Below are 53,773 nucleotides of genomic sequence, written 5' to 3'. Positions count from 1 at the left end.
ATTTATAGACGTCTCTCTCCCAATGTAAGTCTATGGGACGCCTAATGACGCTACAGGACAGACCCGGAATATGTAATTCCACCGTTTGTCCACTGTACCAAATTGGCACTCTAAGAGCCTTGTTGTCTGAATAATTATTTGTTCTGAGCAGTTGCGCCGGAAAAGACTTAAAATGGTATGGTTTTTGAAAGAAATGACAAATGACATGTTGATTAGTAACATTAGGCGGTGTTTGTTACTCTTGAACAGGGGCAAGCAAGCTATTTCCCACCATTTCCAGTCTTTTGGCTAAGCTCATCAGAGCTATATCAGAGTGGTGTCAATCTTCTCATCAAACTCTCCACCAGAAAGCATTTAAAACGTGTTTTCTGTCCTGACTGTGGTGAGTCTTATGAAGGCAAAGAAGAGCAAACTGTTTGCCTTTTGCATGTTTACATGAATCTCATGTAAGTCACTGCTAGGTATAAAAGCTAAATGTTCTTATCCAAAAGGTATACAACTAGCATTATGTCTCACAACATTATATGTGAGAGGCATCTTTATGAATCTATACTCAATACCACATAATGAAAACACTATCAAGCATGAATTTTGCTCCCCATTGTGTAAGGCAGGCTCACACCTGCCTTATATAGACAGGTGTGAGCCTTTCCAAATCACGTCCAATCAATTTAATTTACCACAGGTGCCCTCCAATCACTCCTATCATGACCTCTTTTCGTCATATTTTTATCAGCACTCTGTGACGTGAAGCTAGCAGTCCTCGTGCAAACTTCAACTCCCCTCTAATCAACTCCCCCTGACTGCTGCTGCTGACCTGGAAGAGCTGCCATGGATCATTTTAAGGATCTTGCAACAGAGCTACACATCATTTTTGGCAGACAATCCCATGTTAGTTTTTTTCATAGGAGGAAAATATGTTATGTTAAACCACAGGAAAATATCGCACATGATATTCACACTGTGGAATTACTGGTAAATAGAGCATTGCGTAAGTAATATGTTATTATTCAATTCGGCCTGTTGTTGTGTTCAATGTTTATGAACATATTCTCACCATGCAGTTACCTTTTGTTCAAGAGATGAAAAAGACAAATCTGTATGAAATAACTTTTCAAAAATGCTTTCAACATTTCTTTTGTCCATAAGATGTATGTGGTAGATGAAAAGTATTTTTTTGGTTCATTTTGGTTCATTTTCATTTTGGTTCATTTTCTGATGCAACTACTTGGTTAGGTAAAGACATAAAGGCTGTGGTTTGGGTAAAATAACTGCAGAAGTAGAGTTACTTAAGTAGAAAGATTATGTTAACGACGGCTTCCCTGGTGAGAGATAAAAGGTGTTTTTAGACCCTCACATCCACCTCGACCTCCTCCCTTGTTGCTCCTTGTCGTACAAAAAAATCTATTATGTGGGCTATGAAACAATTGTAGGGCATTACTTTTTGTAGGTATAGCTACGAACAGTGTATGAGAACAGCCTGAGTCTGGTTGTACAGGGACACACTGAGGTCAGGCTCACATTCAACAGCATGAAACATATTGATTTTGTGGAGTAAAAACAGTCATGGAAGCTTGAAAGAATGACTGAAAACTGTATAAAATGGTATTGTATTTTTCTAATCACCATGTGATAATTTACAGAGGTTCAGAACAGCATCTACTAGCACTGTTACATTTGTCACATTCATTAAAATGCATTCATTGTACAGAATGCAAACACCATAAAAAAGCGTACAAAAATCTTCCCAAGCAATCCGTATACAAAGTGAAATGATACAAATATATTTTTTTTTAAACACAATCTCTCAGTGATAGGAAATATCTCACCTTACACACCATCTACCCCACAGCAATAGTCCATATTTCCCTTGCACACTTACATGACTGACAAGGTATTCTAATTGCGTTGCATTGCTATTACACATCATGCCTATCACACACAGTATGGTCCAGACGGAATAGTAAACAATCATTCTCACTGGTGGTTTGGACAAAGAAATAGCTAGATTGATTCGATCTCTCCCTATTGGTCCACAGCTTTTCACACACTAAACCAGGAGCACTGGAGATGTATTCAGTCTCTGTGGTGAGCCCGAAGGTGTTTTCTCTCTGTTGGGTTCACTCCCTTGGCTTGTGGTGACGCTTGACCAGCTTTGTTCTCCTCCTTCTCATTCCAGCTGTAAAAGAGGAGTTAAGAGTTAATGGAGGTCATTAGAGGTGCGAATGAATGACAAAATAAACATGTCACGGTGGAAAGATATCAGACATGTGCTGAATAGGTGGACGGACTCAAAGGCAGATAATGGAAAGTAAAAAAGTGACAAGAGGCAAAGTCAAATCCAACAATGACAATTCGTGGTTAAAAATAGTTGACTTGGGCTCTGCATATTTTCCCGCATTGATCATGTGTTTTTTTTAGTCCAATCCAACATTGGTGATGATGAATGTGTCATCCACTAGCTATGCCCTCACCTGGAGCTTTCCTGGCAGCAGCGAATCCAGCTCCCCCTGTGACACAAAGAAACAATACGTCATTCATTGCTTTTAGACAAACACCGACACGCAAGTGCTATTCAAAATCTGAGCAGATCCGATACAGTTTTGATTATTCACCTTGAATGAGCTTGGTAATTCTCGCCGATTCCTCATTGATCAGATTTGGGTTGCCGTGGATGGTGGTGATCTTAGAGAAGTCCGGGCCTGACGTTCATAACAAAACCATTAGATCACAAATACTGAACAATTTAACATATACAATCAAGAATGGAGTTACATCAATTACATTTTTTGTTTGATCTCATTCTGTTTTCCACCTTGAAGCAACCACTGAATGCAGATTTATAATATGATTATTTCAAGGAGGAAAGGACAAATGTTTGAAAGAAACCTGTTTGGTATGAAGAGTTTGTGTCAGGAGATCCTACCCTCAATGATAAGAGGCTCATTCGCCGTGGGGTATCTGGCTCCACCTTCGGACCGGCAGCGGAGAAGGGTGTTGAAAGTCATCAAACGACTTAGCAACGAGAGACTGACAGGTACATACACCCCGCCAAACACCTCCTCCGCCACCGCCAACACAGTCAAGCATATTTGTGCAGTATTTATGAACACATACACACATTCTTAGCCAACAAACTAAGCTGCAAGACACTTCTGAAGCAGTTTTAGCTTAAAGCTCACCTGCACCCACACCTGCTATGGCCCAAAAGGTCTGAGTTGGGTACCATAAAAGCCATTTCATACCAAGCATGGATTTTCATCGGAAAAATGTGCACAGAAATGAATATAATAGATTTTAACACTTGCACACCCCTGCGGAATATTTCTCCGTGGCAGAAAGATATTCAGACGGACCTCAATTTCCACGTGTAAATATATGTTTGACCAGTGAAATTCTTTGTTCAAACTGATGTCATGAAAAATATCACCGCCATTCTGCATAATAATTAACCATTCACTGCTGTTTATTGCAAGGAGAGTGTGTATTTTCGTCGCAATGGATTTTCGGTACGATGGGAGTTTCGGGGTAACGAACTGTCGGACAAATGAGCTCTCAGTCTGATGGGACAGTTTTCAGACTATTGGTGTTTTGGAATAATGTGCCTTCGGAACAAGCACCGCAAAAACTACCTCAACAAACAAATTGAGGACCATTTATGGCTTGAGATTGCAGAGGAGCTGGGATACGATTAATTTGGTAATGTAGCTTATATGCACATGCTAACGTTATATGTTAGTCACGGAACGGGGATAGCAACAACAGTTAATTAAGTGAAGCATAACATTTGGGGTCTGAATAGTTTTTGCATTATGTAGTTTGACACTTAGACATTCTCTGACTGGATAGGTTTTTGTTGTGTGAAGTGGACATGGGCAATATTTAGGAAAAACTCATTGGGACTCATTGACGAAAAGGGTATACAGCCATGTAGATAATTTTCAACGGAACCGACATTTTCCATATTCCTGCAGCACATTTTCTCATCGCATTGGTGAGAAACAGTTTTAACACGGCACATTTAATTTGCACACTGCTGCTCACACAAGCACATCACATCTGTACTAAACAGAGAATGGGGGATGGGATGGGGGATGATGGGACTTTTTTTCCCCTGAGAAACAAGAACAATGGCGGAGAGATGAAATCAGATGGATAAGTGGTGAGATGGATAGAGACCCAAATTATGGTGCACCACGGGCAGTGGAAGAACTTGGCTTCATCTATATGTTGTGATGTGAGCATAACCAGAAAATGGACAGTCAAATCAACGTCCTTCCTCTGAAGCATCAATACTGAGCCGACAAACATGAACCAGAATTAACTTGTGATGTTTAAATCGTAGCTGGGCAAAGCTAGTCGTAAGGAACAAAGTGTTCTCTGTTTAAAATATGTCTTGCTTTCCATTATTGAAAAATATTATTACAGATAATTTGTGTTTCTCCCGACATTACAGCAGCAAGAAAAAAACATAACTGCTCCAGCCAGACCAACTTAATGTCTGACTGTGATGCGGTAACAAGGCATGTCTAGAATAATAATATGGAGCAGTGAATGTAATCATAGTGAACTGTTTTTAGATGATTTAAAATGTCGGGCTTTACGTTCTTGTTTGCTTCATCGTGGTACACCTAAACTTTGAGCCTTTAGATTCAGCTAGACACATGTATAGATAATTCCAGTCATCATGTACAAGCTTTGATGAGTTAACGTGTTGTTTTCTGTGTGTACAGCAGATGCTTATGAACCAATACTGAATACAAGAAGTTGAGCACATGAAAAGACAGCATCTGGCAGCAACAGACAAGTTGGCTCTTAGCAGTAGCCAGCTAAAGCAGAGCAAGATGTAAACTACAGAGGTGTTTGGTTCTTCTTTTAACCACTAATGCTAAGCCAGACCGCTAGCCTGAGACATGAAGAAATAGCTGGAAACCAACATTTGTAAGCAAAAAAGCTATGCTTGTGAATTTAAAATGAATAATTGGTAGCGTAGATTTTACAACTTTAACAATTCTGAAACTTAATAAATTTAACAATCTACAAATTGTTCTATGGCAGATTACGTAGGATTTGTCAGTTGTTGTTTGTAAACACATGATAAGTTAGCCTCTCCTACTTGGCCCAACCACACCAGAAGTGCTGTTTTAGCTCTTCAAAAGAAGTAAACATGTTCAGAGAAACTGACCTGTAATTCCTTTTCCATCAAGATCTCCACCTGTGTCAAATAAATCATTTTGTGTCATCACATCTATGTCAAAACCTTTGTGAAGTCAAAATGTGATCACATAACCTATTATTTGCACTCACAATATAAATGATTTAAACATTCAGAAACTTACCCTCAATAACTCTTGTAACCTTTGTAATGTTTGGGTCTCCCTCAATGACTCTGGTTACATGTGTGAAGGACGGGTCTCCCTGAATGACCCTGGTTAAATGTGTGAAGGACGGGTCTCCCTCCATGACTCTGGTTACATGCGTCAGGTTTCCCTCAATGACCCTTGTCACTTTGGTGATTACTGGCTTCCCCTTGATGACCACCTCAGTGATTACTGGTTCTGTCTCGATGACTCTTGTAACCTTGGTAAAGGTAGGCTCTCCATCAATGACCCTGGTGTACTTGGTGACAGATGGTTCTCCTTCAATGACCCTGGTGAGCTTGGTGACAGATGGCTCTCCTTCAATGACCCTGGTGAGCTTGGTGACAGATGGCTCTCCTTCAATGACCCTGGTGAGCTTGGTGACAGATGGCTCTCCTTCAATGACCCTGGTGAGCTTGGTGACAGATGGCTCTCCTTCAATGACCCTGGTGTACTTGGTGACAGATGGCTCTCCCTGAATGACTCTGGTCACCTTTGTTACATCAGGTACTGTAGAGAGGGAGTGGTAACGTGAGTATACTTTACTTTTTTAAACATACTTTTTGCTACACTCCATGGTCCAGTGAGCTAATACCGATGGATAGATTTAATTTTCTCGTCTGTTTGTTGCATTACATTACATTTCATTTAGCTGACGCTTTTATCCAAAGCGGCTTACAATAAGTGCATGGTTTATTTTGTTTGAAGAAGCACATTACAGACATGTTTATATTTCATACAATATTTACAAGTTTGGGTATTTAAAGAATCAGTATACTGATAAAAATAATGCAAAAGGAAAAAAAAAGATTCTGAGCGATGATCTTTTAATGTGACAGTATATCTATGAGTTATATAAGAGATGGAAGCTTGCATATTTGTGTTTGTATCCGAGGCAGATTCATGTCTGTCTTTCAAACAAAGTGTGTGTTTGTGTATGTAGGTGTGTGCATGTCCGTGTATAACAAGTGTGAGTGAGGATTCTGCATGGTTTTACTTGTAGACCAAAACTGTGTCATTTTAATTAAAATCTCTTAATATATAGTGTAATAATATGAGGAATAGTTTGTTTGCTTTACAAAGATGAATCACTTAAAGGTTTAGCATGAAATGCCCTTGAGGACCAGAACTTCAGCTCCATGTCATGTGCCTAAATACCGCTGCAAAATTGGACTTCATCTCTCCTATGTTACCCAATATAGGAAGTCTCCCATCTGTGTGAAAGTGCACTGGACTATGTCCAACTTAAAGAGAATCATCCAAGAGTCCTCTATGGTCTCTGACTCTGTTGTGCTTTGACAGCCTAATTACCTCATCCCTAAAGGAGCTGATTAAATATGCCAAGAGGTCCAGGAGGATTTGTGCAATAGCAAGAGTGGATAATCAGTGGAACAACTATGAAAGAGGCCTGAAGGGACTGATGACATGCAGGTAATATGCTTCAGATTAGATTTCAACTCAAGAACAGATACACATTTTTGAACAAAGGACATGAATTGGTTCCAAAGGCAATCATGTCTTTTATAATCACCACTAATGTAAAATATAGGCTTTTGGATGATCATGACAGATTCAAAACTTGTCTTTAATCATGTAGTTGATAATAGGGGTCTTACCTGTTTCAACACGTGTAGTTGTGATGATCTTTCCTGTGAAGTAACACAAGTAGTTTTAAGTTGTTGCAAATGCAATTATATTCAAGCGTCATGAGTGCTAAAGAGACTTACTGATGAACGTGAGTGGGATCTCATGATAAGAAAATCCAGAAATATACTGAAGAACAAAAAGCATAGAATGAAATGAAGAAACAAAATAATAACAATTCACATTGATCAATGAATGAATGAATTAATGAATGAATATGTACTTTATTAATCCCCAATGGGAAATTTTGTGTCAATGCATATCAAGACTGTGTATTCTATCTACCTTTATCGTGATGTACTTAATCATCTTCCTCAGGAGGATGAGGAAGTCCTGGCGGCCCACAGGAAGATCTGTAAGTAATATACATTATCAAAATAGCATACCATAATCCATCCCAGCACAGTGTGCACATTGCATGATTGCATACTAATGTCTGGTGTTCTCACCCGCAGGATAGAGAACGTTCTTCACCACATGGATCACACCATTTGTTGCCATCAGGTCACTGTCTGGCACATCCACAGAATTGACAAGAATAGAGTTGTTTACCTATCAAAAACACAAAAAAACACTATATTCACATCTATTTTCAAGGGTATTTTTTCGTGAGCTACGTCAGCTACTACCTTAAAAGAATTACCGGATTTAAAGACGTACACTTTTATGAAATGGTTTAACATGAGAGGTTTTGACATCAGGTCAACGGAAGTGAGCTACCTAATTTTCTGAAATTTAGGGTGTAGGTGACTGAAGGTGGACGTACTGAGTCAGAAAGGTATGCTTTCTTATGGCTCTCTCTCAGCCACCAACTTGAGCCAGATCAGGTTTTAAAAGCCTAACCACATGTTTAAATTAATTCCTGTCCCCATGGAGAATTATCTCAAATAAGCTTTCCTGTGTGTCCATTAAAAAAGTCCTTGGCTGATTACCTGATCAGTGCGATAGGAGAAAGAGGGAAAGCAAAATGGTAATTGATGAAATTCTAATAAAATTGAGGTGAAGACTGAAGAGCAAGAGCAAGGCAGACAGAGAAAAATGGCAGGTGGAGGACATCAAAGTGGGAGGTGGAGAGTGGTGGATGAATACTGAGAGTGGCCGTTGATAGAACCGACAGAAAGCCAGGATTTATTACTTCTGGCCTTTCTCCAGAGATATCCAGCTTTGAAGTAATAGATTAGCGGTTCTTTGATGCTATATTGCTTAAATGATAATGTGGGGAAAGATTAGGTTTGAGTTTTACAATGGAGTCTTTGAGAAAATGAAAAATGTGTGGTAATTTAAAACTTAACTACATAATGCAAAATATGCTCTTAAAGGAAAATCTGCTTCTTCTTCTTCATTTGACAATTTCCTACATTTCCCAGAGTTCCTTTTTTTAATCAAACGTGTGCAGGATTTAAAAGCTAGCTATAGTTTATGGGTTATAATCATGGCTACAAATCTTACTCAAAACACAACACTCCTAATCTGCTGAGTTTCTTGTGCTGATGTAACCTACAAATGATTTATCCCTGTATGATTGTTGAATGACAGATTCAGGAAACTGTCTCTTGTCTCTTTGATTCTGAGGACTCAAATACACACTCAAGTGATGGATTGTACATACAGACATAACTTGCAGGTTATTGCCCTGGAGGGTTTTGAGCAGATTGGTAACTCCTCCCTCTAATCCTCCATTGATGAAGATGCCATTACTGAAGTGGTACAGCAGAATGATCCTCAGAGCATTCAGATCACCTGGCAATGACAGCAAAAGGCAAACATGATTTACATATTGAGAGTGAGCATTCCTCATGTTTGTTTACTCTCATCCCGGCAATATACAACTTTAAATCAGTACAAACTTGACAGCAATCCCCAATCGTACAAAGGGAGATACATGAAAGGGTGTGTTCATTTCAGTAGAGTACTCACTTTTGAGCAGAGCAAAGTCCTCTCTACTGAGATCAGCAAAGGCATCGTCAGTTGGTGCAAAGATGGTGTAGGAGCCTTCCTGCTTCAGCAGATCAGTCAGACCTGCTGTCTCCATCAGCGACAGAAAAATCCTTCATTTGTTAAAAGAATTTAAAAATAGAAAGAAGAAAGTTAATTAACAAAATCGCTATACAGTACAGTACCGTAGGAATGAAATTAAGCCTACATGTGCAGAATGCATTTTTACTCTTTTGGGTTCATGGAAATGATAATGAGTGACATTAATGTTTTACAAGCCACAAAGGCAGCAACAAAAAAATAAAAGTAGACATTTTGTGCCAGTTCTGTTGTCAATTTCAGTTTTACATCACGGTGAACTACCGTGTTTCAGACTGAACAAACTCAAGCCCATCAGGACATCAAGGAAAAGAACAGCTCTGGCTATAATGAGTCCTGAGCACGGTAGAGACCATATTTTATGTTGCGTTTTAGCCAAAAAATGGTAGGGTGTTCCTCATTTTAGACAGGAGGATTATGTTTATGGGAATGTGATTGAGTTCAGTTTTGAATTGACTTGTGTGGTCCCATTCAAACATCTGCTTCTACATCTGATTCACCATCAGCCTCTACTGGGGCCAATATCTGTCAAAGTCAGAACATGTGAAATGTGGATGATGAGGCATTGCAACTCACAAATGCAAATTGTATTGTCAGAAATGAGTTCCTATTTATAAACAACAACAAATAAACAATGATTACATCCAAAACAAATACAGCAAAAATAAGGTGTAGTTCTTACTTAAATCGTCTGTCAGCGATCAGGAGCTCATAGGTTGTTTTCTCGGCCGGTTTGATGATAGTCCTCATAACATGGAGGGCACTTTTGCTCCCCTCTTTACTGCCATGCACCATGCATGCATTTTCTATGCACACAGCCTAACAAAAAAGAAGAACATTCAGAGAGACAGGTAACAGGCCTAAAAGTCACTGTACAAAAGGGGTTAACTATTTAGCTTCGGGGAGGGAGTTTGTCATGCTGTCCGGTTTAATTGCAATCAGTTAAAAATACCAAAGTGTCTGTGAGGAAATTAAACCCAGCTGTTCCTAATATCTGAAACACCAGAGCAGAAACTCACTTTATCTACCAAGAAGAGCTGGCCTAATTAACTGTTTTATTGCATTTGCTTTCAATTAAAAGATTACCAAATCATGTTAACACTTAGTAAGGGGCCCAGTATTGACTTTCAGATTTACAATATGGAAGCCGACCCTCTCCATTGTCTTTCCATTACTTCATATTTATCGTATTTTCCTGTTCCTTTCCGACTCTGTCTGACTTTCTAAACAACAATACACACACACACACACACACACACACACACACACACACACACACACACACACACACACACACACACACACACACACACACAGGTAGTGCTCACAGTGCGGTAAATGAAGACTCTGAGCAGTTTTCCAGCCAGTGTTTCCAGCAGCTGTCCATTGTAGAGCTCACTCAGTGTAATCTTCAGCTTCAAGATGTGGTTTTCCAAAATGAATTTCAGCAGGCTCTGCTCTGTTGACATCACCTCAGCTGACAAACAGAGAAGAGTTACAGATTTAAAATGACCCGGGTAATGTTACATATCACTCCTTATAAAACATGTCTTCCTCAGGATGCCTTAAAAGATTTAAGTGACAAGCATAAAAGAAAGTATAGGTCAATCCTCTGAATCACTGTGCCACCCACAATAACCTGTTTGGAGATCAACTCACTTGTGAAGGCAGCGTTGACCGGAGCAAGGAGTGTATACTCTGTCTTCGGACCAATGGCAGACGCTAAACCCAGTTCAGACACCATGTCGTTAAAAGTGCTCTGGGAGTCTCCCATCAGCTCCAACCCTTCCTTGGCTGATATGAATCACATAAACATAACATATTTGTGACCACAGAGAAACAATTTATCCAAATGTTTTGAACATTTGTTAATATTTGCTGAGGGAGATTATTCAAGATGAAGGAGATTATTCAAGATGTGTTTTACCTGAGTCAGGGATGAGCACCTGGTCGATGTAGTGGATGACGCCATTAGTGGTGACGATGTCCTTCTTCAGCACCATCTTGATTCCATTGACTGTCAAACTGTCGCCATCACAGGCGATCTGTATGGTGCTGCCCTCTGCGGTCTCATACACTGACCCTGCCATGATTGCTTCTGAACACTGGACACTGTTCAACAGGTGGTAGTTCACCAGGGCTGGTGGGTCGAAGTGTGAGAGAGAAAGACCGTGTTAAACAGAAAAACAAATGCTGATATTTTAACACTTTCTAGGTTGCCTTGTGGGTTATTTTTGTAATCTGGTTGTGCAATGCGAGGTGTACAGTTGTGATTCTTACATGTATACGGACAGACACATTCTTTCAGCTCTTTTAGAAATATTTAGACTCTTTTGTTAACATTTACATATTGGATTACACCTCCGACTGAGTCCAACTGTTAAAATCAGCAATGCCTGGCCTGTGAAAGCAAAGTATTTCCAACATGAAAAACCATTCCAAATCCACGAAAAATTATCTCTTTTCACTTCCCTTTTAGACCAACACACAAGGCTCCAAATCATCTTTATTTTGAAGGCTGGTCTTCCATGGTTGGTCAGTAAAGCCTGTTTGCCAAGTGTCTGTGAATTTATCTGAGGTTATATTGTGTCCCCCGAGGGAGCCACTCACTGAGGACACCGCAAACTGGCTTCGTGCTAATAGAGGTTCCTGGCAAGCCAGCGACTCAGCAAATAAGCAGATAAGCTGCAACTGTGGAGACGTGAATTTCCTGCTTTCATTGTGTGGTTTGCTTTTTTTGTGAGTGTGTGTCTACTCTATACTCCTGAGAACTACGTTTGCTTTTGGGAGGAATGTGCAGAAATTGTATGGAGGATATTTTCAGTAGTTTAGACATTAACCTGTCAGCATGCATTAAGCATTAACAATTCATCAAAATCAACCAGAGCATTGTATGTTAGCAGTTTATGTTATCATTAGTGTGTCCCATGTGCAATATACCTGCAATTACATCCTTGTCTCCCATGATACGCTCCAGGTAGCCTGGACTCAATTTGTCAAAGGCTTCGTTAGTGGGAGCAAACAGGGTATAGTGGCCAGCCTGGTCCAACTTGTCCATCATATCAGAACCCAATACTGCATCCTGGGTAACAAGAAGACAGTGTGTCTCACATTTTGTCATTCGAGATATACAAAATATTGTACACACATTCCACTTCCTGCACATTTACATGTAGCATTGGTGTTGTTGCCCATTTTCAGCTGAGAGTGCTTTTTATATTACATACTCTGAAGGTGCTGAGCTCATCATTGACATCCAGGACTTCCTTGATGTTGTTGCCAACACTGCTGATGACCCGATCAATGACATGCACCACACCATTTGTGGACACCTGATTACCATGGATGATCCTGGCACAGTTCACTGTCACAATCTTCACAGAGGGGAAATGTTTTATTAAGGCAAGAGCATCATCAGGGTCAGAAGTCCTTTATTGACATAATTCCATCATATGTTCTTGCAATCTTGTACATTTCAACAAACTGACCCCATTTGAGTAGTGATTGATGTAGAGCCCCAGGTCGTTGTACATGGAAGTGAAAGTCATGTCGTTCTTCATGTCTTTTGTCAAAATCCGGCGGTTCACCATGTGGAAGTGAAGAGCGTTGTACAGCTCGATGTTCACGTTGCTCACCAATGCAGACTGTACAGTCTAGGGAAATCACAACAGCAGCAAGTGTGAGTATTTACTGCATTTATTTGTATTCTCTAGAAAAGTTTGAAACCTCTAGTCCACTTACAGAGTCTACCAGATCCCAGGCCTCATTGCTAGGAGCAAACATGGTAAAGGAGCCTTTCCCTTCAATTTCCTCTCTCAGCTTGGAGATGTCAGAGTAATGCTGTGTTGTCGTAGCCTTTACCAGCCCCAGCGTACCATAGACATGGTCAATGGGAGCCACTGAGGGGAAGCAAAGACATTGTTCCTACATAGAAACTAGTCTATAGTACGAGTTAATACAAATTTTGAATTTATCAGAAAAGAAGACCAAAAAGAATCAGTAGTGAGAGCCACTTACCTGCAGGGCATCCTCTCATACCCTCTAGCTTGATGTACCCAGGACAGCATTCATATAGGACCAGGCTTCCGAGATAAAAGAAAAAAGAAATGTGTGTTAGATACAATAGATTAACTGATCTTGATAAACATAAATGAATGATATTCATGCACAAACTGTGAACAAAGCACATTTAAAAGTCAAAGCAGAAAAAATTGACGGCATAAGAAAACATCCAAAAAAAGCAAGCAAGTCAAGGAGAATAAAAAAGACAAGAAAAACCCCAATAACATCAAAGTGGTCCATTAAACACACAGAGTGTGGACAACTCCCAGCAGGCCAATCACAGAGAAAAACTGGAATGGACTCAATAGTCCCAGCAAATGAAAAACAAAACATCCCCAAATGGAGATGTGAATGTCAACATGAACACCAGACAGGGGTGTCTGGTGCCCCCCATCTGCACTTTCTTTTGGCCATCAATCTAATTCCCAAGAAAAACTGAATCTTGATATACAGTCGAATTCTTGTGAGCATGCGATAAATTGAGGCTTTAGGGCGGAAGGAGCAGCTTCTGAACTTTGTGAAAACAGATCTCAGAAAACAGAGTAGAAAATTGCTGGCAGGAAGCCGAGTGGACCTCCTAACACTAAAAGGAGCTGTGTGGCAGACCCAAGCTCTTCAAGCAGTCGTATTGGTACATTATTACAGGAAATCAAGCTGCATTTTATTGAAATGTACGACATAATGAGGTGTGAGACACACAGTGTGAGCCACAAGTGAGTATTCTGTAAAAGTCATGTTTAATGGAGGAATACATTATGTCTTTCAAGTCGAGTTTTACTAAAAATGAACCGCGGACGGTAATCAAACATTTAGACATTTGATTTGGAGTGATCCCAGGCAAACCCACATCTTCAAAGACGCAAACTAGCAGTGAGTCAACACTTGACGATGATCCACCAGAGAAACTGCAATGGAGTTTCTAAATATAAATGGAATACGTTTAATTGAAGTTTAACCCAAAAGGACTTCATGAGTTCCAGTTGGAGCTTTTTGTGTTTGCTAAAGAGGTTTGGGGCGGAGTTTTAAGGTTTCCTGCTTTCTGTTTTCCCATGGAAACACTTTCTACGTGAACTCTCAGCTCTCTCTGTAGGGTTCAAAACAAGAAACTGTTTATTCTCCTTTCAGAAATTGAACAGAAGTGATATATTATGCAAGAGAAAAATACTCCCGTCATAGCCACTTCAAAGACTATCACTCACACACACACACACACACACACACACACACACACACACACACACACACACACACACACACACACACACACACTTGCAACATCACTCACTTTCTCCCTTCAACTCCCTTAAATGGCTCGCATGTTTTGGCAAACCTCTCTAATCCACTTTAATCAGTATTTGTGTCTTTATGTAGTGTCCAATGATAGTGATGAATAGTGAATGGTGAATTTGCAATTTTTGTGACAACCATGTCACTTATATTGCAACCATTCTCTGCATTGACACTAATTGTTTGAATGTAAGATACATGAATATACAACCGTCTGAAGCTATGAAGTCATTGCTCCCTGACTGTGGTGTGACAGGATAATGGATGCAGTATGCCAGCACACTGCAAACCAGGCTTTTGGCAGTGTCCCTGCATGAACTAGTTTGATATGGCTTCCAGATGAGCAGTTGTGGAAACACAGGGAGGGCATGAATACACACACTATGACACATACACATAGTGTACTCACACAGAAACACTAGGTGGGGTTGTTTGGCATCAGATTATTACAGTTTTTTTCCTGTTATGTAATTAACAATCAACAGTGTCTCCTGTGTCCTCATCAAGGGACTTTTTTTTTCTGCAGTGTCAGTGACTTCCTGAATTCTCTTTTTATACATGGGAATGGACTTTACCACTTATCTGACACTGTTATAGTTTAACCACAAATTAAGCCCTTGTCCTCCCTGCACATTGTGTTGCAGCAATAGAACAATACTTTGAAGAAAATCGCTACCACCTGACACTCCAGCAACACACTTCAAGATTTCTTTGTGGAAATTAAGGCATTAAGAAATCCCTATGGTATAATTTAACATGTGTAGACAATTAAAAAAAACAAAGGGCATGTTAAATTCACACCAGTGTAATGTGTTTTCATGATAGCGGTTTCTAAGAGAATCAGGCCAACTATTACCTCAACTGCTGCACCCTGACAACTTGTTTGAACAGGAGCGTATTAGCACACCAGCTTGCAATGTACACTGGAGCATCCAAATAGCCATGCTATATATTTAAACAATCCTTCATAATCTCTCATCAACACCAAATCCAACTCAAACATAATCACAGCTAGTTGGATTTCCTCCTCTGCTCCTGAACAATGTCCTCACTGTGACCACTGTGACCACAGAGGGAGAAAGACAAGCAACGTTTTGTTGGCTTTCCTTAGGTTTATTTAGTTTTATTTATTTAGTTTTTTTATCATCTTTATTTGCTTGCTGAAATATTATCTCAGTATAGACTCCATCGCTACCATGTTGGGAGAAAATGACTCAATTCTGACTCAATCCCTCTTTTATCCATTCTCTCTGTCATCTCCTTATTTTCCGGCCCTTCCTTAAACAGCAGCAAGTAATACAGATGACTAAAGGAAGGTGTGTGTATGTGCATGTGTGTATACAGCTCCAGCCGAGCCTTACACTCCATCAACACATCAGCGGCTACATTTCCTATTTTCATATATTTCTTGCTGTAACAGCTACTCATTCAGCACGTCATGGCATGGGAAAATATGACACTGACATAAATCCATCAACAACAGGCCCTCTGATGCTATACGTCCTGCAGAAGCTCAAATATCTAAAGCCATTCATGCGCTCTACTCTTTTGCTCGTAATCCCACATTTTTGCGCATTATCTTTATATTTGGCATATTTAATCCTGAAATTTTTTTTTTTTCGCAGTTTATTATGAATTCTCAAGCAGCTATCACCTCTGCAGTGGTACAGAAAACATCTCACTTAAACTAGCAATATAAAAAATAAGGCTAATTTGCCTCAGAATAAAGAGTTTTGCAAACTCAGTATGAGACATATGCACTCTTCTTGCATGCACACATACAGTACTAGTTAAGTATACACTACCCATACCAATAATCCAAATCTGGTGGAACTATAGAGCTTCAATATATCTACAATTTTGCCAAACTGTACACACATTTTTCTTGAGCAGCTGAAATGTGTCAGATGGGAAGTGGGGCATCAATTACTGTCAAGCAGAGTTTACCACATCAACGGGCTCACAATAGAGTGAATCCCCGGCCCGCAGGCTACGCACCATGTCCAGACTTGAGAGTGGGGAGGGCTTGATGAGGACAAAAAGAAATACTGAATATCTAGAAAGAATCTTTCAAATGTATGCAATTTAAATACTCAATCATCGTCATCATCATGGACCCTCAGAAAAGAAAGTGAGACAGCTACGTATTAAGGTGACTTGAAGGAGACGGACCGGACTCATACAAAGCTGACCTCTACTGTTCATAAAGAAAGAGCCAGGTTGAAGAGGTAAACGCTCGGATGAAATCCACACGTATGATCTGACTTGTTTGAACATTTTTGAATATGTGATGGATGTGTGGAAGCTGAGAGTGGTTTGCACTTTGTATAAGGTCAATTGAGTTCAGTGCAAAAAAAATAATCATACAAAAGAAAAGAAAATCCAAACAAATCTCGTAGCAATTAGATCCATTCACACTTTTGGTCAAGACTTACGTCTTCTTGCCACAGATGGAGCCTTTGTACCAGTTCCTACATGTGCTGAAGTACTTCTTTTTAGAGCCCAGGACCTGTTGCAGGGCGCACACATTGGGTCTGTAAGAGATGGGAGGGGAGGAGGTGAGAAGAAAAGTGAGAACCGGGTGTTGAAAAGGGGAAGTTGAGGCAGGATGTGGGGAGAGGGGAGAGACTAGGTCAGGAGAAGAAGGAAGATTGATGCAATTTGCTGAACCTTAAAATCTTGTTGTGTCTAGTTGTCTTATATTAATATAAGTCAAATTCAGAAAGCAATGAAATATAATTCCTTAAATTTAACTTAAAAATGTTAACTCAGAATCAAATTCAATGGGTAAATTGGGCACATTATTTACAGCTGAAGAGTGAATAATAAATGTACCAGACGATATTGAATTTTCCATTATGGCTTAAATCAATAATTTGTCTCCACTTATGATCGAGTGCTCTTTGTGATAAAAACATTTTAAAAAAAACACTTTAAAACATAGCACGGATATAAAATCTGCCTTACATATCGCTCTTCATATTGGTACAAATCGGCTGTCGGCTTACTACTGATATGACTATTTACTGTGCAAATATTTGTTCTGCATACAAATGCAAGCAAGTGGACCAGGGTTGTTACCTGCTGAATTATGGACATAAGTTTAAGTTTGGCATTTGTCACCTCTCTCCTCACTTGAAACAGTCTTTCAATCCGACCCTCCCTCCCCCATGTCCCATCTCCTTACCCTTCTTTCCTGGCCCGAATGCGACTGTGGGTGACTATCTTGTCATAGGCGGAAGTATCCACACTCCCTAGAGAGCAGAGTGCCACCAGCACTGAGGTCACCACGAGCAGCTGATGCATCCTGGGGAGGAATCAGTCCTCAAGGGTACAAACACACACGCTCCGGTAGTCTTATAAACACACGCACACACGGACACCCCGAAAAAAATACACAGGAGATATGTGAGTCTGAGTCAGAGAGGGAGCCTTTATACCAACTCTCCAACACACACCCATACCCACCCACTCTCTCTTTACTCCTTCACAGTCTTTTCCATACCATTACATCCTGCTCTCACCCACACACACTCTTCCAAAACCCTTCCTCCTGCTTTGACTCAAGCTCATTGTCTCCCCCTCCCTCACGGTGCTACACATGGATTTCTCATGAATTGCATTACCACCATCACATCCCAGAGTACCGAGGACACCCCGTACCTAAAACTTTACATCGTTCTACACTCTATAATGACAGTTTCATATTCCATCTGTGGATTTACGGTTCTTTAAGAGTATATTACGTTTTGACCATTGCTCTTAAGATTGACAGAGCATTTTGAGAGGGGAACACACTGGAGTTCCCATCACGGTTAAAAAAGTAAACATGTAAGACAGTGACTTATTAAAAGTAATTCTATTTCTCAAACACACTCGGGCAGAAAGCACGCCTCTGAAATTCGTCAACGACATATGTGAATTAAATTGACTGAAATGTTTTAATAAGCCATGAAATAAGGCTGTAAATCAAACTCAAAGACCCATGGTGATATATCTGAGATTATGGGTTTACACTTTGCTTGAGAGAAGCCTTACTATATTTGTTACCATCTCTCCCCTGGGATACCGCTCTCCTCATTACCTTTACGATGTGGATTTATCATTTCCACCAGCCTTTCCTCCCCTGAACTCCCATTTGCGCTCCGGCTCCTCTTTTATCCCCTTCATCCTCCCTGCTGTCATGTTCATCGTTCATCAGCTTCTTTCCCGGTCCGAACTTTTACAGCTGTCTCTGTCTCCCGTGTTGAAGCCAGATCTGATACTGTTAGGGAAAATGCATGATGGAAAAGGCTCCTGGATGTCGTCATGCACGGTCTTGACTTGTGAGCATGAAAAAGTATGCATCTAAACTGGGGAACATACCGCAAAGGACTCTTTCGATGATGTTGTTTACACCACAAATGTGACCACACAAGAAGGCACCATGTACAGTTTCTTATATTAAATGCATATAATGCAGTAAAGCAAAGATAACAACATTTTCACGGAGGTGTCCTTGGAAAAAAAATATGAACAGAGTGAAGAAATGAAGATTGCCTTCTTCAAATGATTAATTTAAATCCCTACAGCACCTCAGATTTTACTCACTTTTCCTGAACTGGCATGACCCCTCTGATCCCAAGGAGGACAGCAGCCTGCAGGAGGCTGAGCTATCTCCATCAGGGCGTCATCCCATTGGAGACAACTTCCTGTCTACGATGCTATCTTAGCATTTAAGACAGACTTCTCAGTCCAGCCAGGAATTCCCAGTAATTTAAACCTTATTGATTTCCTTTCCCTTTTGCCTTTAGTATCCCTCTCCACATGCACACAAACAGACAAACAAGCACACACATGATTGTCACTTATATTAAAGTTAAAAGTAAATTTCATTGAATCTTTCCTTTGTCTATGTTCTGTCAGCTTTCCATTCTCTAAGACAAACCTTTAAGAGGAATTTAATTCCTGTTGAGCGGTTGTTTCCCAGAGAAATGCACCGCAGTCCTCTCCAGGCTGCAGGTGGTTATTTTGGATCTCAGATCCTGCAGAGAGATCTTGGCAGAGAGGAAGCGATGAGCAGGAACTCCAACCCTATAATGACACCTCCCCCTAGTGGAGAGGACTTATCAGTGCAGTCATGTGTGAGTCCTCTGCAGCTTGCATTACACATGTTCAAAATCTATTAACATATGTAACAACAGGAAAAACAAACGTTTACGTTGGTCTATTCCTGTCTCACAAGGACTTGTATAACAGGTCTGCTTTTATATGTGTGACTGCTCATTTTCGTATGTTTGAGTCTCCATGTTACACACTTACACACATAATCTAATTCGAACTGTGCACCTTGTGTGTTCATATTTAAAAGTTACCTGGAGGTTTAGAACTAATCAGTTTAGTCACAAATTAATACTTGATCAAATATGTAGAATTAGACAATATTTACATTACTGAATAAGATTTACTCATTGTGAGTGTGAGCATATGTATATGCCAGTTGAAGCCTTTTCTAATTATGTGTTTCTGCATCTGTGACAGTCTGGTTCAAGTTGGCAGATCCATCACAAAGCCGGGGGCATTTCTGCGCAGCCTTTTGATCACACATGGAGCAGCGTTTCATCAACTCTTGAATATTTCATGTTTTTTTCATTCGTCTGGTAACTTGTTTGCCAATTGAACTCATTGTACAAATAGAAAAGTGAAACAAAACAGGGCAGATTTCTTTCCATGCATTAGTTTTTGAACACTGTATACATTTTCTGGTTGAAACAGTACAAATGTGTTTCTTTATGTGTATATTTGTTGAAACCTGAGATTTCAGCTGAGCGTTCTTTCTTTGTCCTATTCCTTGAAAAAAACTTCCTTCCTTTTCCTTCTCTACATGTTTCTCCCCTTACATAAAGCCATTAAGCATGGGTTGCTTCCTGGATGAAATGGCCCATTCATACGCCCATGCTCTCATTTACAAAGGAGATGAAGACAGAGTAAATAAGTTTGTTGCACTTATGAGAGTGAGAAAGCTACTACTACTGAAACTGCCTGTACTACTAGCACACACTGTAACATCAATTAAACACTTCATTTTCAGAAAGAAAAAAGAAATGCATGAGATATTCACAGTTCTGACTTTCTAAAATTGAAAGGGTTTCGACAACGAGACCTATTGCTTAATGCAATAATACACACAAACACACACACACACACACACACACACACACACACACACACACACACACACACACACACACACACACACAAATAACATAAACATGTCCTTCACATCAGATTGAATCCGCGACAATCAAAGGAAATAGGGCTGTAAACTTTTTAATCAAACTATTTTTCTTTTTTTTATAAATACCTCACTGTTTTTTGGACTATAAATGACTTAGAAAACATTATTATAAAAAAAAAAAAATGTAAACACCCTAACATAAAATATTGTCTGCAAAAGTAAAATCCTAATAACATAAGCGGGCTTGTCTGCATCTGTCTGAAATTTGCATTGAACAAAAGAAAAAAGCCAAATAAAGAGTATATTTGATCTATGTTTTAATTTCTATAACATCATTCATTCAAACTAACATGACATCTAAAATGTACCAGTTAAAAACAAGCAAATCTCTCAAAATAACAAGTTTATTTTCTGATAAAACATCAATAATATGTTGCTTTAAATGGTTGATAGGCTGTGTTCATATTGTGTATTTCCCATTATTCTTCATCGGCCACATTCAACTTAACGTACGAGAATACTTGTCATGGACTGTCACTGTTAAAAGTCCCGCCGTCCTCTTCAGAAAGATGAAAATCACGATCCCAGGTTTTGCATAGAAAAACATTGACAGAATTGTTGTTGCATGATCAGAGCTTGACACATCTTTGAGAGACCGTATGCCAGTGTAAAGTGCAGAAACAGACAGAGTAAGGCAGAGAGTCGGGTCTAAAACAGAACACATCTTTTGCTTTAGTGAGATAAGGATGGGCTGAGTTAAGCGGTGTAGAGACAAACGGGAAAGGAAAAGAGGTAGAGAGAGACTGATGAAGGAAGGGCTCATGTTAGGTAAGTGACAGGGAGAGAGAACGATTAAAAATGTTTTAGGAAATAATTACTTTCCAACCAGTGGGTATGCAATAAGATGACTTTATCCTAAAATCTAAATCCTTTATGCTCACACAGAGCTCAGTTTACCGTTGCTGCATCTCCACTTCTAATATAACTGAATTTAAAACACTGAAACCAAAAGCCTCCCTGATTCTTCAAAGATCAAATATGATCATTCATTGGTAATAACTAGAAAAGTTAAGACTCTTTGCAAAACAACCTCACTTGAAACTCACATTGATTGTCTCTTTTTCTTCAGTCCAGCATTACTTGGCCTTAAGTAATATCCACGTCCCGTCAGCTTATGCTTCTTCACTGGACGACACTGACAAACATCCAGCTGCTGAGTCACTGCAGGATAAACTCTCTTTATCCTTTTCCTCTGTTTCTTTTTTTCCACCTTCATCTGATGTCTTTGATACATCATTATTTTTATTCGGGGCCTCATTTACTGCAGCTTCCTCCTTCTTTTCTGTCTGCAGGAGCTCTTTTTCATCCTTACCTCTTGCCTGATGGTCTTTGTCCTGCTGCTCTGCGTCTGAGCCCCCGGACTCCCCTGCCTCCTCTGACAAAGAGTACATGTCTCTGGAAATCTCTCCTGCACCTAATGTGGCTTCATTTCCACTCCAGTGGCGTTTCTGGAACAAGCCAAAGTCAGCGTTATCTTTGGGGGAATTTATCCTTTGGCTTTTGCTGGAGCTCTCATCAGAGACCACGAGTCCGTTAGGTAGACCGTTGGCGCTTTCAGGCGGCCTGGGTGAAGCTGTAGGACCGCCGTGCTTGAGGATGGATGTGATGAGCTTGAAACGGTTGAGTTTGCTTTTCCCCTGGCTGCTCTGAGGAGAGGGAGAAACCTTCAGCGAGGAGTTGGGGTAAGCAAGACTGGATTCCACTGAGCTCCCACTGGCCTTTGCCCCCGGAAGAGCGGGCTTCCCTGTCTTCACCATGCCCATCACCTCATAACGGAAACTGGAGATATCTTGTTTCAGCTCCTGGGAGAGCAAAGCAACAAATTAGCTCCCCTAGTAAATTAATTCATGCTTTTTTCATTCGACTATATTTGCCACAGTTGTTGGTATTTTAAGAGCGCTCTGTAGAGTATTGATTCCATTTAAACTCAGTCAATATTAAGTGTATAAAGTGTAATTCATAAAATATTGCGATAGGAATTTAGTTTTCTCACAAAAGATATAAGAACATTTTAATAGCATTTTCACGTCTTGGAAGATCTAAATCACAGTTGACAACCAACTGACAATATGCATTAAAGAGCCAAAAGTCTATACTGATAAATAATGGTTGATTTAATTCTTTCTTTCTGTGTTTGAAAAATGACATTTTATTTGATTGCTGACTAGAAATTACAGAATTTTAATTCAATCACCTTTAAACCTGATGTTACTGATTCATTAGGCTACTTGAGGGTATCTATTGTTAGTACATAATGCTTATAGATGCCTATGCTCTGCTCTGTAGGAGCTGTGCCTACCTTGAAGTTCTCTTCAGTCAGGCCTTCTTCTGTCTTAGCATCTCTGATCATGGCGGCCACATAACGTTTCACCAAGTTTCTCAGCACCTCCTACATCCGTGAAACAAAAGGCCTTAACTCTATAACATCCTCCAATATTGAATGAAAGTGTTGCTTCAATACAAATCTCATAGTCAGTCAGTAAAAAAATGACAATACACGCACAAAAGGAAACACATTTCAAGCTGCATCTCAAATAGAAATGCTACAATAACCTCCTGCAGATATGGACAAACAGGAAATCCTCTACATAGAATAGTGATGAACATCCCACTGGTTGTAATTGTTAGGCCTATTGTGTGAGATATTGCAAACACATTCTATTGACAGATGGAAAGTGAAAGTGCAGAAAGGCGCCGAGGAGCAGTGTGATCTCTCTCTCACACACACTAGCAGAGGAAAGTAATCGTTTTCAGCTTCCTTTGAAAAAGACTACATTTACCTGATACTGATGGTTTATCCTCAGGTTCTCTGCTGCTCGCCTCTGCACAGAAATCAGATACCAGAGAGGATGAGTTAGCAAATGAGTGGGAGATGAGGGAAAGGGCATATTTACTTTTTCTACTTTGAATTGATAGCATTGAAAAGTATTGATGAAAAAACAAACAGACAAGCAATAAATGTGTGTTTAAGTTTTTGACACCTGACTTACTCCGAGACTTCCAAATGTTTCAGGGCGCTTGGCTCTGGTCCTCTTGCACACTTGTCTCTTGATCCAACATATGAGGTACCAGAATGATTTGGGGCTGGGGATGATGTTGAACGGGGGTGGAAGAGTGGCCCCTTCTTCAAAGTAACTCATCCACAGCTTCGTCCTGGCAAACTTCCACTCAATGTCTGCGTGATCCTGAAATCGAAATTAGAGCACATGAATAGCACAACACATACACATGATCTGTTCCACACACTCATGCAGCTTTTGGTTTGCAGTGTGTTTCATGTGTGCTCACAGCAATGTGCTGGTAGGAGTTGTTCATCATGGCTATGAGCATGTTCAGGAGCACCACTAGTGAGATGATGTTGTAAGTGCCGAACATGGTGGCGCCGACAAACTCAGTGAACTGATGGTCAGCATCCACGTTGGTCACATACAGGCTGATGAGACCGAAGATTGACCAGAAGAGAGACTGCAGTGTCTCAAATAACCTGCAAGGGCAATAGGGAAATATATGTGTTACTCAAAGTCTGCAAAAACATCAGTTTCTCTTTAAACTTTTTTTCTCACACATTTTTGCAACCAGCAACAACACTACACACCAACACACAACTATCTTTATTTGCCACTCAATTTCACAACATCACACATCAAGACTACGCATACAAGCAAGTTTGGATTATTGTGAACTCACGTGGAGAAAGCGTTATTCTGCTCCACACAGCGGATGCCTTTGCATTTCCCCCTCTCATCTGAAGCCTTGGTCTCGTAGTAAAAGTACAACTGGTTCAGCCCGTTAGCAAATGCAAGTAGGACCTGGAGAAAGAGAGGAGAGTGTGTATGCCGAGTGGATGCAATTATTTAAGCCAATCCATGTGCTCTCTGTGCATGGCTATTTTCCCGTCTGTGTGCAAAACATGTGTGTGTTTACCAGACAGTAGATGAAGAGGAACTTCAGGATGTCCAGCAGCATTCTCCCCAGAGAGATCTGCAGTGGCCCCAGGTGAGAGTTGGCTGTGAACAGCGAGATGAGGCGCAGGGAACTGAAAATGTTTGCTATGGCGAACACTGCCTCAGCTACGAGTGTCGGGTGCCACATCTCCCACTGGTTCCTCGGTTTACTACCACTGTACTGAACAGGACAGAGGATGGAAGCATAAAGTGAGAACACAATGAAGTTACACTGCACCCGTCTTTATTTGACTTGTGTTCATAGTGAATTGGTCACCTTCGTGTAGGCTACAATTTTCAGGGAGATGGTGGCCAGGTATAGAGAGTTCATGACAAAGTCCATCAGGTTCCACCAGTCGTGGACGTAGTCTTGGAAACCGCCATCCCACATTTGTTTGATCTCTGCCCAGATGAATCCTGGCAATACAAAGATTGTCAGATCATCTGTTCAATAAATGGTATCCTCATACCATGGACACGAATGCATGATGGCGAGCAGGTAGTATTTTTAAAAGTCATTGTAGCATCCAAGGTTGTTCAAATAAAGTCTTGCAGGGGAGTGGGAGTTAGAGCTCTTCTAGCTTGGATGGGCATGGATTATACAAATGTAATATCATTTTATTAATAAGACACAATGACAATGTTAACATGCTGATGTTTAGCAGTTATAATGTTTACCAGGTTCACCATCTCAGTTTGGTATGTTTGCATGCTGACATTAGATCAGCTCCAATCACAAAGTAATGATGGCTGATGGAATTGATGGAATTACTTGTGCAGCTATTTTGTCATTAACCAATGTATTGTTCATAAACCAAATACAAATTGTGATTTGATGCTGGAGCTAGATGGACATTCAAGGGATAAAAAAAGTTACGACAATTCATTCTGCGAGGCAATTTTATGGCAATCCAATCAATAGTTGGAGAGATGTTTCCCTTAAAATCACAAATGTCGAGCTCATGGTGGCGCTAAAAGAAAAGGGATCACTAAAGTCAATAGGATGCACCGGGCTAATTTTACTCACCCAGCACCCAGGGCAGGATCATCCACTCCACAGTGGTTGGTGCGGGGCCCTGTCTGTCTTGCCTGTCCTGCTCTGTGGTGACAATGTGCTGGGAGGCGAGGAGCAGCAGGAACAGGAAGGTCAGGTAGGATGATGTGTGGCAGATGAACTTGATGAATGGCTTGCGGATGAAGAGGCCGTGGCGGCTCTTGGGTGCAATGAGGTACCAGAGAGCAAACACAGGGTAGAGGAGGCCGATGAAGACACAGGTGAAAAACTTCCCGGCCCAGTGGCGTCGCCTCCAGCCGGGGAACTCGTCATACCACCGGGACGCCAAAAGCTGCTGGCAGTTTGGCTGAGCTACAAACTGAAAGAAATAAGGGGAGAGTTATACTTTTCTGTTTGATCTATGGAGATAAAAAATAACTCCCCGTACTCGAATCTAAGGTAGGATTCCAGCAGAGAGGCAGCATCCTCAGCCTGAGGCTATTAAGTGGTTTTACACAGAAGTTAATGCCATAGTGACCACGTGCCAGAATTAGCAACTGCAGCAAGTTCCAGTTCAGAGCATACAAAGGTATGAGTGGGATGTGTTGGTGGTGTCCAAATGTAAAGGCTAATTAAAGACACACATGAATATTTTAGAAGGAAATCAAGTAAAGGCTGTCTTGAAAGAAAATTAAACTTATACAGGCTGTAAGATCAATTAAAAAGACTCTTAAAGGAACTAGAGAGTCTTGTTCAGATGACTGCATTACATTTATCAATGATTTTCTTGAGATAAAAACACAGTATTTCTTCCTGAGATGCCTGAATAAAATTTGAACTTCATTTAAAACCAACATTGTGTCCCTCACACACGACAAGTATTGCAAATGTTTGCCACATGATTAAACATGTGGGAAACATTTTGTCTTCTTTTCTGTTGTTTGGTTTGTTAGAATTTTTGTGATGTTGTGGGATCAATACCAGATGTGACTGCTGGAATGGAAAGAAGAAAGGAAATTATTGTCATGCTCCTCTTGGTAACTGCCTACAGGTTCAAAATGATCAGTGAGACCAAAATATAAATACATCAAAACTGCAGCTGTGGCTCCGCCACATGGTCTGCAGCATCATCAGCGTCTGGTGATAATCTATCCGTATCTGGAATACATTCCCGTTAAAGATAGCAAACAAACAAACTCATGCTATATTGACTGAATTACTTTAACAGCATGGGCGCATGCAAACACATTTACACAGGCACAAACAGTGTTGTGAAATATTACGCTGAGCCTTTATATCAGAGTCAAAGTGACGACCGGCACCGTTGGGTGCCAATTCACCAACTCTGCAGCCTTGTTACCATGGGAACCAGAGATCCGTAACTGCGTCAGGGTCTATGAGCAGAACTGCTCATATTTCCATACTTCAACTACAGTGTTGCCACAAAACTTGAGAGGAAATGCAGAAGAGAGGGAATATAGGAGGAGATGGATTTCATGGATGGGTGGAGAAGAAGAGGAATAGAGAGAGAGAATGAGAGCGAGAGAGAGAGAGAGAGAGAGAGAGAGATAATAGGATCAATGATACAGCTTCCACTCTTTGTATCAACATAATCTGACAATGAAAGAATAAAGAGGGAAGGGAAAAAAAAAGCTCCCTTGCTGATTCTCTCTTTTCATATGATTCCTTTGAAATTTAACCTTATTATAGACAAGATGACTAACCTCGTTAAGTTGCAACCAAGGTCTGAAGCAGACCCATGGGTGCAGGCTGAGTCTTGTAATTAAGTACCTTATGCCAGTAAATAATACCATAAAAAGAGCCATTGTTTTAAATTCTTCAGCCACTATAGATAGAATAGTTAATATCTAAAGATAGCTTTGATAGTTTTATCACACACTCATCAATGAAGCTTTCATTCCTTGTCAGTTAATTATTCCAACTTAATGATAGTGAACAAAAGAAACTTGAGATGCATGATATCTTGCCTTAATCAGCATGATACATTAAACACTGACAGCGATGCTAATGAGGTCAGAAATAAAGCTAATTAGCACCATAATTATGTATGTAGACATGCTGTGCTAGCACATGAGTTGAAATAAAAATGTAATCTCCCAAATTAGATGATGTACCTTTAAAAGTTTGTGGTTTGTCTACGTTTTTCTTTTTTTTTCACAGTATTTTATTTTATAGAAAGCAAAAGCGATCTCTCATCGTATAGATATACGTTATTATTCTTTCCTTTATTTACGCTGCCGTAACGTTTGATTTACTTAAATTCATTAAGAACAGCTTCTTTCCAATACAAACTTCTCTTTCGTTCCTTTTTCTTGGTAGAACAAATCCAAACTTGTCAAACACCTCTGTTATTTCACCCTTCCTTCGTCTGTCAAAATCACTTCCAAAACTCAGCTCTAATAAAGTGTTTGCCTCAGGTGACTGTTCACACAACTCCCCTCCTGGTCTTACGTCCCATTGAGAAAGTGCATCTCTACAACCTTTCCTGCCGCTCTCCCCTGTCAACCGTCCAAAAGTGCCCAGACAGGGATTAAACTATCAAAGTGTGAGGGTGTTTTCTAGCTCTGTGAAGACAAGTTCCCCTGCAGCATCACCAACATGAAAGCTCTGCTGAAACTCTTCGGCTTCGCTTTCACAGACACTCACTGCCAGGCATAAAACTTTCAGCTGGTTATGTTTTTTGTTGTGATTGGCTTTGATAATATAAAATAAAAATACAAACATCAAATACCAAGATAATCAACACAATTTGATAACCTTTGCTTGCATGTGTTATGTTATAAGTTTCCCTGTAGAATATATATATCTATATATATATATGTATATATATATATATAGATATATATATATATTTATCGTCCATCCATTCATCATTTGTTATAAGTTACCTCACCATGATTTACGTGAACTTCTCGCTGACATAACTGAATCAACCCACACACTGATGGTCACACGGTCTCAAGCTTTGAGAAAACAGTGTGTTATAGCACAAAAGATGGTGCTGAAAAAGATGGTCCACCGAGAAAAAGTGCCCTTGAATATGTGTACCTTTATAACATGAACTGAGTTATGCAGTAACAATCACATGTCATAAAGCACAACTTCCTCCGAGTGAAAAAAACTGTCTATAGGATAGTTTATTCTAAATACAAAATGTTTTTTTTTCATGTGGAGTTACCTTTCAATCTGAAGGCCGAGCATTGCTCAATACTGAAGGCTGAGCTGGGAAGACAGATATTTCTTTTGCAGTAAGTGCTGCGTGTTAATGGTCTTTCACTAACACTTATTCCTCTTAGTGCAATGCTATCTCCATTTGATGGAGGCAATAAAAACATCTTGCATTACCGTATTGCAGTTTTTATGACATATCACAAGGGGGCAACATCAAACTACAGCATGTACCTCTGATAATTTCACACATTAAAGAGGCAGTCTGGCTTCGCTCACACTGTGAATCTCAAATGTACTCACCTACATGTTTGCAAGTACATCAGTACAAATGAGAGTAATCCTGAAACCCTCAGGGAGGTAGTTGGGATAATCTGCACTTTATTGTGTTACTGATCAAAATGTATCTGATTTGGCCTCCCGCTGCATTAAAGCGGAGACAGCTCTGTTTGTCTTCTCTTTAGACCGGAGGCCTGTGGAGATTTCTTTTTAGACCATTATAAATTGGGTTTCTAAACCCTGGGATACAAAAAACGTAAGCGAGCGTTCATGCATACAACGCACATAAGAGGGTTAAGAGTTGAAATGTCTTTCAGCTTCTTTCAGCTGAGGGTCAAAAACATGCTCCTGTGACTCACTGTCACATTCATCCACAGCCAGTACTATAATAAAAAAAATCATACATTCAGGTTGAGTGTCATGCCAATTATAGGAGCCTGAGTGTTTGTCTGGAAAATTGCTGAAAGAGATTTTTTTTAATCACACCACAGACAAAATGCCCTGAACACTGACTGCTCTCTGAAAAAATAAGCCTTTCCAGTCCAACTAAGCGTGGGGGTGAAAACCCAGTGTGGCTTAAAGTTCATATGTCAGGGGCACAAAGCAATCCCTTTAAATTCCTCTGTGAGTGTGTTTGTACATGTACACATTTGACCTTCTCAGGAGACTGCAGCAGAAAACACTGTGCTATAAGACAGATCTACTGTAGGATTTCAACTGCAAATTCTCATTTAGGTGGCAATTATATGGTCAAAGTATTATAAGCTATGTAATACTTCACACATTTTACACACTTAAAACTTTTCTTCTCTTTCAGTCAAATTAACTATTTACTGAACAAATATCCCACAAAATACTACACCTTTTGTCACAGCGCTGCCAAAACAACTGTTATTAATGTTCATGAAATATTTGCTTGTGCGGTTGAATTTATATTAAATCCAGTTTCAAACAACCTCCATGACAGTATCTTCACTCCACATACTACAGAGGTAAAACCAGGATTATATATTCCGCGAGAAATCTGTAAATCAAGTGATCAAAGAATATTAGATTAGATATTCCTTTATTAGTCCCGCAGTGGAGGAATATTTGGGGAATTAGTTGAAACTAACTTGGAAACAGGTTAAAATATGTTTAAATGCTTTTGCTGCAATTTCTGATTTTCACTTGTTGAAAAACAGCTTTGGATATTTCTACATTTAATACAGTACAGCACTCTATAACAGTTTCCAGCAACACTTGCACGAGGCCCAATGAGTATTTCTAACAAAATAACCGTACGCTGCAATGACTGTTAAACAATCTAGACAGCTGGGTCATTTATCATTTAAAAAGGACAGCTGGGTGGATTGTTACCCATATCACGAGGCACTGTCCTCTGTGCAATCAAGGGGTGTTATAGATAGGATGCAGGAAAAGGGCATATTATTGGGACGTCTTCTGAATAATTAAAGAAACCGGGGAGATGGGATGTGTGGTAACAGTTGAGGCAGCGGCAGCAAGAGGGGATGCCTGCTTACGCTTTTGTGAAATCAGGGATTTACTCCCACAACAGAGCGGCTGGGTAAGATGGCAGGTGACTGTCCATCATCATGTACACCTGTTTCACTATTTATAATTGGCCCTTTGAGACGACTCAACAGTCTCACTCGCCAAATGTGTCTGATGCGCAGCAACTGGATGGATGAGTGAGGAAAGAGCAGAGTCATAAATCGAGACGCCTCCAAAAGTGCATCTGCTCTAAGCAAAGATAGATGAAGGAATTATGAAACGCTCCTGGGAGTAATGTGTTGGCTCCCTCATCATTTTGCTTCACCTTTTTATTCAGCGGAACCCTTATTTGACCCCTTTCTGTTGCCTGAGGAAACCATCAGCCATCCCATGACTTAGCAACACTATAACCGGGCTTCCTGCATTCTCATTACATCCCATTAAACCCAGAAGGACGGCTAATGCATCAGTTAGATGATTTTCTGGTAACCTTTTTATGTTCACCCACAGCACTAAGCTTTTAAAAAGTGCTGAAAAAGTACATAATTGTAAAGTGATTACAGCCATAACTAACTAATTATAAAAGAATCAATATGCAGATTTATGTTCTTGTCAACATTTTTCCATCTATATCTGAAAAGGGAGAATTCTAGCCATAATAAATATTATCCATGCTGAATGTTTATATACATATGACATTTACAAACTTATTAGGAATTAGAATGCACCTTTTAATTAGCTTTTTCTCCATACAAATTATTCCTGTCTCTACCTGACAAACACTTATCACACAACGGAAACACAAGCATGGAGTCAGTGGACTGTTCAGAGAATCCTGCTGTGGAGTTATCAGGTTTGAACCATTTCCCTCATACTTATTCATAAATGTTTTTGAAATGCAATTGAGGTTCTACAGAGTTGCTGAATAAAACGGTCCAATTTATTGGCTAGCTTCGTGAAACTGAAATTATCACTTAATTCATGCCTGTTCGCCTGCACATTAAAACCCACATGTACTGTACATGTTGTGCATTAAATATCACAGACTATTATAGAGCACGTGTTTAACTGGAACTAGAAATTCAGCAACAGGCGTTTGCCTTTTCAGTGACATAATGCCTGACTTGATTTGATTTGAATGAATAAACACCATTTTGTGTCGCTATTCACGTGCTATTTTAAGAAAGTAGACATTCTGAATCAACAGCTACAGTTTCAAGTTTGACATGAAATCAAGTGTTACTTTGCCATTTTCATGCTTTGGTCATGCAATTCAAGCTTTGCATCTCTTGAGCTGCCAAAGCCAAAGGAGATCTGAATCAGTGTCTGGCACAATACAACAAATGGCCTGATGCTAATCTAACATCATTACCAGCTTGTATTGGCTGCAGTAACACCTGTGAGAAGACATTGGCTTGGTGCAGCAAATACAGGAGGCTTGGCAGTCTTACCCGGGTATCCGGCATCAAAATCTAACAACAAGATGTACAGTAGATAACGTAGTAAACAATACTGGACAGGAGGGGAACAAATTAATACGAGAGGAGAAGCCGGAAAAAAAACAAGAGGATTTCTTCCATTACTTTCTATAAAATAAAGAAGCAACTTTTTCTTTGTCTTTAATGTTTTGTCCTTCAAAGATTATGAAGTTATTGTGTTTTAATTGTGATATGAATGAATGAATATATACTTTATTAATCCCGAAGGACAGAAAATAAGATATCAAAACAGCAAGGATGAAAGATATATACAATAATAATACCAATAAAAATAAAATAAAAATAGCTTGGTGATTATCAAATTAACTACATGTCACAATATGAAACTCACTCAATTAGCCTCACAGCCTCTGCCATCTGATCCAGTCAGAAAGCTATGATTTAGTCTTTCAACATGAACTGAATATCTTGTACCAAATAGTATATCACATGCTTACCTCTTTTTGGTGGTACTTGATAGCTAGTTTGAGTCTTGCCAGGTCATTGTTGCCCTCTTCATCCAATACATTGAAGTCATCTCTGTAGTTAAGGATCATCTCCAGCTCTCTGGAGCTTCTTGTCTGGTCCAACAGGTCCTTGGCAAACTGTTTACACTGCTGAGACAGCTCCTCATACTCTGATTTGAACTCATTCTCCACCTTAAAAAAAGTGTATACACAATACAGATACCGCTAACATCAAGAGTCCTGCGAGAACCTGGCAGCTGAACTGTAAGTCAATATATTAAAAACATTTTTGAGGACTGGTCTAGAAAGTGGTGTTTCTACATTGAATCTTGGATCTGTGAATTGCGTGTCTTGAAAGCATCTGGCACTTTTATTTGCTATTTTATGTTAAGAACTGATAAGAATCCAGTTTTTTGTAATTATTTCTGTGAATTTTTTTTTTTTTAAAATATCAGATGACATTTACCGAGAGCAACTTATATTAATACTGGGCTAATAAATGGACAGGCCATTGCATGTTACATACATAATGGTATTATGAGAGAGCACAGGCAGGTTAATGAATGCACCATAATCAAATCCTAGGAAAGGACGTTCCTCACCTTGCTGAGCTCCTGCAGCTCCCAGCTGAGCCTGAACGCCGTGAGGAAGGGGTCCTCGCTGGAGAGCGCAATCAGCGAGGGACTTGACAGCGCTTTGTAGATATTAAGGCGGGAACGCGAGTGCCGCAGGCTGTCCACGTCTGAACTAGACACACACTCCACACAGTTACAGCGCACCTGCAGCATCAAACAAAGCATAGACATATGTTAATGAGGCTTCCCAGCATTTAGGACTAGCTAACTGGATATGTTGTTAGACATTTTAGGCCCAATCAATGAATTGTTGACCCATAAATGTTTTGCATATTTATACATGATATCAACATTTTTCAGTTTTGTTTCTCAAGTCAACTGATCATAATCTGAAAACTCCTGGGCTATACCGGAATCAGAAGACATCAAGTTGGTGTCAAATATTTGATTATATCTTAGAAAATAGGATCCTAATACAAATACTTTATGACATACTGTAGTCAGTGTATACTACTATGTAACTACCTTACTTAAAATACAAATTGCTGCTGTTAAGTAAAAATCTAGTAGCGTATCATCGGAATCGATTCTATTTATTGACTCATAAAACACCTTCATAAGCCCATTGGATGTAGTGTCAAAACTGCATTTTAATCTTCATCAACACAAGACTTTTGTTTGCTACCAGAACGTGTGTTGATATTTTGGCGATACAGGGGATCACAGTGGTAATACAAAAAATACAAATGGTATACCCACCTCGTGAGGCTGCGGCATAGATACACCTTTCTGCACCAGAAGCTTGATAATTTCATAGTTGTTGGTGTGCGCAGCGAGGATGACGGGAGTGATGTCAGGGGTGAAGTCAGAGAACTGCTTGTCCAATAAGATAGGAGGAACCTGTGAAAGCAGAGCAGAACAACTTTAACAATACGTATATTGAATGACACTTTCAAAGCTGTAATTTGGCTTTGGCCATTATGTGATCTATTACCAATTTAAAGGCTTCTGTCAGCTTTAACTGACACGCTCTGACATACTCAGCACACAGTGGAAGCGCAGTAATTGGTTTGGTTAAACATAGAGCCGAAAAGATCTTCTGTTCCCCTCAGAGAACCGTTCAAAGGTCTTGACAGCAAAGTTAAATTAAATAGGCAGGAACGAAAAAACAAAACATTACAGCTTTTGACATCAGCAATGAAAACAGTTCAAATGCCAGCAAGCAGTGGTGCCCTTGGTCAAAGTCACAGACAAAATGCCGTCCATATCAAGACAGCTGTAAAGGGTGTTGGCCTAATCGTAATAAAAAAACATCAGTATTTCACACATTTCACAGGGAATCATTATGCTCAGAGAGAAACTCATTCCACCTATTGCTCTTATCACCCACTCCAGCTAAGCCCTTCTGCTATTCCCATGTCATTCAGTGGGGATGTGCGGCTGCGGGCTGCAGAGGAGTAAGCTGGCCCCTTTCACTTCTTTTAATTGAAGTACTATTATCTGATCCTGCGGTGAGGGAGAACAGTGGGAGAGAGACAGAATAGTCAGAGAATTGTTGGAGGATAACCATGTGAAGGGTTAGGACCTATTTAGCAACTTGATATAAGACAGAGGAATGATAAAAGGGGAAAGTGTATTGAGAGAATTTTACTCCAACTAATGTTAAAGACATGAAAGTCTAGTACTCTAAAAGCAGGTCCTCTTTAATTAAACTGGAACACAACCACGGAAGTGTAACAGCTTTGTTGCTGGGTAACAATGTGATAAGTTGTAATGTCAAATATCAAAACTTTGTCAAGCAGTTTACTCAACCACCTACATTAACTCACATATTCCAATTGTCATATATAAGTGTAATACTCAGTGTAAGAGCCAAATGTGGAGATGAAACTATGTTACTATATATGTACACTGGGTGGCGCTGTTCTGTGGTCCTGGGCTTGCCTATATGGTCAATTAGAGCATTATTGATGGCAAGTGTTGGCCCCAGAAAAGGGCAATGGGTTTTGCCGCTTTCGCGTTAGGACTGTTATGCTTCTAACAACCGAGCGTTAATTGTTGGCATCAAGGGACTGGCTATATGTTATACCACGGCCGAAGAGAATAAAACTATCTTATACATCACAACATGCCCTTCCGTGGATCATTTATCTGATCAAAACACCTCAGTAGCCCAAGTATCAGACTGGGCTCCTTTAACAGTCAGTGTTTGTGTTGACATAAACCCTTGAAAACTGACTGTATTAGTGTATTTAAGGGACAGTCAGAGGTTTTGATAAACTGAAAAAACTGGCAATATGCTGATATTGGTCTCTCAGAAGCAACTGGGTGTTCTCATCTGAGAGCAGGAGAACTTCTACTGGCAGCTTTCTATTAGAGAAGCCATATGTTGCAGTAAAACACAGTTTGGTGACAAAGGACACGTGGAAAAAAAACCGGTGACAGCTTTTATGTGAGTCTTACTATGAGTGGATCCACTTTATAGGAAAGTTGAGTAGGAAACAGTGTTGTAAATCGATATATACAGCACTGGTTCATGTATATATTGATCTAGTAGGGACATACACTTAGTTACTCTTGTAATCATGGGAGGCAGCACGAAAAGCATGAAATAACAGGACTTAGAGTGTACAGACATGCTAGCCTCTGTGTGACACAGCAGTGCATTGAGCTAATAGTAACATTTAGGGAAAGTCAGTGTTTCACCAAAGTCATTCACTTTCATCCTCTGGATGCCACGGATTCTGTAGATTTTGTCCCAATCCATTTGGTAGATGCTGATAAATGTCCTTGAATAAGTGAAAACTTTGACCTGCTGGTTTCACTAAATGAAATGTAAGTCAATGGATCACTGACATCTTTAAAATGAATCCTCTGGGGACCATGCAAGATGTCATAGAAATCCACTTTGTTGAGTCTGAACCAAAGTGGTAAACTAACTGAGCCATTCATAGAATATAGATTCTTTTTTATTCTAAAAAAAAAAGACTGCAAGACAATATTTAGGACAATATCTGAGGTTTACTGTACCGTAGGCTGTTTGAGAAATGTTTCACTTTAAAGTGCATCATGAATAGAAACAGGAATAGTATCAGTGAAACTCTTTGAGAAACAACCTATGAATATTTTTTATCCAGGGTATTGGTTCATTTTCTCGAAGAGGTTTCATCATCCATATTGCACCCAAAAGTAATTTTACATTTGGAAACTAACTACTTGTGTCGTTCACTCTTCGAGCAGTCACAGTGAAGCAGCAACTACAAAGAGTAGCAGAGAGTCACGTCTGAGAGTCGTCATATTTCGCAGCGGAGTGTGATCTAATAAACTATATACTCTGTTCTCCGAGTGGGAGGAGGAGGGACATCAAATAATCCACATCAAACAGCCGTGGCCTATGCCCGAGCACGGAACAATAGGAGTGCAGGCTAGATGTGAAGTTATGATAATAATTGGGAAAATAAATTAAATTATAACCCACTTGTCAGTGTAATGCATATGTGTTAGGATGAGGCATCCACCGTCAGCACATTCATTAAGATAAGCACCTGCAAAAGCACAGTGTTTCTTTTCTTTACACTGTGCTCCTTTCCTACCAAATCAAAGACGCTGTTTAGATGAATAAAATGGGACACTGAGCAGTCCTGTTTTTGAGTGACACTGCAGAAAACAAACTCAAGTCTTTGTGGATTCAAGCAAGCGTGATTATGCTTATTCTGTTATATGTAAGAAGCAGAGGGATTTTCTTATGTAACTATCTTTATGTAGTTTGCAGAGTAACCCATAAAACAATGAACAAAATATGAAAAGACAGATGGAAAAAAGAAAAGAAAACTACAACACAGAAGCACCCTAAGGCCCTTATAATTGAGGAACACTGGGAGCTCCAGTGTCTGTGCCTCTGACAGATGCATATCTGTGCTCAGAGGATAATACATGAAGCTGTTTAAAATGCTGATATCCAGTGCACTCCTCAGTTGAAAACAAATAACAACACTTGAGAGATTATTACAAACACATCATTCAGACAGCTTGCAAAATAGAAAGACAAACACACACACAATTCCAGCAAGGCATAAATTAATCTTCTTATTAATAAATCTCAGAGAAGACAATGGCAACAGATATAATCTACTTTTCCCAGGCAGCCTTTTAAGATAATCAATGAGCTTCTCTTTAGGAAATTTGGTGTGATCTATTTTCATAACCTACTCATGTGATGGGAAGAAGCATAAGCGCCTGAGCAATGGAGCACTATTCAATTAGGGAGAGCAAAGTTATAGTTTTGCTACGCAACATTTTGTTCTTTACTTTCACAGAAATGCCGAACTGATTTGTGAGTCAATGTTTGTCAGCAAGCCCACCAAAGGTGAGCCCACTGACCGGACAGGATCCGTCTGTGGAGATAGGACATTCACAAAATAGCTGAATCATAGAGTCGGCCCTTTTAAGTGTAAACATGGCTATTTTGCACTAGCCCTGTTGATTACATTTTTGGGGGATCATTTGGGATGTAGTGGGTAAACACAATATAAACACAGTTTATCCATCTTTTTCAAATGCACCATGGGGTCAACACCTTTTCATGAGTTTTCCATCACTTAAAGCTAGAGTTGGTAATTTCTTCAAAAACACTTTTGTCATATTTGTTGAAATTCTCTTTACATCCCGACAGCAATCATTAAATCAAATGCATTGAAAAAAATTAAAAAAGATCCAGTATCTGTGGCAGTCGCTGTATTACTTAGCCCGTTGAATCATTTCATTCGGCTATCTTCCTCCCTCCACACAACAGCCCACCCTTACACTAACTCATCTTTTCTAGGTGTCCAGAACTGACAATGTTGTATTTTTCCAGGTTTTCTCCCTCCTTTTAAATCATAATCAGGTGCTCATGAGAAGAAGCACAATTTTACAAAGACATTAAGCGAAATGCGGCAGCTGATAGATGTCACAGGTGAGGGGTTCAGGCGGATATTTTTGGCCTCATTCTCCCTCCATATCTCTCCATTTAACAAACAAGCCTGAGCTCTCTCTTGTGCTCTTTTGTTCCCTCATATATGCTTCCTTTCCCTTTCATTTTCCCTTTTCCCCCCTCCTATTTCACTTCATATTATCAAACACAGCTTCTAATGGGAACAGCTTCTAATGGGAACAGCAATAACATCCCCTCTTCACTTGATCGATGAAGCCAAAAACATCTGCTCCTTTGTGGTTTATGGTGCATTACTGCAGAGAACTGGGGAAAAGAGCAAGTGCATGTTCCAGTGTGTACAGTGTGCACACAGTGCATGTATGGCAGGGACAATAACAAGAAAAGGCTTCTTGAGTTGAGAGCAATAAGTGCAAAAGTGGACCAATCTGAAATGAATTAGACAGTATGTGGTTGTTGATGATAGCAATTAAAGCTCTTAACAAGCACTTCTCAAAGACGAGAGGAAGGCTGCAGCATTCTCAAGCTAAAATTCTTCCAAGATTTTGAAAAAATAAATATACTGTAACTAAAATGTCGGCAACTTATTTTCTCTCAGTGAACACACTCATTAAATGTCTTTCTGTAAGACCTGTTCATTTTCCAAAAGACAGAACAAGTCTTGTTTAGACAGCCTTTTGAAGTGGCAGCTTTTGTTGTTTCCAACTATACTGGGTCAATTATTTGAGATGGTATAAAAAGCTTCAAGCAACTGCATTCAGCTTGTAAGCTACACAATGAGCACTGCACTTTATAACATTCAGTGGTTTGTTATTTAGGCCACATTGCATTCATTGTTCTATAGTGGTTGAGACACAAGAGTTTTTGTTATTAATTTACTTTTATAAATCACTGTTCATACATGTTATGATAAGCAGTACATGAGCTGTGAGCGGTGCATTAGTGCATCTGTCTAATGTCATATTCTCTTGGATAAAAGGTTATTATACATTTGACACATAACACTGGCACAGGTCTTTTCCAACACAAATAGGATCACATACAGTGCATCAATGACAAAAAATATAAATAAATTGGTACGAAACTGACCAAAACATGATTTGACAAACTGAAAAAAAAGAATGCATTTCTTTTGGAGAGAAAGTAAACATCAACAATCCTAGTTTATCTCTTAGAGTCCCCCAGCCTTGGCAGCAGCTCACTGCCTGTGCACTGACACGGTCCTTCCTCATGAATAAAACACTCTTAACGTAAAACCTCTTGCATCCCCTCCTCACCTGCATGCCACCACTATGCTTCTTGTGATTTAGCAGCAGCTCCACAGCTCCCACCACTTCCTTTCGGATCGCGTGCAGCAGGGCATCGCCGACGTAGACGTTAAAGCTCAGCACGAGTTCGATAATTTCCAGGTTCTCGTTCTCAATGGCAATCAGCAGAGCCGTGCGGCCGAGGGGGTCGATGCAGTTGATGTTGATCTTGAAATAGATCTCGGCCTCCTGGCAAAAGGTTGTGATTGAAAGTCAGGGTTTGTTTCAAGAGCTACTCTGGGACTTTGTTAAACAGAAGAACAGTGTTTAAAAGGGGAAATAGTAATTGACAGCGAATACATATTGATTGTTTTAAATGTTAACACCTCACACCTTTCAGATCTGACAGAACTCAAGTCTACAGAGTGGTGCTCTGAGAGAGAGAACAGGTACCCACAAGTACCGTAGGACCACCAAACAGCTGGTGTCTAGCAATATGCTGTGTCTACTCAAGATCTGACACCTGTCAAGGCAAATAAATGCCCCTGATGTTATTGGAAATGAGTAGAGGATAATCATGGCTGCACATTTCACCCATAAATCTTCAAATATTTTCTAAATCAACACAATTAGATTAAGGTTTTAATTCCCATCCACCCATCCATCCATAATTTAGAGGTTCAGTGTGGCTATATTTATCACATTATCCATTCTTCTATGGACTTCCATGGGCACACATACCTCCAGAGCCTGTTTAACACTAGCGTAGTCTCCCTTCTCCACAGCTCCAAGGTAGGCTTTCTCCAAAGGTGACAGCTCCGACTCGGACCGCACTATCCTCAGCGGGATGCGGTCCCGGTACGAGGAGCTGTTAGTCCTCCGGTAATACAGCTGTGACATCTCCCTGGGCTTCAGCTTACCAGCACTCTGCAAACACTGCTACAGCTGCTGCCAATCTGGAGGGGTTCACACTAGAGGGGACAGGCACAAAGGTGTGAAAGGAAGAAGACATGTTGTTGGTATTGACTTTCAAAAGAAAGAAAAGATGAGAAGACGACAGGAGCAGAGGTGAATGGATTATAGAGACAGAGAGAGAGAGATGAAGGCCTAATGTGTTTCAGCTGAAATGGATGATAAGATCTTAAATTCTTGAATTAATGACTTAATGCCATTAGTGATGCTTGCTAATTGATTGACATCAGCTGACTTAGTGGTTGCCTGGTGACAGCAAAATGATGCTTTCAGCACTGTGCAGAAGACAGGGAAATAGTGTTCATAATTGCATAAATAAGTAGCATTCGTAAACTGTTTCTGCGAAGGTCATCCTAAAGGTGATGTAACCGTTTGGATGTCCTCAGACTATGCAACCATAATAATGAGATCAGTCTTAAACAATTATTAGAAGTGAGTTGACGATATCCACTGAGCAGGTGTGCAAAAAATTAATACAAACACAAGGGATCGGACATTTTCTATTAATTATTATCAATTCTTTAGAGGATTTAAAACCACAGGGGACGGAGGAAAGAAAACAGGGGGTGCAGGAGATGGAGAGAGTGAAAATTAAAATATTAAACAAGAGAAAGTGTAAGAGGTTACATATTACTGAATATAAAAAAGGAGTTGAAGTTGCTAGTGCGTAATGCCACCTGTCTCTTCACTATGTTAGGACAACTCATTACTGCTCTCCACACTGCTCGTGTGTCTCTATTCAATAAATAATGAGTGGATTAACAGCAGCCCAATTAGTTTATGAGAAAAAGAAGGAAAAAAGAAAAGAAAAAAAAGAAAAGAAAACATAGCTATTTTCTAAAATAACACATTTTAAGGAAAGTTTTTTGTAAAAAACTCTATCTTGCTTTCTTGCTGAGAGCTAGCTTAGCACAAAGACTGGAAACAGAGAAAAGTGCCTCGCCAAGCTCAGCCATCAGGTGAGAAATTACGCCGAACAGCAACTCTAAAGTTCACTAATTAGGAGATTATTGTTTCTTCCATCTGCACAAAGAAGAGTAAAAACAGCATGTTGTGATTTGACTGCGGTTACTTGCTTAACTATTGACAAGACTTCAGGAAGTTACTCCCAGCCAACGTAACGTACTGTCAAGACATGGGAGAGGTTCAGGTTTTGAACTAGCGACCCTAATGTGGCCACATTCTGATGTGCTGAAAGAGCAGGAAATTATGGCTTGAATGCAAGTAAAGATATAGCACCAAAGTAGTGGAGATCAAGAGAACATCATGCAGTTCCTAAGCAACATTTGTCCCCATTGTCACCTGTCATCTCCTCTTTCACTCAAGGTAGCACTAGGGATGCCCTATGGTGCCTCTAATTTCCCTCCTTTCAAGAAGGAAACTGCATCGTGAAAAGAAAGACTTGCTCCACTGAGGACGTGTTCTACTGGAGGTGCTCTGTTGGTAGAGCTCAGATCCTGGCCATTAGTTTATTATATTGGTATAGCGCTTTGTGAAACATTGTCACTTTGAATAAAAGAAAACCTCTGAACTGGCCAGACACGGACCCTGCAGTGCAGTCATTATTGACACTAAATATCTATCTCCAGAGGGTAAAGTATAAATCATGCACTTTGCAGAAAAAACATGATTATAAACATGTTTTGTTATTTAAATATTCAACTCTATTTTAAAGTACATTTCTCACTACGAGACAAGGTCAATAGTCTATTTCACTTGTGTGTGTCTTAGTTGTGATTTCTAGATGCACCGTTACACTGGGGAACATAACGGATAAACAAAAGTATGCTTTAGTGTTTGTTGGACAGATGTCTTGTAGCCGATACCAGGGTGTTTGCTGCGCTTATAACGCTGTTGTTATTTAATTTGGCTTTTTCCAATTAAAAAAACACCCTGATTGTGGGACTTGGGACATAAATTGCCTCAAAATACAGCAGCTATAAAGTAAAAAGCTGCTCACTGAGCAAAACACAAGTGTATTTGTGGACGGTCTGCTGATATCAGTGTGTGCTATTATTGAAACACACACATGCTCAGCTTTTTATGCAGAGGGACATTTTTCTAGTCTAATCACACTTTCCTGGAATCAATAAATGATTTAAATAGAAAATCGGCGGTGTTGCAGAGTGCAGAGTTGCAGAGTGCAGCACCACTCAAGAGTAGAGAGGCAGGGACTATATGTTGGGCAAGTTGAGCTATCCAGCAATTCAAGAAGCCCATTTACAGAAGCCTGTCCAGTGTTTACATGATCAGTAAATCAACTATAACATTGTCCAGCATTCATTAATTAACGACAGCAGGTCAATTGGCAGACTGCTTGTGCCATTTCCAAAGAATGGAGCCATGCTTGCACTCACAGGTGAGATTTTGACATTTTTATTTCTGTGTTTGTGCGTGAGAACGCTTACAGGAAATAACATGGATGGAAATAAAAATGGTTGCTTCTTATACCTGCTAGGGCCCTTCGTCAGTTGCAAGCTGAGAGACCCTGAAGGCAACAAGTTACATCTGATATATTTATAGTCTAGTCCCGTCTGGCGTGAAAAGCCTTTATCAGACACATTTTCAAGTAGCCTACATTGGCGCAAAAACCTTGGGGATGTTGGCCAATAAACTTCGTTCACCAAGATCAACGTTCTTCCTTTTGAAAATAGAATATCCCGACACCACGTGAGGACAAATAAAACACATGTTTCAAGCTTAGAAAAATTAATTCGCGTCAACTTCTTAATAGCTTACCCCAAATGTGAAACTGCAGTGTGGCTCTGCATGAAGACCGTTAGTGTGTTAGTGCCTTGTGATGCCAGTCCGTCTTTCTCTTGGTTTTCAGTCTAGTCTGCCTTCTCCCATCTCGTTTTTGGAGACTTGAAGGTATCTCCACTATCCATCCAGATTCGGTCAGCCTTCATCACGACTTCCACTCGGTCTTATTTTGGGGTGAAAACGCAGACCGGCGCACTCCGCCTTCAGCTCACCGCGCAAGAGACGATAAAGCGACAAGTTTCCTCGGTGGATTGCACCTGCTTCAGCAACGCGTCCAGTTTCCCCCGCGGCGTATTTTCACAGACGTTCGTTCCCACTCGACTTATCCACCTGTTGGGGGACGATTGAGCGAAAAGCAGCGCCTCCAGGAATAAAGGAAGCGCAGCCAGATGTCTGGCGAGCTGGATGCAGAGCGCTGCTGCAGACTGGTCGTGCGCACTTGGAGACGCATTGAGCTCTGTGGCACTGCAAGACGGGAAAATCATCCAAACAAGCAACTCAGCCAGACATTCAATGCAGTCTCTCCTACAAACTAATGAAAATCACACCGCACATACACAGTTCCAGTTTCCCATTTATCTTTCCCTGTTCTAGAAATGACATCCAGACATAGCGGATGATTGTCAGAGCATAACCTTTGATATTACTTAATCTATTATGGTATTAGGGCTAGTTGTTTTACACAGACAGCAAAACACAATTCTGCATTCACATATATATATATATATATATATATATATATATATATATATATATATATATATATATATATATATATATATATATATATATACAGCATACGTGTTTCACTTTCATTTGATGGTCAACCAGTGAAATACTTTACAAACTGAAATATATACACATACTTTACTAACTGAAACAGGGTTAAATCTCAGCAATTGTATGTGTTTATTACTTAATCAGGCTTAAATCAAGTTCCATCCAGTTACGACTTATTTATCAGTGGACTGGTCACACTGCATGATGTTGGAGTTATATATTAGGGCTTGCCCACTAATTTCTTCACAACAGTTTATCAGATCACTGATCATATTTCAAACACAAATACCATCTCTCTCTCTCTCTCTCTCTCTCTCTCTCTCTCTCTCTCTCTCTCTCTCTCTCTCTCTCTCTGACTAATAGACCTTTTGGTGCTGTATTTCTTCCTAAGAGTATAAAGCTGTTGAATATCCCCTGACATGTTTACAGAGCCTCTAGGCCAGACTCATTCCTAATATTTGTCTGTATGTTTGTGTGTGAGTTTATGTTGGCAAGACTTGCACCCACACTACAGGTTCAATGGAATGTACAGTGCAGGTCCTCCATTATTGTTCTGTGTGGCCAACTTAATAATGCATATGGTCATATGCAACAAATACTTTGTTCTTGCACTTTTGGCTGCCAGTTAAGGCATTACTTAATCTACAAAAAACAAGAAATGGTGTCCCTGTGCGGTTTATTTCTTTGATGCTCTCTATAGACTAAATACATGGCGTTACCCGTGGGATAACAGGGTTTCCTGAGACTCTGCCTGAATCCCACATGGAGACTTCTCTTGGCTACAACTGTCTTTTTTATCAGCTTCCTTCAGAATATGATAATTTATCATTATAACAAAGAACACGTCCGTTTGAGGTTCAATAACTACATTACTTCATCCAATCAAACTGATTTAGGAACACACTCACAGACACGCAAAGCATTCATTGATCTTGACAGGCAGGTATTGAACTAGATTTAAATGAATGTAACATGTTATGCCTCTAACCGATGAATCAAAGACATGGTAATCAATGGACAATTAAGTTAAGATATATCTCTCTGATGGTTCTTTTCCCTGTATGTACTTACAAGCAAGATTTGAGTAGATTCAGGAGTATGTGGATTACATTTAAATCATCTCCTTTACACAGAACAGAGTCTGTTTGGCGGACAGGCCAGAAATCAAATAATATTATTGATTCTAAAAATAGTCCTGCAGCTAATTCTTCTCCCATAAAAGGGGATTAATTGGAGTGGACATTTAAACAACATCGGCTACGAAGTGGAAAGGGAAATCAAAATAGTAGATTTACTTGCCTCACAATTACTTATTCACTTTTCTAAAGCTGGCTCATTACAGCACAGAGCTTTTGTTATAATGAACGTAGCGTTTCTTGCACTGGTTGGTAACAGTTTGCCTTCGAGGGGAAGAACACTAATACTTCTACAGCAGGGGGATTTAGACACAAGGGCCTCCTTTTTTATATTTAACAGTAGCAGGATGATGGTGAATGCACTTATCAGACATGCTGTGTAGTGTTCCCACATTTTGCTGTAAAAACACCCTGTTATTGCTTCTAGATACAACTTTACGTCACAATCTATTCGGCTGCTGCAGCACATTTTTTTGCTTTTGGGGTTGTTGCTTCAGTACTCTCAGTTCTGAATTGCAGCGCATTTACTTTTCACACCAACACATGTTTTTGCAGATGTCTATTTATAAACAACTGGTGAGCTGCCTTGTAGTTAAGAGTTGCACGAGTTTTAACAGATGGTGTTCTTATCAAGGTAAGAGGAGACCTAAGAGAATGTGCAGCAGGCTGTCTCCGCAGCTACAAAGCATGGCACACCTCTCCGTCTCTGAAATGGAACCAGCCCGCTCTGCTGATATGAACATTCGGTTGGCAGTGATCTCCCTTTGCCGCCTCCTCTGACCGTCTGTCTTTCCCCTTTTTTCTTGGTCCTATCGCTGCCTCGCACTCCCTCAAACAGCCGCAGGTTAAACTAGTTGAAAGCCTAACAAAAAGTTGGTCTCTTTTACAGAGGTGTGTGTGTGTGTGTGTGTGTGTGTGTGTGTGTGTGTGTGTGTGTGTGTGTGTGTGTGTGTGTGTGTGTCTGCTCCCTGAAATATAAACTTGTGGCTAAACCCAGAGTTTCTCTTTTATCTCCATGGAAACACAGTGCCGTCCTTATCCTGTCCTACGCTTCTGAGAATAATCAGTCACCCTTTCATGAAGTTACACTGCTCCATGTATAGAATCAGTTTTTGAAAAGGCAGAGGCCCCGTCAACATCTCGATTATATAAGTCACAGGTTTTCATAATCCCTCTTTTTTTTTCTGCCGGGTGCATCTGTGGGAGTTGTGCTATATTTTGTGTCTGTGGCTCTCGGGGGTTCCCTGAGGTAAGTGTGGCCATCTGAGCTGTTTAAATCCCCATTACTCTCATGCTCTCTGAGACTAATTAAAATGGATCTGTCTCTGTCCTCCCTGGAGATGCACTGAGGCTGTGACTGGCACCCTGGTTTCCCAAAACACAGTTCATATTTACGTGAGCAAAAATAAGCAAAAAGATGAAGAGCATTTCCTCAGCAATGCACAATGAAGTGCAAAGATTTACTTTTTTTTATTGACTATCCCTGCACTGTATATCATTTCCTATCACATTTTTTTGCAAAAGACAGGAGTAACACAATAAACTGCTTTTAATTGTTTTGTGTTCACCTTAAATTCCCATTATACAAACTAATTTGCTTTGCCAAATATATTTTGTTGGAAATGTAATTGCTGCTTGGATTGTGTTATTTTCTAATGCAGTAAGTGTCACTGACACAAAGCCGTGTCTACGAAGAAACCTAAAAAAAACAATGGCAAGACCCCTGTCAGTAATAAAGAGTTATTGGAGATAGCCAACATGATGCCGCTGAGTGAGGATGAAAAGTGGTGTAGAGGGAAGATGATCAGACAAATATACGAAGGCAGGACCAAAACAACAACTGCAACATTGCAATGAACTGGGCGACAGAAGACCAAAAGAAGAGAAAGACCATCACTGAGGCACACGGCTGAAAAGGCCTGATGTGCCATGAGGCACGAAAAAGGTGTGTATCGGGTAACATGAACAAAGTCAGTTGTATTGAAATGTAATTGGATGTATTATTTTTATACACGTCTTAGAAAAACAGATGCCACACTTACACTACTAAGAAGTAAATACTAATTACTAACCTACTTCTACGATTTGTGGGTGTATTTTTGGGGAAGTTAAGTTTAGCTAGAGTTTAGTGTGCATTATGATAAATTGTTCAGGTTAAAAGACTTCTTTAGTTTAGCATGAAAACAAATGTTGGATACGTAATATCCCCTGAGTGAGTAATAGCCATCCAGTGAGCTTTGCGAGCTGTTTCCTGTGTAATGCTAATACACTTTTCATTCTCCATTTTCACAGGAGGTATGTGAATGATGTCAAGGACGAGTAAACAGCTCTTCCTAAGACACCACAGGTTGCAGCAGCAGAAATTACGAACTCTTCTTGGCTCTCACTCTCCAAACCCCAGAATGAATGAACAGATTTGAGCAGAGTACACACATGTCCTCTGTAAGTACACCCTGAAGCTCTGGGCTACTGTGCAGGATGTTCACCAACGCTGACCCTTATGAAAAGACCCGCTTTGACTCTACTGCAGTGATCTTTCAAGGACATAGCAGTTATCTTTGGCTTACATAATATCAAATGCCATACTGCATTTATTTCCCCTTTATTGTATGCAGGCACAACATATTTTGAATGTTTCCAGAGCACTGTGTGATTTCCTTTTGATGTTTTTATTACAGCGCCTTTTGAAGACCACCACTGGAGAGTTTTATTTAGGTGATTAAACTATGATGGACCAGGGTCATTAATGTTGCCTATTCAAAGAAATGTTTTATGTCTGAATCTTTTGAAGGGAATGGCAGATTGTCTTTTCATCTCAATTGGCCACGCTTTTATCATGAGAACTCTGAAATCTCAATAGTTTTCAAAACAACATAATACATATGCCCACTTTTCCCTTTATCTGTCACCCTCAGCGGTACCTTTGAGAGAGCACGATGGCTTGCTAAATTGAATGTCTACTACTTTAAAGCCACTTTGCGAAAACAAGGGGACTGTATTTGAACATTATTCAGTGAACAGTAATTGCTTTGCAAGCCTTTCCCAGTCCCCTTTACTCTGCATAAATGCTCTGGCAAACCTTCACACACTGAAGTCCAACAGAATGCATCACTTTACATCTTCAAGAGAGTGCGGCCAAGTCAGAACTGATATGACAGCTTTAATCAAATATGATAAAGTGCTACAGTGGAGCGAATAGCCTTCATTCTTACCAGTAGTTCAGGATTATAGCACTCCACACTTGAAGCTATAGACCGTATATATATATATATATATATATATATATATATATATATATATATATATATATATATATATATATATATATACATCTAGATGGACGACGGATCTCCATGTCCTCCCACTGTACAAAAGTGAAGCTAAAATATCTCAGATATGGGAGCTGCCAACTTGAGATTTTGACTTCATTTGGAGTCTGTGCAGTGATTTGGGGGCTGAGGCCGTGCTAACAAGGTCCCGCCCACACACCTGCCCAAACCAATCCCGAGCCAAACATAGCTACACCCTTTGTGCCCTGAGCAACCCAGCTGCTACATTAGCACCACGGTAGCTGTTTGGCTTGAAAGGGAGAAACAACTGTAATATGCATTCATGATCAAATCCACAGATATTACACATATTACACGTGTGACGGTAACGGAAAGCAAAAGATACATCACCTCTCTCGCACAATTCCAGAGCGCCCTGCTCTGAGAACACTTCCATCTGAGCAGCTGGAAAGCACAGCTGTCATGACATCTTATCCCCTTTTCTAAGCACCAAGTATCTCATTGAAACCAATATTAAAACGTGAACATACATCAGTTACCAACAATTACAAAAACGTATTTGACGTTTTCTTTAAAAAATATTCAGTTGGCCTGTATCCTATCTGTTTACATGGAGCGGTGGGATTTATGACCTATACTGCAGCCATTAGAGGTTATCAAGGTTTTTTGCCTTCACTTTTGGGGAGCTGTCATGTCGTCCATCTTTATACGTCGGTTGCTTGCGGCACACTCTTACTTGTACAATAAGAGAAAGCAGCTTTTAGGCTTTAATTAGGTCAAACTGTATTATCACTTTTTTTTCTTTGCTTTTTAAGTACACATTTTGTAATTTCTGCTTTTTAATTGTTCCTTAATTCATAAAGTTGGTGTGGTTTAATTATGGTCTACATTTCATTTCAACAAAGAAAGCCAGTTCTACGCCCTGTAGCAATTTGCAATTTCCAAATAAACACGCACTCCTCTGATGATACTGTAAGAAAAACAACATCATTTCAGTGAGTTCCCCAAAATGAGATGTGTTTCTGTTCAAGTGACAAAGCCCTCTAGCTCCTGTAGCAATAATGAAGAAGTCAGGTGATGTTATAACAGAGCAACAACGTCTGCTTAGGTAGTAGGTTGGGCGCATGGACAAATGAGTATTTTGCCATTCAACTTATAGAACTTGTTAACACTTACTTGCACTTATATAAGTACAGGGATCCAAACAATACATGAGTCTACTACAGTGAATTATCATCACACTACAAAGAGAAAACTGGTTTGCATACCAGCTAACTCCATCACTTGACAAAAGTTTCAAAGCTTAAGTTTAAAAAGGGACAGAGTGGATAATTCAGGCAGCAGGTGCTTTTACATTGTCCCTGCTTATTCTTCAGTTCAGTATTCAACAAATCAAATCACTCATCAAAGCGTCTGAATACAAGAAAATGAAAGGGAGGGTTAATCCAGCACTTCATTGCACTTCCCTAATGTTGGAAGATTTCTTCAGTACCCTGATATCAAAATGTTGGTAAATTATTGATTAATTTGTTCCGTCATGGCTTCCAGTGTGTGACTATCTTCCTTCACACTAGAAGACTTCTGAGTGACAGATTTTTTAAATGGTCAAAATTGATGTCGCCGGGACCGACACATCCTGGCTTTTAGTAGTCAGTCGTTTGTCTCATGACATTCACTTCTCTGCATTTATTTCTGACTTCAAGAACTGTGTCAGAGTTAATGTTATTTTCAGTGTGCAGTCTATATTTGCTAACTGTCAGCTTTTCACTGGCAGAATCCAGCGCTGGAAAAGCTTTCAGACGATGCCAATGTTTGGGTAATTCTGAAAAACAAGAATTATCACCAAATGTATTTCTCTGGCGGCACAAATCTCTGCTCATGTCATGAGCGTTTGTGTGGGTTGCTTTCATATCAGCCCTGCAGCATCAGCATTGAAAGTGTTCAGCATGGCAGGCTGCATGAGCGCTCGGTCAATGTAATCATCCCAACTATATGATAATAATCAGTAAAACCTTTCTACTTTTCAAACAGCTCTTCAGGATTTTTTTTTGCAATTCAAAATTATTAGACTGTTTTAAGCTTTGATAGGGGCACTTTAGCTGTAACAACACCAGCAGATTGCTGTATGGTAGTTTGCATTTCAATAAAAAGCTGTATTAACAAGTTATTAGCCAGTATTTATTGTTCATATATTGAAGCACCTGCTGTTTTGCTTGTTGAGACAAAGTTAAGAGCTATCCTGCCTTACTTTTAATTTTTCTTTTTTTTCTTTTGATACTTTAATTAATACTAAGTGATCTTACCTAGAGATACTTTGCGTAGACCCACACACATTAGCCTCTGCTGGTATCAAACCCCCATCGGACCTAATTTACTGAGCGTCCTCACTCCTTCTTTCTGTCATCAATTTCTAGTAATGGGTCTATCATGCACTGCAAGGGAACAGCCACTGAGGAACCACAGAGGAACCACTCCATACTGTACCACAAATAAATCACTCACGGTTAATGAAGCTACATGTCTTGCAGCACTAAACACACATTTGTGTTTAGTGCTGCAAGACATGTAGCTTCATTAACCCTGTGCATTGAGTGTGAGGCTTGCAAGCCTGCTCAATGCACTCTGAAGATTTGTTTTTATAGGTTGCAAATAGGATACTTCGGAAGCATGGCATTTCTTTACCTGACCATTTAACCATTTAATAGACATTCTGCAATTAATGCCCAAATACTGTTAACAATTGGTTAGATTTCCCTCCTTAACAGTATTTTCTCTCTATCTTGATGCAACCTAACATTTGAAGAAAAGAATACAGCATTTAACTTCAGTTAAACACCACCACTGCAGATGTGATGTCTATTTGGTTTTCCGCCCAAATCTCAAACACATGCAAACCAGTGGGACTGGAGGCTTAAAAGAACCCATATGTAATGATGTGTCATCCCTTTAATTGATTTGCATGCAATCCAAAGTATTTTCAGACAGTGCAACAAAGACAAAATAGACTATTTTTTTAAAACAGGGAGCCACTTTTATGATATAGATTGCTTTACAAATGGCCATCACTCTGAAAATCATCTTGTACAAATACACTGAAGAATCTCAGAAGAACTATTGAACACTCGCTGAATTTGCAAGCTGGAAATTATGAAATTATAACAGCAAGTTAAAATTCTAAATTGAAGCTGCACAATGATCCGGAGCCCTATTGTTTTAAAAGCTGATTTAATTCAAGTGATTTAACTCAAGTTAATAATCTTGAGGGAACAAATGATTATTGTTAATTATTTTGTTCTCAGAAAGTATATTTTCCTAGAAAGCATTTAATGATTAGGATCCTTCCAGCATCATTCATGCGTTCACGGAGAATACAAAAATGAGGGAAGAAACAACTGGCACAACTCCTGTTGCTAAGGCTACTGTTGTCGCTCGAGATGCAGCTTAGTGTTTTTAGCTGTGAGTTTGTGCCCATACGTATGCTTTGAGCATCAGTGTGTGTGCATTAGATTTGGTGACAGAACCTCTCACTTCAGTAAATTTATGTGTGAGCCTCTGTGCCCCAAGGGAGCTGATGGAGAGCCAGGTGTTTCCCACTGTCTGACCCTCTCTATCAAGGGGGACGACGAGATCGGGGGAGTCTAAAGGCAAGGCAAGGCAAGGCAAGGCAAGTTTATTTGTATAGCACATTTCAACAACAAGGCGATTCAAAGTGCTTCACATAAAACCATTAAAAGCATCAAAACATAATGTAGATTTAAAAACAGTTAAGAAAACATTAAAACAGTCAAAAAGCAAAATAAAAGTAGAAAAAGCAACATAAAAAATAAAAGTTGAATAAAAGTTGCAGTGCAGTTTAAGAAATAAAATGCAGTAGTGAGATGCAGTAATTGAATCTGGTTCAATTAAAGGCAGCAGCAAACAGAAAAGTCTTCAATGTGGACTTAAAGGAGCTGAGGGTCTCAGCAGACCTGCAGCTTTCAGGGACCTTGTTCCAGATATGTGGAGCAGAAAAGCTGAACGCTGCTTCTCCATGTTTAGTTCTGACTCTTGGAACAGAAAGTAGACCCGTCCCAGACGACCTGAGTGGCCGGGATGGTTCATAAGGTAGCAGTAGATCGCAAACATACTTAGGCCCTAAACCATTCAGTGCTTTATAAACCAGCAGCAGGATTTTAAAGTAAATTCTTTGTTTGACAGGGAGCCAGTGCAAATACCTCAGAACTGGAGTGATGTGATCCACTTTCCTGGTCTTAGTGAGGACTCGAGCTGCAGCGTTCTGAATCAGCTGCAGCTTTCTGATTGACTTTTTACAGAAGCCTGTGAACACACCGTTACAGTAGTCAAGTCTACTGAAGATAAATGCATGGACAAGTTTCTCCAAATCCTGTTGAGACATAAGTCCTCTAACCCTTGATATATTCTTCAGGTGGTAGTAGGCTGATTTTGTAATTGTCTTGATATGGCTGTTCAGGTTGAGGTCTGAATCCATAACTACACCTAGATTTCTGGCTCGGTTTGAGGTTTTTAACATTAGTGATTGAAGCTGAGCGCTGACTTTCAATCGTTCGTCCTTGGGACCAAAAACAATTACTTCTGTTTTATCTTGATTTAATTGAAGAAAATGCTAGCACATTCAGTTATTGATTTCTTCAATGCATTTAGCCAGCCCTTGTATGGGACTATAGTCCCCTGGTGATATAGTTATGTAGAGTTGTGTGTCATCTGCATAATTATGATAACACACTTTGTTGTTTTTCATAATCTGAGCCAGTGGAAGCATGTAGATGTTGAATAGAAGAGGCCCCAGTATTGAACCTTGGGGAACACCACATGTCATCCTAGTCAGCTCTGATGTGTAATTAGCTACCGACACAAAGTATTGTCGGTCCTTCAAGTAGGATTCAAACCAGTTAAGTGCTGCGCCAGAGAGTCCTACCCAGACTTTCAGTCTGTCTAGTAGTATGTCATGATCAACCGTGTCGAATGCAGCACTGAGATCCAATAATACAAAGACTGAGATTCTGCCACTGTCTGTGTTTAAGTGGATGTCGTTGAAAACCTTAACAAGAGCAGTTTCAGGTCTGTGGTGCTGACGAAAGCCGGACTGGAAGACATCGAAACAGTTATTTTTGGCCAAGAAGTTGTTCAGCTGTTGAAAAACCGCTTTTTCCATTATTTTACTTAAGAATGGGAGGTTTGATATTGGTCTATAGTTTTTCATTATTTCGGGGTCTAAACTAGCCTTCTTTAGAAGTGGTTTAATAACTGCAGTTTTTAGGGCTTGTGGGAAGACGCCTGAGAGAAGGCATGTGTTTACAATTTGTAAAAGATCAGCGGTCATGCAGTGTGAAATATTTTTGAAAAAGTGTGTTGGTAGAATATCCAAGCAGCAGGAGGATGTGTTCAGATGTTGTATAATGTCTTCTAGGCTTCTTTGGTTAATTGAGTGAAATTGTGTCATGATATTTGAATGCATGCTATTTAAAGATGGGGACAACACATATCCTGTGGTTGGTGTGGAGCCACCGACTGCTTGTCTAATTCTCTGAATTTTATCAGCAAAATAGGAGG

General features: G+C 39.9%; 2 protein-coding genes across 2 annotated transcripts; both read right to left on the bottom strand.

The window, feature by feature from the left end:
• Window positions 1-1,598: 1,598 nt before the first annotated feature.
• On the bottom strand, window positions 1,599-17,717 carry LOC306753785 (periostin-like). Its single transcript, XM_079237703.1, has 23 exons — window positions 17,575-17,717; window positions 16,823-16,921; window positions 13,056-13,120; window positions 12,780-12,937; window positions 12,527-12,691; window positions 12,266-12,412; window positions 11,979-12,120; window positions 10,966-11,178; window positions 10,698-10,832; window positions 10,367-10,515; window positions 9,721-9,857; window positions 8,922-9,052; window positions 8,614-8,744; window positions 7,454-7,556; window positions 7,290-7,357; window positions 7,088-7,133; window positions 6,977-7,009; window positions 5,340-5,870; window positions 5,186-5,215; window positions 2,927-2,971; window positions 2,616-2,702; window positions 2,475-2,510; window positions 1,599-2,179 (listed from the first exon to the last, which is right to left on the bottom strand). The coding sequence occupies exons 1-23, from the start codon at window positions 17,691-17,693 to the stop codon at window positions 2,121-2,123; spliced, it is 2,829 nt and encodes a 942-aa protein (XP_079093829.1). The 5' UTR covers window positions 17,694-17,717; the 3' UTR covers window positions 1,599-2,120.
• Window positions 17,718-21,776: 4,059 nt separating this feature from the next.
• Window positions 21,777-40,161, bottom strand: trpc4a (transient receptor potential cation channel, subfamily C, member 4a; the record flags this gene model as incomplete). The annotated part of the gene is made up of 14 exons (XM_079237845.1): window positions 21,777-22,466; window positions 22,964-23,053; window positions 23,445-23,486; window positions 23,655-23,849; window positions 23,953-24,148; window positions 24,352-24,473; window positions 24,589-24,789; window positions 24,886-25,025; window positions 25,636-25,981; window positions 32,501-32,701; window positions 33,112-33,288; window positions 33,844-33,984; window positions 39,292-39,510; window positions 40,003-40,161. The coding sequence occupies 14 exons, from the start codon at window positions 40,159-40,161 to the stop codon at window positions 21,777-21,779; spliced, it is 2,919 nt and encodes a 972-aa protein (XP_079093971.1).
• Between the last annotated feature and the right edge of the window lie 13,612 nt (window positions 40,162-53,773).

This window comes from Taurulus bubalis (genome assembly GCF_910589615.1).
Source record: "Taurulus bubalis genome assembly, chromosome: 2".
NCBI classification, from domain to species: Eukaryota; Metazoa; Chordata; class Actinopteri; order Perciformes; family Cottidae; genus Taurulus; species Taurulus bubalis.
The sequence above is the reverse complement of the archived record's forward strand: the minus strand, read 5'-3'. Positions and strand labels throughout refer to the sequence as shown.

Coding starts and splice junctions, on each gene's coding strand:
- LOC306753785 (XM_079237703.1), bottom strand. CDS start 17,693: ATGCATCAGCTGCTCGTGGTGACCTCAGTGCTGGTGGCACTCTGCTCT. Junction 10,516..10,697: donor GGTCAACGCTGCCTTCACAA/GTGAGTTGATCT, acceptor TCTGTTTGTCAG/CTGAGGTGATGTCAACAGAG. Junction 8,745..8,921: donor GGACTTTGCTCTGCTCAAAA/GTGAGTACTCTA, acceptor TGTCATTGCCAG/GTGATCTGAATGCTCTGAGG.